The following is a 70,630-nucleotide window of genomic DNA, read 5'->3' as shown; positions in this document are numbered from 1 at the left end:
AAGACAGGGCTTAAGAAATTAGAAGTCGTCTCTAAGTGCCTGAGGTTTGGTTTAAGCGATTGATTACTAAAAGCAATCGAAGATTATTTAAGTTGATTGATCCACATTTAGTCAAAGATAACTACCTAACCCTATGAAGTACTTAGATAAGCATTTAAGGGTTTTTTTTTATGAAAATAAGAAAGGAATGATTCAAGGGGACTAATTTGGAGCTTAGGGTGAGGTTTAGTTATCAAGAATATAATTTTAACCTCATGCTTTCAAATTTTAGATTTTTTAAAGGGTTTAGAAATTCCAAATCATTGTTTTTGCAATGATAGAAGTTTAGAGCATGTTTTGAGAGCGAATGCTCTAAGATGAGCACTGGATGAGAGATAAATGCTTAAGGATGAGTATTGAAAGACAATGAAATGTATGGAACCTTAATTGTGATATTATAAACAATAAGTAAGGTTGTGAACAACACATGAGATAATCTCAGGAGGAGATTTTTTATGTGTGCCAAAGGGAGGGAATGTAGAGTTTAAGTTAAAAAAATCTTTATGTTCGAGAGAGAGAATATGAAACCCTCGTGTTAAGGGGGAGAATATAGAAAACTCTCATTCATGTTTTGGTAGGAAGAAGTTGAGGTTATTGGATAAGTCTAACTTAAATATATTGTCAAATATCAAAAAGAGAGAGATTGTTGGTGCAATTGTCCATGGGTCAAAGTTGACCAATTTAGCTTAAGCTTGAGTTTTAATGTTTGACAATATATGAATATTACAGGTGCAATTGTCCATCAAGGAGAATATTGGTGCAAGTCTCCTCTGATTAAAGGTTGACCAGTTTGAAGTGAGAAAGTAGTCAAGTTTGACCGGATACTTGATTGAGAAAGTCCTAATTGGAGGTTAGGAAAGGGCAAGACCAACGGGATGGTTGACAGAAGAAGAAAAACCAAATAAGTCAATGTTGACCGAACACTTGTGTGAAAAGTCTTGGTAAGTGAATTCAGGCAGTGAGAAAGTCCTGGTGAGTAAAGTTGGATATTAAGAAAGTACTGGTGGGTGAAGTTAGACAATTGGGAAATCCTAGTGAGTGAAGCTAAACAGTGAGGAAGTACTAGTGAGTGGAGCTAGGTAGTTAGAAAATCTTGATGAGTGAAGTCATACAGTGGAAAAGTCTAGGTGGGTCGGCGGTTGATTGGACACCTGGTGATTGAAAAGTCCAAGTGGGTCAAAGGTTGACCGGCGCTTAGTACGAGATGATAAGTCCAAGTGGATCAAAGGTTGACTGGACACTTGGCATGAGATGGAAAGTTCAAGTGGATCTAAGGATTGACCGGGCACTTGGTGGAGAAATCCCAACAGGTCAAGAGTGATCGAATGCTAGGTAATGAGGAGTCCCAACAGATCACGATTAATCATATGTTGGGCAGGAAATCCTAGGACTTGAGTTTAGGAGCTAGGATTACCAAATTGATTGGGATTTGGCAGAGCTTAAACTATTAAGCTCCAGCTTAATTGCTTAATTCTCAAAATTATGATTACAACAACGACTTGAATCGCTTAAACTAAGCAATTCAGGATGACTTAAGCGATCATCCTGATCACTTACGACCTTTTCTATAAGGAAACAGAAAGGATGGTAAGCAATTAAGCATGGTAGCTTAATTGCTTACGACCTTTCTTGCGATCGAGTAGAAGGGAGCGGAATCGATCAGGCTAATCCATTACACCCTCTTAAATGATTGAGGTAATCGCTTAGATTCAAAAATATAGTCATTCTGAGTAGGTTCCAGAGGTAGTAATCACTTAAGGAGAATCTTAAGATATTCAAGAAAGTAGAAGAGCCCTAGAAAAGGGTTGACGCGGACACTGTTTCTTAACTCTCTTGCTCATAGTTTCTCAATGACACACGACCAGTTCTTGGAGACTTAGAGTGAAGTGCTTCTGCATTTCCAAGTTGATCAAGAGGTGTTTCCAAGCAAGAAGAGAACAAGCTAGGATTTCATTGTTGTAATCTTGTAATATTTTATTTGTATTAGCTTCTTATCTTCTTCTTCTTGTATTTCTTCGCGTGTGAGTTTGTACGAGGCTTCTCCGCCTCCGAATTATTTTCGAGAATGAGGGTTTTGATAGTGTATGTGTGTGCACCATGCGAATCCTTGGATTAGCCACTTCAAGGAAATAGATGCCAAGTAAACATAAGAAGTCATCATTACTTCCAAGTTTCCGCTGCACAATCAAGAAGATCATGAAATCGAAGCGAGCTATTCACCCCCTCTAGCTCAACTGTTCCTAACAACCGAAAGCTTGTTGTTGCCTTAGGGTTGTTGGAACGATGATTTAATGAATTTTTATTAATTTTTGATTAAAAATTTGATGCTAGAAATAATAGGGAGTTGTTGCTACCCTAGGGATATTGTAGGGGTGTTTGAGTGGTTGAGGAAGTTAGTTGTGGTGATGAATATGGGTTGGAGTAGGGGAGGAGGAGGGATACATCAGATGGAGGGCTGGGCGAGACGAGTGGGTCACTATTGGAGTTGTGCAGACATGATTCATTGGAGGGGGAGGTTTGGTCCAGTGGTGTGACCGTGAGTTGATGGTTGAGTCGACTCGACCAACCATCAACTGGGAAGAGATTCGGGTGAAGATTTACTATCAATCATGTTTAGAAGTTGCAGTTAGAGATGGAAGGAGTTGGATCAGTTTGAAGACAATAGCTTGAGGTGTCAGTAAGTGGGTCTTGAATCAAGGTTTAAGTCCTAGATTGAGGTGTTGAAGATTTGAACTTATATGGGTATATCTAGAGGTGGAAAGAAGAGAGTTTGGATTTTATTTTGAATAATTGAGCAAGGTGGGTAGCATCTCCAAATTTTTTACTATGTCTAAGTACCTTTAATTCATTTAATGTGAGCTGCTAGTATTTTGGTTTAAAACATAGAGAAAAGAAAGAAAAATTATAATTTTTCTTGCAGTAATGATTTCGATGCATGAAAGTAAAACTATTTTTTTTTAAGTAATGTGAATTGTTTGTAGCTACTTGACGAGTAAGGTGTCTAGTTTAGAGGATACCAGAATTCTTACCAAACCAGAATCTTTACCTTAGTACTTGTGAAATTTGGCTTAGAGGATAGCAATGAACGCTACTAAACCTAATACTAGGGTAAAGGAATCTGCATTAGAGAATACCGATAAACGCCCCCAAACCTAGTACTAAGGTAAACATTTGGCCAAACGAACACAAGGTAAAGGGGTCACATTCAATAATTTGAACTACTTAAAGATTCTAATATTTAAAATTGATGTTGAAAGTTAATGTTTGATGTTATCTTATTAAAGTTTGAAGGTTCATGAGACTAAGTGTCAGCATGGTTTAAATTTTAAATGTTTAAGTTATTTTTCTTAAAAATATATTTTGAAAAACATGTGAATGTATGTTTATTTTTTGCTATAAAATGTTTAAACTTGCTAAGTCATTAGACTCACTAGATCTATATGGTGCAAGTAATGAGGAGACAAAGGTTCTTGATGGATAAGCTTGCTCGTACAGATAGTGCACACCAGATGACCTTGTTATTTCTTTTTCAATTTATGTTATTTTCCATGTTAAAATGTGAAGTTTTCTTTTCAGAGTCGATGATGTAATTATTGGTCAGATGTCTTAGATTCCTTAATTTGGTTGGTTTTACATTCTAGTTTTTAGATATTTATTCACACTATTGATTTTTATGTTTAGGAAAGATTGTGTTATACTGATTTCTAGTTGATAAGTTTTGAGATGCATGACATTGGAGTTGAGTTATTTAACTTTTTTTTATTATTATTTTGGGAGGGAGGGTTTGTACGGCGTGTTTTGAAAGTTATAAGAAGATAAAGTTTTAGGTCGTTTCAATTAGTATCAGAGCATGGTCTTGATTAGGGGTTGCCTATTGTCTAGTATGAGAAGATCAAGAAGTCAAGCCTCAAAGTTTGGAAGTTTAAAAGTTTAGATTAATTTTAAATATTTAACTATTTACACTGAGGAATTTAAGAATTTAATTGATACACTTTTTCTCTTAAAATACATGTGGTTTATGTGCTTTTTTTTAGTTGCATACAAAGATGTTTCCTAGATTGTACGCAAAGAGAATAGGGGGTATGGGGAGGAAAGGCATGAGAAGGCGCCACCTCCTCCGCCTCCACCCTCACCTCCGTCTGACATCGGGGATCAATTGCTTTAGGGGATGGCTTAGTTATTAGAACAACACGTTGAGACTGCTCGTAGAGTGAGGCCCAAGGCAGTGTATGAGCGTTTTAGGAAAATGGATCTGAAGAATTTTATGGTAACGACTGACCAACTAGTTGCTGAGGGATGGATTTGATATATAGAGGTGATATTCAAATTCATGCTCTTTGATGATGCTGACAGAGTGAGGTGTGCTACTTATTTATTGAAGGAGGATGCATTATTATGGTGGGAAGGAGCGGAATTATCTGCAATATGAATACTCTGTCGTGCGATGGGTTTAATGAGGTGTTCTATGCCAAGTATTTCATTGTAGATGTACGCTTGCGAATGAAGTGGGAGTTTATGAATTTGAGGCAAGGGGACTTATCGATAGATAAGCATGTGAGGAAGTTTGATCGGGGGTGTCACTTCATACCCCCTAATCACTAATGATGCGGCAAAGAAGTTGAGGCACTTTATGGATGGACTACGACCAACTATTCACCGTGACATCATAATGGCGGACCCTACAATTTCTAGGGTCTTCCGAGCCGAGCAGGCTTTGAAAAATATTGCTTTTAAGATGCACAGGAAGAGACCACCACTAGTGCAGCTACAGCAAGGGTGGAGATTGTTCAAAGGGCCATAGAGACCTTAAGAGAAGCAATCTCACAAGCATGCTGCCCCTAAGAATAATGAAAAGCCCATATGCAAGGAGTACAAACGTAGGCATTACAGTACGTGTATGTGGGGATCGAACAAGTACTTCAAATGCGAAGCTGCTAGACACATATCTAAGGATTGTTCACAGTTGAAGTAGCCCACTTTAGGGCGATTGTATGTAATGCATGCTGAGAAGGAAAATCTAGACACAACACTCATTATGGGTATACTTACTGGTAGACCTAAAAATTTTGCATTATTAGTGCTTCAATCTTTAAATTTTTTAGCATACTTTGAAAGCATGAGAAAAATTGCATGTGACTAATGACTTATGTGCAGGAAAAATCTTCATAGCGGGGGTATCCAAACAGTTAAACTTAATGTAGGTTATACTGCGACAGTCCCATCAGAGAAAGAACTCTGCTCTACTAGCATGGTCAGAGAGCTTGAGCTTAACTTGCATGATCACCCTATTTATGCCAATTTTATCTTATTGCCAATGCTAGAGTTTGACGTTATACTCAGAATTGATTAATTGTCAAAGAATGGGTATTGATTAACTACTAGTAGAGATCAGTGTTATCAGATCGAAAGGAAGAGAGCAGTTTTGATTCGAGGAATTAAGATGTTTGGCCTTGTCCAGAGTGATATCTTGTATAAGGGCAAGGAACCTCATTTTTAAAGGCTATCAGGCTTTCTTAGTCAGTTTGATTCCGGCCTCTACTACAAACATTCCATCATTGGAAGAGGTAGAGGTGGCCAGGGAGTTTTTTTGATGCTTTTCTTAATGATGTTGCTGGTATTCCACCTGATAGGAAGGTGGAGTTTTCTATTGATCTTATGTCGGGTATAGTGTCAATGTTTAAGGTACTATATCGATAAAGAAGTTGAAGGAACGGATTTAGAAGCTGAAAGAGAAGAGTTCCATTCGCCCTAGTTTCTCCCTGCGTGGTGCACTCATCCTATTTGTTAAGAAGAAGGACGATAGTATGAATCTCTGTATTGATTATCAGGAGTTGAACAAGGTCACAATGAAAAATAAGTACCCACTCCCAAGGATCGAAGACCTATTTAATCAATTATAGAGAGCCATAGTATTTTCAAAGAAAGATCTTCGATCAGGATATCATCAGCTGAAGGTGAAAGAAGAAAATGTGTATAATACATGTTCGTGCAGCGGGGCCGGTAAGAGGGGAGGGGTGAATTACCTATAAAATAAAAATACTCTCCTTAAACTTTCAACTTAAAAAATAGCAACAATAATAAAAGAAATAACAGAAATAAACAATAAGAGAAAGGACCCGGACTTTTGACTTGGTTACAACCAAGAATGTTGTTAATCCAAGGTGGTTGAAAAGGTGCACTAGAAAAGTCTCCTTCTCTGAAGGCGGAGAAGCCTTTTACACACTAAAAGCTCAAACAGTTGCTAGGAAGTTGATACAGAGTTGATTGAACAATTTCCTAACTACAAGGGTCTTTATATAGCTCCTGGAAACTCTATCTCTAGTCTTGAGGGTGCCTCCAAAGGGGTTGAGGGTGCCTCCAAAGGGTTTGACCGGATAAAACTCTATCCGAATACAAATGACCACTTTGGCCAGGTTGAAGGTGCCTCTAATGGCCTTGAAGGTGCCCTAGACAAGGTTGAGGGTGCCTTCAAGGCAATAAAGGCACCTCCAAGCCTGCAATCAATGCAGGCGCCTTCAGCAATTCATTGAAGGCGCCTCCAGCTAGCTTTTCCAACTCCTTTTGACTTGTTCCCTTCTTCCGAGGCTTCGAATGCATGGGTGATTGTGGTCAGCCGAAATAGGGCTCACCCGAACTTAATTTCTGGCCTTCTCCTTGAGTAGGCTTCCAACCCGGCTTCTCGTCCCTCGAACGTAGTGCACGTTCTTCTCATCCACCGATGTACTCTTCCACAGCTCTCTCGTCCTTCGGACGCACCAAGCCCGTCGGCTCTCTTCCCGTGTCATCCTTCTCGCTAGCTGCGTCTTCCACTCGACTTCCTGCGCTCCTAACCTCCTACACACTTAGACACAGGGATCAAATAACAGATAGGATCTAACCTAACTTGGTAATCACATCAAAATAACCACGGGGTCCAATAATCTCCCCTTTTTTATGTGTATCAACCAAGTTCAAGTTAGGGAAAAATAGACAAACAGTAATTTATAGAAACTACTAAACTAATAGTTTAAGCATAAAGATTTGCAATAATATAATTTACAACACTAAGAAAAAGAAATTTTTTAATTTTTAACTCTCCCTAAACTTGTTCCTATCTCTCCCCCTTGATCACAGAAAAAAATGGGGTCATAATTTTCAAGTAGAAGTTTTCTAAGGAAAAGTTCAAGTTTTAAAAGAAATCATTTTTAAAATAACTTAGGCAATTTTTAAACAATTTTGAGAATTTTTTTTGAAAATTTTCTAAGTGAAACTTAGGTGAGATAATTTTCTGAAAAAAAAATAAACAAAAAATTTCTAATTTTAGAAGAAATTATAACTTAGGCAAAAAAAATATTATTTGAGAATTTTTTTAAGTAAAAATTTTATGCATGAAACATTTTTCTAGGTATATAAAAATATTTTTGATAAATTTTTAAAAAATATTTGAAAAACTTTTTAAAGCATTATTTAATTCTAATTTTAATGCTTTACCAAAAAGTTAATTAAACATTTTATTTCATTATTTTGGCTTCCAGGTCGTGGCGAGGCACTAGGCCTTCTTGGTTATTGGAGCAACAACCACTTCCTTAGACAAAGCCTCATAAAGAACTTTTAACGTTTAATTTTCTCACTGAAAGCTTGAACTCAAAAAAAGTTTAGTCTAGAAAAGATTTTAGAACCCGTAAAGGTTCCTTCCTACTGGATTAATCAAGAACTTAGGGGGTACATAACTTTTGGGAACTTTCCTAAGTTGTCCCTAATGTTTTCTAATGTACCAGTTTAATTTTCCATATAACTTGAGTTTTGATTTTGGAAATTTATTTAAGCATGCATAATCATTTTTCAATTTTTCAATCTTTCAATTTCATTTTTCAATTTCTCATTCTTTAATTTTAAATTATCGTACATTTCTAGTGGACATGCTTTTGCTAAGTTTAACTTCAACTTATTATTCTCTTTTTCTAATTTAACTAAGTCTTTAGTGAGAACTTTTATGAATTAAAAGAACTGCTTGGGAGTCAGATTACGTACCTCACTTACCTCTATTTCTGATGCTCCCCCTTCATCGTAAATTTCTTCTTCTGATGATCCTCCCCCTTTATCTATGCTCATTTCTGAGCTGGTCTCATCTTTTACTATTTGATGGTTGGCCATCAGTGCTAATCCTGAGAAAGCTTCCACTTCAGACTCGGAGGATGAAGATTCATCCCATGTAGCCTTCAGACTCTTGCACTTTGAGGGCGTCAGTCTTTTGAACTTTTCCTTTTCGTTGTTCTTTTTCTTCATCTTCAGGCAGTCATCCTTGATGTGTCCTTTCTCGTTGCAGTTGTAGCATCGAACCGTCCTTTTGTTGCGTTGATGCTTCCTCGACTGCGATCTAAATTTATTAGTTTTAATAAATTTATTTAACTTCCTTACCAATAGTGCTGCTTCGGTTTCATCGATCGACGCTTCGGAGTCGGGATCGTCCATCTCGGCTTGTAGGGTAATGTTGAGGTTTGTCTTCTCTACTTGTTTAGGCTCTGTAATTTGAGACTCGTGAAGTTTGAATGTAGAAAACAGATTTTCTAAAGTACTTACCTCAAAGTCCTTAGAGATGTAATATGCATCTACTAAGGATGCCCATTATGGAGACCTTGGGAAGACGTTGAGCGTGTACCAGATCGAGTCTCAGTTTGTTACCGATTCTCCGAGGTTGTTCAGTTGCGTTATCAGCTCCTTAATTCTCGCTTGAAGTTGCGCTACCTTGTCGCTGTTGTTCATCCGGAGATTTGTTAGCTGAGTCCGGAGGATGTCCCACCTTACTAACTTCTCTTCTGAAGTACCTTTGTGGAGCTCCAAGAATTATTCCCAGAGGTCTTTGGCGGAGTCGTAGCTTCCGATCCGACTTACCTCCTGGGGCAACAGGACGCTAAGCAGATGAAATTCCGCCTGTTTGTTGGCCACGAAATCGGTTTGCTCCTTTTTCATCCATTGATACTCTTCTTTGTCTTTTGGAGCTGTAAAACCAAATTTCATAGTTAGAAGAATGTCAAAATCCGTTTTAAAAAATACCTCTATTCTTCGCTTCTATGTAGCGAAGTCTCCGTCGAATTTCGGGGGTTGAATGCTTGTTTCGGCCATCGTCTTGATCTTTGTGCTTCAGTCAACGGTTAGTCCTTTTGAGACTGTCTTGCTCTGATACCACTTGTTCGTGTAGCGGGGCTGGTAAGAGGGGAGGGGTGAATTGCCTGTAAAATAAAAATACCCTCCTCAAACTTTCAACTCGAAAAAAAGCAACAATAATACAAGAAATAACATAAATAAACAATAAGAGAAAGGACCCAGACTTTTGACTTGGTTACAACCAAGAAGGTTATTAATCCAAGGCGATTGAAAAAGCGCACTAGAAAAGTCTCCTTCTCTGAAGGCGGAGAAGCCTTTTACACACTAGAAGCTCAAACAGTTGATAGGAAGTTGATACAGAGTTGATTGAATAATTTCCTAGCTCCATGGGCCTTTATATAGCTCCTGAAAACTCTATCTCGAGTCTTGAGGGTGCCTCCAAAGGGGTTGAGGGTGCCTCCAAGGGGTTTGACCGGATAAAACTCTATGCGATTACAAACGACCACTTTGGCCAGGTTGAAGGCGCCTCTAATGGCCTTGAAGGCGCCCTGGACAAGGTTGAGGGAGCCTTTAAGGCAATGAAGGTGCCTCCAAGCCTGTCAACGCAGGCACCTTCAGCAATTCGTTGAAGGCGCCTCCAACTAGCTTTTCCAGCTCCTTTTGAGTTGTTCTCTTCTTCCGAGGCTCCGAATGCATGGGTGATTGCGGCTAACCGAAATAGGGCTCACTCGAGCCCAATTTTCGGTCTTCTCCTCGAGCAAGCTTCCAACCCGGCTTCTCGTCCCTCGAACGCTGCACACGTTCTTCTCGTTCACCGATGTACTCTTCCGCAGCTCTCTCGTCCTTCGGATGCACCGAGCATGTCGGCTCCCTTCCCGTGTCGTCCTTCTCGCTAGCTACATCTTCCGCTCGATTTCCTGCACTCCTAAGATCCTGCACACTTAGACACAGGGATCAAATAACAAACATGACCTAACCTAACTTGGTTGATCAGATCAAAACAACCACGAGGTCCAATAATACAACCTTCAGAACTTGATATATGCATTATTAGTTCCTAGTGATGTCATTCGAGTTGATAATTGCTCTAGCGATCTTCTTGGATCTCATGAATCATATATTTTAACCACATCTTGATCAGTCTATTATTGTCTTCATTAATGATATGTTGTTCTATTCTAGAGACAGAGAGGAGCATAGATAACATTTGAGGACAACACTGCACATTCTGCAAGACCGGAAACTATTTGCAAAGTTCAGTAAGTGCGAGTTTTAACTAGAGAGGGTATCATTTCTGGACCACATCATTTTGATGAAAAAGAATGTTAGGTACGAGTGGGAAGCAAACTATCAGAGGAGGTTCAACAAATTGAAGCAAATACTTACAACAACACTAGTGTTAGCTATGCTTTCAGGGCAAAGGGGACTTTGTGTTGTTTACTCATGCTTCTAAGCTTGGTTTGGGCGTAGTTTTATGCAACATGAGAGAGTTATTGACTATACATCTAGAAAGTTGAAGTTGCATGAGAATAATTGACTGACTCATGACCTAGAGTTAGTGATAGTTGTTTTTACCTTGAAATCTAGAGGCACTACTTATACGGTGAGAAGTTCAAGATATTAACCGATCACAAGAGTCGCAAGTACTGCTTCACACAAAAGAGCTAAACATGAGGCAAAGACATTGGTTAAAGCTTGTAAAGGACTATAATTGTGAGATTAGCTACCAACCAGGAAAAGCTAATGTCATTGCAAACACCCTAAGTCGAAAGACAATAGTTGTATCACAATTGGTAGTACAAAAACCTCTACACACACAAATTTAAAGATTTGGATTGGAGATTTATGCGAGGGGCAGCACTCCACGATTGTCTACTTGTCTACTTTAACAATGCAACCTACTCTGAGAGACCGTATTCGAGATGAGCAGGCCTCCGATGCACAACTACAAAAGTAGAGGTAGCGAGATGAGGCCAAGGGGCATGCACTTTATACAATTGAGGATGATATCGTTAAGTTTAGAGGTCATCTTTGGGCGCTAGGATCGTACATCTTATAAGTCGATGTGATGACTGAGGCTCATTCCACTCCGTATTCCATTCATCCAGGGAATACAAAGATGTACCAAGATTTACAACAATTGTATTGGTGGTCGGGTATGAAATGAGATATTGTACATTTTGTGTATGAATGACTAACATGTCAGCAGGTTAAGGCTAAACACTAGAGGTCAATGGGGCTTAAGCCACTCCCTATTCCTGAGTGAAAGTGGGAGAATGTCATGATGGATTTCATAGTTGGGCTACCACAGACAGAAAGAGGATCCAATGCTATATGGGTGATAGTTGACCGTCTCACCAAGTCTACACATTTTTTGCCAGTGAAGATGACTTTCTCCATGATGCAATATGCAAAGTTATATATTTAGGGAGGTAGTCAAATTGCATGACATTCTAATCTCTATAGTGTCAGACAGAGACCTACGATTCACTTCATCTTTATGGAAGAGTCTCCATTCTACCATGGGGATGAAGTTATTGTTTAGTACAATATTTCACACATAGATAGACGGTCAGTCCAAAAGGGCGATATAGATTTTAGAGGATCTAGCTACTTTGAGCATACATGATAGACTATCCAGGAAGTTGGGAGAATAAGCAACTGCTTGTGGAGTTTACCTATAACAACAGTTTCCAGTTGACTATGTGTATGGCTCCATACGAAGCCTTATATGGGAGGAAATGCATATCTCCCATCCATTGGGACAAAGCAGTGGAAAGAACATAAGTGGGCCCGAGTATCATACAACAGACAACAACAATAGTAGTCAAAATATGAGATCGGATGAAGACTACACAAAATAGGCAAAAAAAAGTTATGTAGATAAAATGAGAAGAGACCTCGAGTTTGCAATTGGTGACTATGTCTTCGTGAAGATAGCACCCATGAAGGGTGTTATGCGATTTGGGAGGAAGGGCAAGCTCAGTTTGAGGTTTATTGGGCTATTCAAGATCCTAGATAGAGTGGGAATATTGACATATAAAGTGGTGATACCATCGAATCTTGTAGGGTTGCATAATATGTTCCACGTGTCAATGCTGAGGTATACATGTCGAACCCTTCTCATGTACTGAGTTACAAGTCATTGCAGCTTACACCAAACTTGTCCTACGAGGAGAAGCCTACGTAAATCTTAGGCAAACAAGAGAAGAAGCTATGGAACAAGATGAACATGATAGTCAAAGTCAAATGGTTGAATCACTCTGACGAGGATGCCACTTAGGAAATCGAGTGTGACATCAGGAGTCATTACCCAGAGTTGTTCGGTAAATTTTAAATTTCGAGAATGAATTTCATTTAGGGGGAGGAATTGTAGCATTAAAATAAATAAATGATAAAATAAATAAAATGCATCCAGGTGGTGTAATTTATGTAATTAATGTTTTAACTAATGCATTAACGGGTCAAACCCAATTTGTATAATTTGCATTAAACAGATAATTTCTTAGCATGTTATTTAAGAAGGGAGAGAAATGGAAATCTGGGGTTTCTTTTCTTCAACCTTTGTGTCACCACGTTCATCCTTAGGAAACCCCAGAGAAAATGTCCCAAAAGTTTGAGAAATTGAAGGAGAAAGTGGTCAGATCGTCTCCTGCCATTCCCTACACCTCGCTCGATTTTTCACACGCTAAAACGTTAAGGCAAGATTTCTAATATTTATTTCAGCACTATATGGGTCGTAATATGGATGTTTTGATGTTTGATGCATGATTTATTGATAACGAGTACGTTTTTCAATCATTGCAACATTTTGTTGAAGTTCTACACTACAGATAAAATGAGGAGAGACCTCGAGTTTGCAATTGGTGACCATGTCTTCATGAAGATAGCACCAATGAAGGATGTTATGCGATTTGGGAGGAAGAGCAAGCTTAGTCTGAGGTTCATTGGGTCATTGAAGATCCTAGATAGAGTGGGAATATTGACATATAGAGTGGTGATACTGCCGAATCTTGCAGAGGTACACAATGTGTTCTACGTGTCGATACTGAGAAAGTACGTGTCGAACCCTTCGCATGTACTGAGTTATGAGTCATTGCAGCTTATACCAAACTTATCCTATGAGGAGAAGCCTATGCAGATCTTGGGTAGACAAGAGAGGAAGTTATGGAACAAGACAATCAAGATGGTCAAAATCAAATGGCTAAATCACTTCAACGAGGAGGCCACTTGGGAAACTGAGTCAGACATGAGGGGACCCAGAACTATTCGATAAGTTTTAAATTTCAAGGACAAAATTCATTTAAGGGGGGAGGAATTGTAGTATTAAAAAAATAAAAAAATAATGATAATAAAACTAAATAAAATGTGAGTTGTGTAATTTATATAATTAATGTTAAACTAATGCATTAACGGGTCTGGCCCAATTTGCATCAAACAGATAATTCCTTAGTGGAGTGAAGGAATTCTAGGGTTTTTTTCTTCAACCTTTGTGACGCCACCTTCATCTTAGGAAATCCCCGAGTAAATATCCCAATTGTGTGAGAAATTGAAGGAGAAAGTGGTCGGATCATCTCCCGTCGTCCCCTACACCTTGCTCGATTTTTCGCAGGTTAAAACGCTAAGACAAAATTTCTAACATTTATTTCTACACTATATGGGTCATAATATGGATGTTTTGATACTTGATATATGATTTATTGATAATGAGTATATTTTTCAATCGTTATAACGTTTTGGTGAAGTTCCACACACTTTTTATTTGAAAATTTAAATGTTGGAATTTCATAAACTTGATGTTGCCTTAAGGTCATTGGAATGATGATTTGATGAAGTTTTTATCAATTTTTTATTAAAATTCTAATACTGGTGATTCTATCTGAAAGCTGAAGAGATCATGGCGCACTGGTGACGATGACTAGATGGTTGACCGAAGCAAGGTGTCTTCCTTCTTGATGAGGCATCCTTGCGATCCTGCACACACGTCAACGACCCAACAAAGGGTTAGTGACCAAAAATTAGGGAAAGGGGTCCTTGGAAGGGCCCTTCGACACTAGTGTTAGTCCAGTGTTGGATGAAGAAAATGAGGAACAATATAAAAAGGTGCTCGCACGAGAATGAGGTTCATATGCTGTAAAATGCATACTCTATCGACGAAGAGGATCCCCATTATATAACACCTCTTATAACCTCCGTGATCATGAGGTGGCCTTGTCTGTATGAGTTTGTTATTTTTTCGTAATGAGTATCCGAGGAATCTTTTATCTACCCATAGATAATGAGTACCTTTTTATCGTTTATGGCTTAGGCCTTTAATGAAACCATTACAAAAATATGGTGTCATAAATGGTCGCCCAATGGGAAATAAAATAACCTCTAAAGGAGGCCCCAAAGGAATATTTCTCGATAATTCTGTTAGGTTGTTAAAATATTGTTTGTTGCTTGTCTACTGAATATATCTCGGTCGGCTAAAAAGGCTGACCACCCTTATGCCTGTCCTTGCATTGAGCTACTTTGTTATGTATTGAATGTTGTCATAAATCTAATTAGAAATTCATATGATACGTTAAGTATGCTAGAAATCCACATAGAAACCCATCTGATAAACTGTGTGTACTGAAGATCCATTCAGAAGTAAGTATGCAACTAAGGTTCTTAATTCTGGTCAGCCTCATGGTCGGTTGTGCACGAAGGGCTTTATGAAGTTAACTGCCTTAAACCCGACCGACCTTTAATCTAGCCCGGTATATATGGAAAGATTTATAAGCCTACAAGCCTTGAGCTCAGCCGACCTGTCATTTGGTTGAATGTAGACATATAGATTTATGAGGGCAAGTGCTTTAGGCATGGCCGGTATTTCATCTGGTCGGGCGCACATATAGATCATGAGGTCAAGTGCTTTAGGCTTGGTCAATATTTCATCCAGTCGGACGTGCACATGGAGAGTTATGATGCTAAATGCTTTAGGCCCGGCTAGTCTTTCATCTAGCCGAACGCATATAGAGATTTATGAGGACAAGTGCTTTAGAGACCTACCGATATTTCACCCGACCGAGCACACATGGAGAGTTATGATGCTAAGTGCTTTAGGCCCAGGTGGTCTTTCATCCAACCGGACGCACATAGAGATTTATGAGGATAAGTGCTTTAGGCCCGGTCGGTATTTTATCCGGTCAAGCGCACATGGAGAGTTATGATGCTAAGTGTTTTAGGCCCAGCCGACCTTTATTCTAACTGATCGGCCCTCTCCCACAAGACTTGTTATTCAATCGAGCTAGGTTAAAGAGCCTTGATGTCGGACAAACTACGAAGCTAACCGGGAAGTATACTCCTATCTTGACTTTTACTACCATGTCACCTTGATTTTGACTATCATGTCACTTGAAATTTGACTGTCAGGTCATATCCTGGGTCCACTTATTACAACTTATATCATAACCTCCCCTTCAAGTCTAGTCGAAGGAGACGTAAGCGACTAACTAGGCCTAAGTCTTACTTTCACCCACTCGTCCTTTTTATCTACAGGTCATCTCACTATTCATGCTATTCTTTGCGACCCAAGCACTTAGCGGTTTTTTCAAAAGATATGCGTTGGTAGCTAACCATTTAGAAGGAAAAAGTACCAAGGGCGTGATGAAAGACACTCTAGTAGCGAAATGATTTGATTGTCATGTTCATTATAAATGTCTATTTATGGGTGAACGTCACGTGACATCACTTTATGTTTCTTAAAGAAGCCGCTGACGCAAACTACTTCGTGCGACTCTATGGCACGCCTTTCCTTGTAAATCAACGACTCTTTAAGCACATGCCATTTTGATCAAACGACTGTAATTAAACTATTCTTTATAAAAACCCTAAGCAATCGACATTCCTAGTACTTCGCACTTCATCTCCGTCGATTTCTTTTCTGATGAACCTTCTTCCCAATCTTTTCTTCTCTCACACCTTAAGTGATCCAGTAAGTCATTCATTTTCACTTCTCTTACATTTTCTTATAGCTCAAGAATCTTTCGTCCCCTAGTATACCTTCACCAGTTCTAGTATTAACAATTCTAATAAAGATTCCCTATAGTCTAGGTATGTCATTCCCAATAGTTATCGTATCACCCTTCCTTCTCCGGACAATCCTCCCCATTACCCTCCACTTAACCATATCACTTTCTTTTCTGACTAGCTAGCAGTCAGTCTCCGCTTTCCTGTCCATCCCTTTTTGTTGGCAGTAAGTCAATACTTCCGTATCCTGTTACAATAGTTTGTCCCGAATGCCTTTCGATATATGTGTGGGATGTTCATGTTATTCCGTTCATTTAGCATCCCTCCTACTCTCTGTTGTAAGTACTCTGTGGTAGTTTTTGATGTGATCAATCGAGTCAAGTTAGGTCATATTATCTTTTGATACCTTGTGTTTAAGTGTGCAGGAACATAGGAGCATAAGAAGTCGAGCGAAAGATGCAGCAAGTGAGAAGGACGACACGGGAGAGAGTCGACGAGCTTAGTGCGTCTGAGGGACGAGATGCTACGGAAGAGTACGCTAGCGGACGAGAAGGAAGCGTGCGACTTTTTCGAGAGATGAGAAGCCAGAGTGGAAGATTACTCAAGAAAATCAGAAGATGGGTTCGGGTCAGCCCAATTCTGGATGTTCGAAATCACTCAAGCTATCGAAGAAGGAGTCGGACCAATCAGCTAAAGCTGACTGATCCGGGTGCCCGAACCGTCTAGGCGCCCGGTCTTGGTCTAACCTACCGGACCCCCGGGGCAACCCGAGGGCGCCTCAACTTGGTGACGTTGTGGATAAAAGTCAACAAGGGTTCGAGCGCCTGAAGTTATTCCAAGCGCCCAAACTAAAGAGGTTTTATCCAGATCGAACTATTGTGATTCGTTACGACGTGAATAAAATTATCCACATCTAGGCCCCCGAAAACCTTCTAGGCGCTCGGAGCAGGGCTATAAATATAGCCCTGATCTCAGTAGTTCAATACAACACACTCTGTACTTCAATTCACTTTCTGCTTTTCATGTCTGAGCATTACTTTCATGTATGAGGCTTCTCCGCCTCCGACGCTTTGTTTGAGAAGGAGATCTTCATAGTGAGCTCATTTTCCTTAGAGTAGCAATCCTCTAATTGTCAACCAAGTAAATTAATTGTCTCGTACTTGCTTTATTTCATTATATTTTGTTTAAAGTGTGTAATTATTTTAAAGCCTGATCCAGTTGAGAAAGGTACTTGTTGTTTATTTATACAGGACAATTCACCCTTCTCTTACCGGCCGCAATGGACCAACACCCGAAATCCCTATCTCTTTTCCTATCCCAAGAAATCAAAACCTGGAGCTTTTCTTTTCCAGTCTCAACCAAAGGTGGTCTTCTTTGAGGACATGTCGGCCTCAAACAAAGGCTGGAAATCTCATTTCATCTTCATGGAAATGCCTGATCCTGCTACTTGGTCCGTCGAGTGATAATTTTCCTTTCCTCCTTGATCCTGTCGGGAATCTGAGAAGACGGAACTACCTGAATGATGTGTCTGGAATGTTGACCGCACCTCCATGACCCGGATGATGAGCTGTCTTCTGTGTTGACCAAGTCGTCAGAAGTCCTCTGGTCAACAGTACTTGCAGCCAGCGACCGGATTACCCTGATCTCTAGTACCCCGATGCTCGAGGCAGGTCCCATGAATATATAAGCAGCCGAATAATAGTAGAACAATGAAATAAATACATGATGAGTACAATGGCGTACCCTGACCCCGAGGGGCACCCTCGGATGGATCGGTGAGTTGGTCGCGATCTTTTAGCGTCGGGCGATGAGTATGGGTGTGACCCAATAATTGTATACCCAGGCCCGAGAAAATGACTTATTGAAGCAACAAGCTTCTGAGGTAGTCGCCACTCGTGATTCTAGACAGATAAAGGAGTTAGATGTTTAGCTCCAAGAGGCTTAAAAGCTAGCCAAAATTAAACTTGAAAAAGCGACCAAGCTGAAAATTGCTCTGGACAACTTCGAGACCCAACTCCAATCAGAAACAATTCTTCGGGCGAAAATGAAAATAGAGTTGGACAAGCAAACTACAAAGATTTGACAATTGTCCGCTCAACTGCAGGAGTTACGAGTTACGCACAGTGCCAAGCTAGCCGCTAAAGAGTCTGAGCTGATAGCTCAACGTGCCGAATGAGATTCTCTGTGTTCAGATTTGGCGAGTGCTCAACTTGAAGGGGCAACTACCCGGGCGACCTAGCGACCTATTAGGCAAGGGAGGACGAAAGGTTCAAGATAAAGAAGAAATCCCTTTTACTAACATGTGAGTTTAACGCACCTATCTCCTACTCTCTTTCCAAAACACTCTTACACAGAGGGGATGGTGCAGTGGAGCAATTAAAAGAAGGTGGTTATCTAACTTCTTATCCCCCTTCCACTTTCTTGGATCGCAAAAGGATAACCCAGAGTGATCCGCTCGGCTTATTTCCAAACCTATTGTAATTTGCGCCCTTATTTTTCTTTTGCTGTTTTAGTTAATGAATAAGATATAAATATTTGCCATTAATATAGATTGACTTTCATTTTAGTTGTCTTTACTATACAATTTAGTAGTTCAGTAATTAATGTTTTCCTTCCGTAACCTATGTATATTAAGGATAAAGTAAATCCGGCCAAGCAAAAATCTGAACAGGACGAAACAAAAGTTTAATCAGGGGAAAACCAATCTTCGCAGACCCCCTTTGGAGTGGAATTTGTTCGACCCTTAAGGCTAAACGGATTATAAGGTATAAAACGTCTCTAGCTAAGTACGACAACCCATGTAGCCAACCGGGCTTAAGTTCGCTTGAGTTTACTTCCACTCAGGCTTAGACTTTAAGGCAAGACAAACCACAATAAATATTACATATTTTGGTGGAGATGTTTAGGCTCAATCAGAATAAAACCTGATCGGTATTAGTTTTGCTCAGAGTCTTGAATTAATCCAACGCAATTCTAGCCAAGTTACTATACTTATTGTCATCTTGAGCGAGTTGTAAAAACTTGTGCGAGCTTAGGGCTAGCTGTGCTTTAAAAAGAGTTGTACAAAAAACCAAGTTTTCCTCAACTAAAGCATCGACGCCTTGAAAGGACTACCTGTCAAATCAGTTACTACTGTTGGTTTCTAATTGGTGTCACGTATATATTTGTCATTATGAGTATACACCTTTTCCTATCCCCACCATTTTATCTTCTTCATCTAACGGTTGAAAATACAACCCGCCTTTTTACTATCATAATTCGACGGCTCTGCTGAATAGGTGATTTTAATAACCTCTTATAAAAAATTTTTGTAAAACCTTAAAGGTACACACAATGCTTCTCCGTTTTCACCCTCGTCATTCTTCTCATCTTCTTCCCTGTCATGGTTGAAGATAATGCGTGGTACACACAATGCTCCTCCGATTTTACCCTCATGGAGGCCTATGACCTCACCCTTAACTATAGACTTCCCTCTTACATAGTTATTCCCACAGATGACGTCAAATTTGATCCTGTCTTAAAGCTGAAAAGATGGTGCGTTGGTGGCGATGACTGGATGGTTGACTAGAGCAAGACTTTTTTCTTCTTGATGAGGCCTTCTTGTGATCCTGCACACACGCCGACGATCCAACAAAGAGTTAGTGACCAAAAACCTGGGAAGGGGAACCCAGGCAAGGCCCTCTGATGCTCAAGTTAGTTCGGTGTCGGATGAAGAAAATGAGGAACAACAAAAAAAGGTGCTCATATGAGAATGAGGTTTAGATGATGTAAAATGTGTACTCTGTCAATGGAGAAGACCCCCCCCCTCCCCTTTATATACTACTTCTCATAACCTTCGTGATCATAAGGTGACCTCGTGTATATGAGTTTGTTAGTTTTTTCTATAATGAGTATCCGATGAATCTTTTATTTACCCATTAATATATCTCTTTTTTCATTTATGGCTTAGACCTTTGATGAAGTTGTTACAAGAATATGTTATCATAAACGGTCGCCCAATGGGAAACAAAATAACCTCTGAAAGAGGTCTCAAAGGAATATCCCCCGATAATTCTGATAGGTTATTAAAATGTTATCTATTGCTTGTTTGCTGAATATATCTCAGCTGGCTAACAAGGCTGGCCACCCTCATGCCTGTCCTTGCATTGAACTTCTTTGTTATGTATTGAATGTTGTTATACATCTGGTCAGAGATTCATATGATACGTTAAGCATGCTAAAATTCACATAAACAACCATCTGATAAACTGTGTGTATTGAAGATCCATTCAGAAGTAAGTATACAACTAAGGTTCTTAATTCCGGCCGACCTCATGGTTGGTCATGTATGAAGAGCTTTATGAAGTTAATTGCCTTGAACCCGACCGACCTTTAATCTAGCCCGGTATATATGGAAAGATTTATAAGGCTATAGGCCTTGAGCCCAACCGACCTGTAATTTGGCTGCACGTACACAGATAGATTTATGAGGATAAGTGCTTTAGGCTTGGCTGGTACTTCATCCAGCCAGGCGCACATATAGATGCATGAGGTCAAGTGCTTTAGACCCAACTGGTATTTCATCCGGTCGGGCGCACATAGAGAGCTATAATACTAAGTGCTTTAGGCCTGGCTGGTCTTTTATCCTATCAGGCGCACATAGAGATTTATGAGGACAAGTGCTTTAGGCTAGATCGGTATTTCATCTGGTCGGGTGCACATGGAGAGTTATGATGATAAGTGCTTTAGGCCCGGCTAGTCTTTCATCCAGTCGGTCGTACATAGAGATTTATGAGGGTAAGTGATTTAGGTTCGACCGATATTTCATCCAACCGAGCGCAAATGGAGAGTTATAATGCTAAGTGTTTTAGGTCCAACCGGCTTTTATTCTAACCGATCGGCTCTCTCCCGCACGATTTGTTATTCGATCAAGCTAGGCCCGAGAGCCTTGATGTCGGACAAACCACGAAGCTAACTAGGAAGTATACTCCTATCCTGACTTTTACTGTCATGTCGCCTTGACTTTGACTGTCATGTCACTTGGACTTTGATTGTCAAGTCAATCCTGGATCCACTTATTACAACCCATATCAACTGGGAAGAACTAAAAGCCTGTTGCTGCCTTAGGGTTGTTGGAGCAATGATTTGATGAAGTTTTTATCGATTTTTGATTGAAATTCTGATGCTGGGAAGAACCGAGAGCTTGCTGCTAACTTAGGATCATAACAAAATTTTATCAATTTTTAATTAAAAATTTGATGCTGGAAATAATTGAGAGTTGTTGTTTCCCTAGGGATGTTTGAGTGGTTGAAGAAGTGTGGTTGTGGCAAGGAATAAGGGATGGAGTAGGAGAGGAGGAGGGTTGCATTGGATGGAGGGTTGGGCGAGACGAGTGGGTCATTGTTGGGGTTGTGTGGGCGTTGTTTATTGGAGGGGGAGGTTCGGTCCAATGGTGTGACCATGAGTTAATGGTCGAGTCGATGGTTGAGTCAAGGGTTGGGAAGAGATTCAAATGAAGATTTGCTATCGATCATGTTTAGAAGTTACAGTTGGAGATGAGAGGAGTTGGATCAATTTGAAGACAACAACTTGAGGTGTCAATATGTGGGTCTCGAGTTGAGTTTTAAGTCCTAAATTGAGGGGTTGAAGATTCAAACTTATATGGGAACGTCTAGAGGTTGATGGGAGAGAGTTTGAGTTTTATTTTGAATAATTGAGGAAGGGGAGTAACATCTTTGAATTTTTTTTTCTATGTCTAAGCATCTTTAATTTATTTAATGTGAGTCGCTAGTGTTTCATTTTAAAACATAGAGAAAAGGAAACAAAATTATAATTTTCTTACAATAATGATTTTTATATATGAAAAGCAAAACTGTTTTTTTAAAGTAAATGTGAATTGTTTGTGGTTACTTGACAGGTAAGGAGTCCAGCTTAAAGGATATTGGAATCCTTACTAAATTAGAGGAAAAAGGATTGTAGAATCTAGCTTAGAAGATACAAGTGAACATTACCAAATCTAATACTATGGTAAAGAAATTTAATTTAGAGGATACCGGTAAACACTACCAAACCTAGTACTAAAGTAAACGTTTAGCCAAACGAACAAAGATTGAGATAAAGGAGTCACATTCAATGATATGAACTCACTTAAATATTCTAATGTTTAAAGTTGACGTTGAAAGTTAATGTTTGATGTTATTTTATTAAAATTTGAAGGTCTATGGGACCAAGTGTAAGTAAAGTTTAAATTTTAAATGTTTAAAGTATTTTTCTTAAAAATATATATATTTAAAAACATATGAATATATGTTTATTTTTTGCTATAAAATATTTAAACTTACTGAGTCATTAGACTTACTAGATCCATATGGTACATGTAATGAGGAGACGGAGAGTCTTAATGGATGAGCTCGCGCATATCAGACAGTGCACATCCGATGACTTTGTTTTTTCTTTTTTAGTTTATGTTATTTTTCGCGTTAAAATGTGAAGTTTTTTCGGAGTTGATAATATAATTATTGGTCAAATGTCTTAGATTCTTTAATTTAATTGGTTGCATTTGAGTCTTTAAATATTTATTTACACAGTTGATTCTTATGTTAGATAAGATTGTGTTATATTAATTTCTAGTTGAATGAATTTTGAAATACACGAAGTTGAGTTATTTAATTTTTCTCATTTTTTTTATTATTTTGGGAATGAGGATTTATACAACGTGTGTTTTGAAAGCTATACGGAGATAAAATTTTAGATAATATTAGATCGCCCGTCATGATATTGGACCGGCCCTTGATTTTTGACGGGCTCTCCTGGCTTCGTACCTGTGGGTAGACCCGACGGGCGACGGCTCTACCCACTATGGCAACGTTTATTTTTTTCAGAGAATTTATTTAGAAATTAAGATAATAAATATAAAATAATAAATAGTAAACAGACATTTTTTTATTTCTTTATTGAGTTCGCCTCACTTAGCCGCGCAAAACGACGATTGTTGCATTTAATATTGTATTTATGTCAATACAGATCTATATATACACAAAATATAAATAACTAACTTCTGTATTAATTTGTTTCATCGTTTTACGTCATTTTTTATTTAAATATCATCTAAATATTAAAATATAATATAAATAATACTTTACATATTAAAATTTTAATTATATGTATAAAGCAGATAGAAGATATATACCTACATTTAAATACCTTTTTATTACATTTTATAACAATCTGTTGTTAATATTTAAGGGCAAAATTCAAAAGAGCCATTCAAAATATATAAATCATAAAAAAACACTTTCAAACACAAACAAAAAAAGTCAAAACGACACCCATTAGATATTGTATTTCTAAAATATCTTTTATCTATTATTATTGTAGTAACTATGGAGTGGTTATTACAATATTAATTTTTACTTTTAGAGTTATTGTAATAGTTATGATTATAATGTGCACAAAGTATTATGTAGCTACTATTTAGAAATTAAGATTAGGATTAAGATTTTACGTGTAGAAGATAATTGGTAATTATTATATCACATAAAAATTACTGGTAACTGTTAAAATATGAAAAACTAAATTATTTCATTATTTAGAATTTAATATTTTAAAATTTAGAATATAGCTCGTAGAAGTTATTCAATAATTTTTATAAGTAGGTAGAATCTACTCAATAGTTATTATAACTAAAAATAAATAAATATTTTAATAAAATTTAAATTTAATACTATTATATTTAATATTTTATCAATTTAGCAAAAAATATTTAAACTTTATTAAAATTATTCTAAATGAATTAAAATCATAAAACTACTTATTATACCGTATAGAAATTAATAAATAGTTATTATAATATTATATTAAGTGGTATACATTATAATATATATTTAATAATTTATATATATTGGGACAGTTAGTTGTAGCGGTTAAAATTCGGTTAAAATAGCATTCTGATATTCTTGGAATAAATATATAATGTGATCATCCCATATAATGCGGTCATCTAGATATGTAAATGAATCAAGTCGTTCATGAGCTATTCGAAACTCGATTCGATAAAATTTCGTTTGAACTCGTTTAATGAGGCTCGTTAAGATAAACAAACCAAGCTCAAGCTTCGCAATATTCGACTCGTTAACTCGTGAACACGTTCGTTAAGCTCATTAAATAATTTTTAAATAATAATAATAATAATTGTGATATTAAATTTATAGATTTTACACTCTATTTATAAAAAATATACACAAATATATTAAATTTATTTATTAGAATAAAATTATAAATTTTAATAATATTATTATAATTTTTCTTAAATATATAATTTAGTTGTTGATGTATATTTAAATTTATGATTTATATTTATTAAGCTCGTTTAGGTTCGATAAAAACTCGAATAAGCTCATGAGTCATGAATATATTCATTAAATAAAATTTGAGCTCGACTCAATTATAAATAAGCCAAGTTCAAACATCGGTAAATTAGAGAAAAATCCCCAATGGTAATCATAACTTTGCATGCAATCCTCATGCCTAAAAAACTTTGTTTCCACTCCCTGCATGCAAAGTATTATTTGTTTCAACTCCCTCATGTAAATATTGATACCTAAATTGCCCCTCAGATTTTTTTAGGTACAAAAAGTCCAAAATTGAGTACAAAAAGTCTGAAAACGAGTATAATTCTTCTTAAAGTCAGTACTTTATATTAAAAATCGAGTATATTTTCTATCAAAATTGTCCCTCTTATTTTTTAGATATAAAAAGTCTAAAAATAAGTATAATTCCTATTAAATTCAGTACTTTACACTGTAATCCAGTACTCTATACTAAGATCGAGTATATTTTCTATTGAAATTAACCCATATTTTTTAGGTATAAAAAGTCAAAAATTGAGTACAAAATGTCCGAAAATGAGTATAATTTTTTTTAAAGTCAGTACTTTATATTAAAAATCGAGTATATTTTCTATTAAATTCAGCACATTAAACTAAAATCGAGTATATTTTGAGGTGAAAAAAGAATCATACTTGTTTTAATAGAAAATATACTAGATTCTAATTTTATATACTGAATTTAAGAGGATTTATACTGATTTTTGAACTTTTTGTACCTAAAAATATCATGGGCAATTAGGTAAATATGTTTGACTGAGGAGTGAAAAAAAAGTTTTTCAGGGATGGAAACTACATATAAAGTTATGTTTACCAATAGGGAGTACATATAAATTTATCCTTCAAACATTCAAAAATTCGATACGGCTCGACTTGATTGTACTTCTACTATCATCTTTTTATTTTTTTTCTTCCTAAATTTTATCCAATATTTAATTACATGAATTAAATGAAGTGAGAAGTGAGAAGTGAGAAGTGAGCACTGCAACTCGAACACGGCACTAAAGCTGCGTTCCGCGGGGCCACGTCACGCTCAACAAACAATCCGGTCCATTATCCTCCTCTCAATACCGGTTAGGTGCGGCCGCCTATGTCTGTCTCATCCGAGAAGAACGTAGCAACGTGGGACACGTTTCATCGCTGCACGCCTGTTCTTCCTAGTGTCGCACGTGATGTGCATTAGGCGGCCAATATTATAATAATAATAATAATAATACTACGAGAACAATTTCACACGGGCCTAGAAATTTCCTATTTTTCAAATTTTACACTTTGTTTTTTTTTAAAAAAGGTCAAAGCCGGTTTACAAGGGTTTAACCTCCTTTCCCTTGCAAGTTGCAACTACTATTTCCAGTTTATCAAGAGAATTTTTATTGGAGCTTTTTAACCAAAATTCAAATTAAAAAAAAAAACTTTAAATGACAGTTGCCTTGCCTCTCGTCCGCTTGCTTGCAAATAAACGTTAATAGAGGGTGTATTTTGACAGGAAACTCCGGGGGATGGATGAAAATATTTCAAATTAAAGAGGTGAAAACCATAAAAGTGGTTAAACTCCAAGCCCAAGGCGATTATATCAGTGAGTGCGTTTGGCAAGTGGGCGATATGACGAGATTTATTGGCCTCACGAAGGTGTTCGCCAGTCGCCTTCTTCCAAATCCCTGAGCCGTTGGGGATTCTTCTGCTTCGATCGCTTCCTCCGGTGAGTATTTTCCGCTACGTAGTCGTTTAGTTCCTCGAATCTCCTTTATTGCCATTGGATAGAACCCATCGAGATCTTGGAATCAACTCTAGTAGATTTCGGAAGATGGCAATTGCTCTTACATATTTAATTCTTAGGGTTTGGTGAATCTATGATGTTTGTTGCTCCTGTTGTTTTTTTTTTTTTTTTTTTTGAAGCTGATAAGTTTTTCCTGACCTCTCGGAACGAAATCAGAGATGTTCTGGGATTGTTGTTGTTTTTTTCTAGCTCTTTTCTCGTCCAGAAATTTATTTCTAGGTATGTGTTGAGATTTCCTTGACACGAGCCTTCGGAAACAGGATCGGCGTTGTACTATTGGACGAGCTTACCTCTTGTTTCGATGGATGCGCTTCTTAGAACTCACAGCAGGCTTGAGTTGCTAGACCTCAGTCATGGGGTCGGCGGAAGGCATGGCCTCTCGTCTTTACACAAGCTTCAGAACAGCTTGATATGCAGCTTCAGTAGGAAAGGTCACAGGAGATGGGGTTTTGCTAAAGCTAGCAGCAGTGCACTCCTTGAACTTGTTCCAGAAACCAAAAAAGAGACTCTCGAATTCGATCTCCCTTTTTATGACCCGTCTAAAGATCTCACCTTGGACCTCGCTGTAGTTGGAGGAGGTCCTGCGGGGCTAGCTGTCGCCCAGCAGGTGTCTCAGGCAGGCCTTTCTGTCTGTTCTATCGACCCATCACCTAAGCTGATATGGCCGAATAACTATGGTGTTTGGGTGGACGAGTTTGAAGCTATGGATCTACTTGATTGTCTTGATGCCACTTGGTCTAGTGCTGTGGTCTATGTTGATGAAGTGGAGAAGAAGTCTCTCGGTCGGCCTTACGGTCGGGTGAACCGCAAGCAACTCAAGTCGAAGATGATGCAGAGATGCATATCTAATGGTGTGCAGTTTCATCAAGCTAAGGTCATTAAGGTCATCCACGAAGAGAACAAATCATTGTTGATTTGCAATGATGGAGTCACAATTCAAGCAGCTGTGGTGCTTGATGCTACTGGTTTCTCCAGATGCCTAGTCCAGTATGATAAGCCTTACAATCCAGGTTACCAGGTGGCTTACGGAATCCTGGCTGAAGTCGAAGAACACCCTTTTGATGTGGATAAGATGGTTTTCATGGATTGGAGAGATTCACACCTCAAAGAGGGCTCACAGTTGAAAGATAAGAATGACAAGATTCCGACGTTTCTGTATGCCATGCCTTTCTCACCAAACAAAATTTTCCTGGAAGAAACTTCACTAGTCGCCCGTCCTGGTCTGCAGATGCATGACATACAGGAGAGGATGGCCTCAAGATTGAGGCACCTGGGCATAAAAGTGAAAGTCATTGAAGAGGACGAGAGGTGTGTGATTCCAATGGGCGGTCCACTACCTGTGCTCCCACAAAGGGTCATTGGAATAGGGGGAACTGCAGGTATGGTTCATCCATCCACTGGGTACATGGTTGCTAGGACACTTGCTGCTGCTCCTATAGTTGCGGAATCAATTGTTCAGTTCCTTGGTTCTGACCGCCGCCTCACTGGCGATCAACTATCGTCGCAAGTTTGGAAGAACCTCTGGCCAATTGAAAGAAGAAGACAGAGGGAGTTTTTCTGCTTTGGCATGGATATCCTACTTAAACTCGACTTGGAAGGTACAAGGAGATTTTTTGATGCATTTTTTGATTTGGAACCTCACTACTGGCATGGATTTCTGTCATCAAGATTGTTTCTTCCAGAGCTTGTGTTCTTTGGGCTTGCTTTGTTCTCCCATGCTTCAAATACTTCTAGGTTAGAAATCATGGCAAAAGGTACTCTCCCTCTTGTGAATATGATTAATAACTTGGCACGGGATAGAAAATAGCTAGCAGTCAATTCAATGTAATTGCAATGTTGTATCTGTAATATGAATGATTATCTTTGCCATTTCATGTTAAATTGTTCCTCCAACTGCTTCTGTGGATTTTTCAGTTTCCAATAAGAGATGATTCTGTAGTTCGACTCTAGAAACACCTAAGGAGCAAAGACAAGAGACTTGTGAGAATGATCCATGTAAAAAGTGTTAGCAGATGAATGTCTAAGGTGGTAAACCAGATTGCTATGACTAGTGAATTTTATCAGAGTATGTTAGTTGTTAAGTCGAAGATGTTACCTTCGACTGTCTTCTAACCTGCAAAACCAGTGTCGGGTGTGGGCTTGGCTTATGGTACTTGAATGCTTGAGTCAGTCTGAGTAGGAAGAAAACTTAGGTACGAGTTGAAGGATTCAAAGTCTGTTGATCCAACCAAGGGGCCTGTTAGGAAGGTCCTGGAGTGCAGCAATTCAAGCAATAGCCTTACCTCTGTGTCAAACCTTTGTGCATGGATCCAGCCCAATGATGAAAGTACTTCTCTGATGCCAAAGATAAAGGTATCGAAATGAAAACTTAGGCTCTTTGCTTGCTCCAGTGAAAAGGATTGATACTTTTCTTATTCCTATTCTCTAATAAATTTTCTCCAAATAACCCGCAATTTTCGTCTCCTACACCCTCGCTTCCATTAATCCCTCCCTGGCCCTGGTAGCTGTCCTTGCAAGTAAATAGGCCTTCAGCATTGAGACGCTTGTGAAGGAACAATCAGTTTCTGCATAAACAACACTTTAAACTAGACAGATGAATCGAATTAAGCATAGGAGGAAAGCAATTGTGTTTCTTGATCAGTACAATTCGCGCTGCTAGCCGGTTAACAAGGACCACTACATGAAAACCTCACAAAATATGATGCAGAATACAAAGAATACACAATATTGCTCATACACCACCAGTTCATTTGGCAGGAGATCACAGGCACAATAGGCATTAGCTGTTGTCTACCTTTTGCCTCTTAGTTTGTTCGGACTCTGAAAAGTTGCTCCCTGGCCCGGGCACCCCAATCGCTTGATTCATAATTGACGGGTCAGACAGATCCTAAGAAACAAGTAGCAAAATACTAAGCTTGCATATTTAAGCAGGGCATGGACATCAAGAGTTCTGAAATCCAGTAAATACTTGATTCGTATGACAATGAGTTTAAGCAAGTAGCCATTAGAAAACCTGATTGCATCTAAGAATAACCCTAGGCAACATAAGTTCTCTAATCGCACTGATCCCAAGTTTGCAATTGATGATCATACCGTCTAGTTAAGTGAAAGATAAAGGGAAAATATTAGATAAATAGTTCATACCTTTCCATCGGACACATTAGTGTTGGTAGGCCTTTTGATTGCACGCCTACCAAGATTAATCTGTACAGAAATGCTTGCTTGCGACAGGTCTAATCCTGAACTAGCAACCGCTTGTGATAGCGTAGTCAACAAACTGCATCAGGTAATATAAAGATCACTTATTTCATGTTTAGCAACATAATAGGGAAAAAAAAACTTAAGGTTTGAATGAGGACTCACCCTTGGGAGTAGATGCTAGAAAAGTTAATTGTGCCCTCATCTATGGTCAATTCTTGATCATTTTCGCAGCCCACAGTGCAATCGGCCATGCAGGAAGAACCTTGCCACTCAGATTGAGAATGAGATACTAAGTTTTCAGAGTCTGTAATTAATCTCTCTTGAGGCTGCATAAAATCAGATCCCCTACCAACAGAAGCATAATAGTTTGACTGCATTGGAACAAGATTCACATCAGCTTCTGCTACATTCTGCACGTTCGAGAGAGATATTTGTTCCCCCAGATTCGTATTATCAACAAACTTTCCAGCAAACAAGAGGCCAGACTGAGGACCATTTTTAGCAAGGTTAGAAGGGTCTGTTATACTCTCTCTAGACCCTCCTTGATTGTTGCTCTGGTAGCCAAGAAAAGTCATTAGTCAAAATGTACCAACAAAAGCAAAGCATAAGATAAAGAAGAGCAGAACGCACATTGCAAATGACTATATGCTAGTATGCTAAAAAAGGAAGACTGCCCAGATTTAACTTATCATTCAAACTAAACCTGGTTGCATTTCGCTCAAATATGAAACTAAAATGATCAATATGATAGCAAACAAATTCTAGTTCCCAGTTAACCAAAAATCAACTTTCACGCATCAGTTTCCAATTTAGTTTCTAAATACAATATTCTTAGAGACATTTCCATACATAAAAATTAAATGTGCATTTGAACAAACTACATAAATAGTATGTTCTTTTACACTAGCACTTACAATGTTGACTAGTGTGCCTATAACTCCTAGACTTCCACTATCTTTTTTCTTTTCTTTTTCCTAATTTCAAAGAACAAAATGACCAGCATAAAATTAAATTAATCAATCTGGCAAGTAAACATTACAGATTACTTGTTTTGGTTTTCATTAAGATCATATCTCTTACATTTGATAAGCAGAGGACTGACAAGAAGAAGGAAATTGATTGGTAGCTTGTATTTTCAGATCAGGCAACCACCACAGTGTTACCTTAATTGGGTCCACAAAACATTGACAAGCCCAAAACCATCATACCACAACCTCATCAAGCAAAACAAATATGTCATGCAATTTCAGAGTCTGATGATAACATACCCTACTATCTCTTCCTACTTCTCCACTTGTCACAATAGCCAACAAAATTGATTTTTTAGTGAAACACCATTCTAGTTTCTTCAAAACATATGGGTTTTGACCCATTTTCTTTTTGGCTTTCATGTACAAGATCATGGATTAAATACACATGCAGACACAAAGATTTACCTTTCATCCATGTCCTAAAAATTCACAATCCAAACATATAGAATAACTGTTATCTATTAATTGCATCTGGTCGATTCTAAAATATTAAGGCTATGATGTAGTTCATCCAGTTAAACATTACGTTTACCACCATATTAATTTGCATTTACATGGAGGAAGCCTATAAATGTGAATTCTTTATCAAGCCACAATTACAAAGAAATGACAGAAGATTACCCATGGTATCAATTTCTCGTTTTCCTGATTCCAGCTTGGGAAGGTTTCATACTTTTGTACCTTTTCTTGTAAAAATTTGACATATTCAATAACCTGCAAGGAGAAACAACTTCTCAAATTATTAATCGTACAGGAATAAAAGTTATTGAAAACATCAGAATCATGCAGTTACCTCTAAAAGAAACGAAGCTTTATCCCTCTTCTGATCACACTGAGGTATGAGGTCTCTAAGTATCTGAAATCTGCACGGTGGAGTAGAATCAGTTTTTAGATCATAAAATATGGATAGTTCTATTAGCAAAAATATAACAAGCATTATTTGTTTCCTCAATTTCTATTACTCCACAATCCAAAGAAGTTTGTTTTAGCATTTTTTTCATAAATACTTTGAATAGTTTATAGCCCTCATAAACACCAATAATCAATTAAAACAACAATAAACTACAAGGATGTAATATTAATTTATCAATAGTTACATGTGTTTGTTTATTCAAGTTAAGAAAGGCTAAGTGAAAGATTCAACTTTTGAATGATTCATGGGTGACTTAGTACAGGATGAGTTTCATAATTACCTCACTTTGCAAATATCACTTCATACAAATGCACAGGAAAGTAAAAAAAAATTACAGGTCGTGACACCAGCAAATTTCATGGCCACGAGTGATTTACATGATTGAGGAAGCATATTAATCCAAGTCAGTTTACTCAAAAAAAAAAAAAAGTGCCACTGACTATTAAGCAAGATGTACAAATGGTTAACTTTTCCAGGATCCATGCCAAATCTATATGCATTTAAAAGTTGCGTTCAACACTTGGCCTACCCATTTCTTGCCACATAATTTGTTTCTTTAGATTGAATAGCTAATCAAAAGTTCCCATTTTTGTTCTACTTGCCACAACATATATTCACAGTTATATTAATTTCAAAATGGTAAATGACTAAATGGATTCTGACAAGCTTCAGTAGAAAACCATGCAGATTAGTTGCAAGATTTCCAAATTAAATGGAAAAGCTAATTTCCCATTTGAAGTGCTAGGTTCCAATTGATTTAGGAATTCTTTATGGGAATTGATTGTGTGATTGAGACATAAATGGTCTCATCATTTAAGGAAAGCGTACTACTTCATCACCAGAATGCATCAATGGGTCATAAACCAAAAGTTAAAAATCTAAAGTCACCTAATTTAGACCGGTTGTTGCAACTCATAAAGCACCAATAAATCTGAACTACTTGAATAACTATGTAATGAAGTTACTATATACAATACCTATTTCATCTCTCTTCTTAAATTGCTTTCCCTTAGGTAAACTCTTACTCTCCTTAAGTCCTTTTTTTCTCTCTTCAGTTCAGAAGGAATTTCTCTATAAATTCTAAAACTTTTGTCCTAAGAAATCTCCTAATAGAAAGAACAGCAGTTTGCTAGCATCAGAGATGGATCAACATAAATCCAGTTGGACATTTGGGATAATCATATTATTTTATACTTTGAAACACTTTTCTTCTCATTCCATAATAGCAAAACTTCGTATACAGCACCATCTTCTCTATTTTGCATTTGGAAATTTCGATGTGTTTTCATGGGCATTTCCTAGTAGTATCCTTTGCAAAATTTTATCATAGTAGTCACATTCTACAAAGATAAGTGATTCCACCAATATGGTTAGTTTTTGAGATCTCTCCTCATAGTTGTCAAAATCACCAAAAGATAATCAAAGAATTTAAGTAGTAACTACATCGGATGGGTAGGATCAATGATATTGAAACCAATGAGAATCAAGAAATAAAAATATTTCGTACACAAGTTTACAATAGTTATCTCAAACTCCTAGAAAATGTCAAATGTCATTCTATCACGTTAATAATTGAGGTGAGGTTCTAGGAAGCACCATGGTGCAAAATCTCGAGTCATGCCGAAGTTTTAGTTTATGACTAGAATGATATTGTTTGTATCGTGTCAATATTTTGATGCATACCAAAATTTCATACCATTCAACACAAACAATGTCTTCTTCCTTTACTTCATCTTCTTTCTCCTTCAACCTCCAAACTGTCCCTGATATCATGCATCGGAGCATCAACATGATACAAGAATAGTATCTTTCTGGCTGAAACTACAGCACAACTTGAGATTGTGAACTTTGGTGCCGAATGGTATTGAGTTTCAGTGATTTACCGATATGATGCTTTTTTATCGTAGTCCGGCACGAGATTCCAAACCATGGGAAGCACAATGTGGAAGATTTGTTGTCACTTCAATAGCAAAGATCAACTTAGGCCACTATAACTAGTCAATCTAAGTGCATGGTGATGGCGCCATAGTGGTGAATGACATCTGTCTAGGATATAGCATAGACTAATGAGAGTTGCAGGTTCTTTCTAGCTATCCTATAAACACTTAGCAGTTCAATTTTAAACCAACAACAATAAAATCCTTCCAATAGCAAAGTTTTGGGTGTTGGCTGGTGATTCAATTGTCCATCAATCCTACAATGGTTAAATGTCTATTATATGCTATTACAATCAATTTAATAATGCAATATTTATAAATAATGTCATACATATTAATACAACATTAATAAATAAAAAAATATTATAACCAATAATCAAATCATATTTTTGTTTAAATTATTTAATAGTGCTAGATTTTATTAATACAATTTTTAATAAAAGTAGTATTATGTATTCAATTTATGGGGTCTAGTTAGGTCAAATTAACTATATTCGACATGGCTTTTAGTTGAAGGGCAATTTTAGGATGACTATTGACCAAGAGATTATTGTGTTCTCTCTCATGCCATAATAATCTTTTTTAATCCACAATCCTCAATCAATAGCAAGCAAGAGAAAGATAGGTGAAGCGTCAACTCTATCGAGCAATGACAAAGTTGAATGAGTCATGCTTGATCTCATAGTGAATCTTAAGCCCCGAAAAGGCTAAGCAATCAAGAGGGCAAGGAAGATTGTAGTTACCTACTGTACGAGTTCTCTATGAATATCCTTTTTTCTGAATTACTTTCTCGTTCTTTGTGAGATGCATACTTCTCAAAAAGAATGACCAACATCAATCTAACTCAAGCAACCTTCTGTGGTTAATGACCAATTTTGTACTACAGTTTGTTTCATGATATTATAACATGTCAAAACAAGGTTTAAAATCTAGTGACATGTTAAAGTTTTGATCGCAAATCGAAATGATACAAATTTTCATATAGTATTATTTCGTGCCTGTACGATTTCGATATTTATTTAATTGAATTATTGATGACAATATGATTAACTTTATTTAGTATAAATTATAACTTTTAATTATTTATTTTATTATAATTAATTATTTTCTCAATAATTAATTAGATTGTTGATAATGTTTATTTTATGTTTATATTTATTGATTAAAACATTGGAATGAACAACGAGAAAATGGGAACCAGAGAAGCTGTGGAGGAGAAGCCAAACAAACACGATCTCGCTAAATTCTAGTTTTTTTGTCACTTGCTTATGATCTCTCTGTCTCTCCCAACGTCACCAAAGTTGAAACTCAAGTCTACTTGATGTTAAATAATAAATTTTATCCTATTTAAAATTTTGCATCTTAATTTTTAAAAATTTTAAAGACTAATTAAGCTGAAATGAATTAATATTTTAAGTTTTGGGGGCCAAATGAAACTCAATTTAGGGTTGGGTGGAGTCCATTAAGCAAACAACGATTAGGGTTTGATGAGCTCAAAAGAGGCTCAATTTGCACCTTATTTTTTGTCGGTGTAGTACTAAACTAACATCATGTATAGGGTAGTCCAATAGTCTAGTTAATGAGTTCAATGATTGCTATAAGTTATAGGAGGTTAGAAGTTATTTTTACTCTACTCCCCCTTTCTCTCTCCACATGCTCTCCTCACTCTGCTCCCTGAATTCTTCTCTTCCTCTACCTCACGATGCAGTCAATCGTGCACATCATTTGTCGGCAATCATTGGTCTCCTTCAACCCACTTCTTTAGCAACCTTCTCTCTCATCTAGTCTCTCTCTCTCGTCCCTTTGTTTCTCCCACGTGTGTTGCCACCATTTCTCAAGAATTCTTGCATGGAGTGGTGGATTTACAAAGTGAGGAGATCAATTGTGACTTGCGAGACTCCAGTGTCGATATCAATGCCTTCTCACATATCAATCACCATGAAAATCAATAAAGTCTGATTGTGGTAATTAGCATGACTCAACACTTTAAACACCAAGCCAAAGTTTATTTATGAAGATATTTTAGATCTTTGACTCTTTGTATTCATCATCCATTTTAAGATGATAAATGAAATCTTCGAGTTTGTACCAATTGATAGGTGCACTAGTATCTCAATTTATTTAGTTTCTCTCAAATATTTGATTAGCGGATGTATTCAAATAATCGCAATGTCTCTAAGAACATGCTTAGAAAGGTGCAAAATAATAATGATTGTGTTATAAAACATTTTATTAAAGATCATGCTCTAACCAAATTCTCAACTAGTATTTCTTATCTCAAGTATTTTCATTGATAAGAAAGTTATGGCAAAAGAATCTAATTTAAATGAATCAAAAAAGAATAATGGCCTAAAAGTTTTATCTTTTGTAATATCTATAAAACAAGATTATTAATAATTCAATATTATCTTAATTGGATACAAGTAAATTTTTTAATTAATTATTCTATTTCCGATCCAAATAAAAAAATTAAAAGATAGTTTGCATTGTAAGCTGCTTTGTCAATTTCATCTATCTCATTCCTTTTATTATATATGAAAAAAATAAGTATCTTTAAATCAATATAATATCACTAAATAATAGACCTGCTATGTCTTACCATGCAAGCAGGATGATTGAAATGGATGAGAACCTTAGGTGTTTTTTTTAATCGTAAAATACTTCTATGACTTAAAGGAAAGCTTTATAAAATGATTATTAAACTTGCTATGTTTTATGGGGCTGAATATCTGGATCGAGCACATGAGCAGAAGATGCAAATTATAGAGATAAGGATGTTAAAATGGATATACGAACATACAATGATGGACATAATAAGAAATAAAAATATTAGAAAGAAAGTCGTTGGGAAAACTCCGAAAGACACGTTTAAAATGGTACGAGCATGTAGACCAATAAATGCAGATGATGTGAAACTATGATAGATATGATCATCAAACGAGAAAGATAAAAAAAAACTTAGTTAGCAATAATAAATTAAGATAAAATTTATTTAATGCTCTGTTTATCTTAAGGAGTGAACAATGGATGGATCAAATAAACCTAGGGGCATGGGAAGAGAGTGGAATGGGAAAGAAATCTCTTCCTCTTGTTTACCTTGATTGAGGAAGGTGGGTCCATGCAGTGTAATTTTTGTAACTGAAAAGGGTACATGCGTCATTTATTTTTGGGAGGTATATGGTGTAATTTTGTGAGTTAAAAGAGTACATGCGTCATTTTTTATATATGATGTAATTTTGTGAATGAAAAGGAGTACATGTATCATTTGTTTTCCATCCATTGCTTTCCATCCGATTTTAAGGTGATCGATTTTGGCTCTAAAACTATCCGCTGATAGATTGTGTTTCTCTCCCCTCTTAAAATTTTAATGAAGTAAATGATAGAAATTTTTTGCGAAAACTTTTCCTTAGTTTTACTTTCTGCTCTCCCAAGTAAGTATATCATAAATATTAGTGATGATAAAGTAGGGGATAGCGCCCAATGGAGTAGAAGGATTCATATAACCGATCCCACCTAATGGAATAATGCTTGGTTGTTGTTGTAGTTGTTTCAAATTTAATAATTATTTTTCTCAATATTAAATTTCAGCAAATAACTCGTAAATTTTAAATTAACAAGGTGAGCAATTTAATTTAATTTCACAACATCCAAGCCTTTTCCCACTAGGTGGGGTCGGCTGTGCAATTTAATTTAATAATCAGTAAAATTTTCAAGTAAATATTTCATGTTTGATTGGTGATTTCAAAATCTTTCAACTTAAGAAGAAACTAATTTTTGTGCATGGGTTATCAACTAGCTAATTATATGCTTAACACATTTCTTCAAGGATATAGGAGTTCAAACAGTTCTTAATGCAGACTTGAGGACTTGCAAATTGGGTTTATACCCTTCAGTTCACTAGTGCAATTTAACACCCAAAGAATTATTTGCCTAAGCATAAAGGAGATTAGAAGAAATCAATGCCACAAGGTTGCTTGAAGTGTCTTCGCAGATTAAAAGAGGCACTGTTCCTAAAAGAGGTATTGCTCCTATAAATATGGAGTCGAAAATGCTGACTTCCATAATTGGCAATTTACTTAGCAATTGACAGGTCTCAAGTACAACACACATTATGTTCAAGATCATCGTCATATCATATTGACCATTCATCCACTTGCATAGTTGCATAAAAGATGGTTAAAATGACTTCTAAAAACTGGAATCAGAACAGTTCATCCAACTATAGCATCAAATAAACAAGATAATGAGAATGCAAAATAAATTGGTTGTTGCAGGCTAAAAGAGATTGTAGAGCATAATGAGTCCCATATAGGCCAGACAGATGAAACAAGGGAAAGATGCAAACAGAAAATAGTCAAAATAAAATCAACTGGAGGTGAATTTTAAGTCCTTTTAAGCTGAAAAGGAGAAAAAAAACACCATTTTAAATTTAACAGATGCCAAAAGTTCATGAAGTCTTAGTTAAATAGCTAAAGAAAAATCTAAAAGAGCTGTATAGATGAACTGAAGAACAAAATGTCTAATTTTGTACTCATAGAACAAGGACAAGTGACAGCTGGTGATGAATAATTATTTATCATCTTGTTCACCCATTGCACAAAGCAATGTCAACCTGGTATGATGTTCCAATTAACTTTCTCCACGAGTCCCCATTTAAACGTGTTAAATGTTGGGGTTTTGAATTAACTTCCTCTGGTCATATCTATTCCTTCTGTTAAATGTCTTTCAACGTGTATGTTTGCCAAATTGAATGATGTGCGAGTTATTGCTAAGAAACGTGACAGGAAACCAAGGGACAAACTGAAGTTCTTGATTTAGACCAAAAACAAAAATTGAATTTCCTGAAATTAAGCAATCGCATTCAACTTAACTTCTACCAAGCTCTATTTTCAGATTTATTGTGTGTGATAGAATTACAAAAGAATAATAAGCATTTAACCAGAAGATGTTAAGAGTGTGAATGCAATCCGAACTCGTGACCAACCTATCATTGATTTTGCACCTACGACGCTGCTCGGTTGCTGAATGCTTTGATTTTGGCGTAGTTGGCGTGCCTGGTTTCTGCTCACCACTCTTCCCGTCCACCTTCCCCGTCATTTCAGCTGGAGATATCAAATACCGCAGAAAGATAATTAAAAATAACAATAATAAATTTGAACTTCGAGCAAGTAAAACCACTCAAAAAATAAATTGCGACAGATTAGTAGCTCAGCAGATGAAAGACGAGACCTTTCAAACCTATAGTTTCTCTTTTGCTTCTTAAAAAAAGGAGAAAAAAAATCTCAAACACACACATCTTTGAGACGATCCTTGAGCCCTCCTGAGCTCGTCCTCGTCGCCGCTCGATCTGGAAAGAGACTCCATCAGCAGAACGCTACCTTGTGAACGAAGGAAGGAAGGAAGGAACGAAGGTTCACTAGCTCTGAATGAACTCGCAGATTTAGAAGAGAGGCGAGATCGACGGAAACCCTAATCAAAAGGTGATTTATCCACGGTCTTCTCCGACATGGAAAGCAATCAACGAGAGACCATATGACACTTTTCCAAAAAGCTGCTCGTAAGATATAGTAACTCCCAATGCACATCGTTTATTTTTCATTAGAGTTCTCATATTTTCTAAAATTTATTACAACCATTAAAAACTGCAAATTTATCTCATTTTTTTAAATAAAGTATTTAAAAAACTTAATCTTCATCATAATCTCATCTTAATCTCCGTTAAACTTGACGTGCGACTAACATTATTGCTGTATCAGCAAAGTTCACACGTGGAACCTCCTCTAAATAGGATTTAAAAGTGTATTAAAATCATGAAATTTGCCATTTAAACAAAATTCATATATCTAAGTTTTGCCCCATAAATATTACTATTCCAATTATTATAGTAATTACCCTCACCATCCATTATATGAGGTAGGATCAAATACTAAATTCACTAGAAAACGAAAGGATGTTTTTTTTAATACTGTTTAAATCATGATGGCAAGGAAATAACCTTTTATATAAATGGAATGGAGAGAGAAGAAGCGAATAGATAGTGCAACCCAATAGTAGTCTTCACACAATAAAAATAATTCAAATGATTAGTTGTTCGAATGTGTTTATTTGTATGATTATGCCAAAAAAATATGTAAATGCATCATATGCTACCACATTCAATGCTAAAAATAATAATAATAAAATTATCAAAAAGTTTGCATAAAAATCTTCAAGTCTTGGAGACTTTAGAGCAATGCTAACACTCAATTTAAGGAGTATTGAGAATGTTTTTGTGCAACTTCTTTATGCTCAGGATCCTAATAAGGCTTTATAACGAGCTCTCTCACTTTGGTCCACCTCCAATCATTTGAAACACACAAAACCAACAACTAAATTTCATTGTCAATTGACTATCAAAGCCTTTAGTCAACTGCAATCCACATTCTAATAGCTAGTTCTTCGGTGCCACACAGTAGAGATGTAAGTTAGGTCAGTTAGTAACCCAGCAACTGTCAATTAAAAGAATAAAATAAAATAGAGTGACACGGCAATTGTTAAGAATGTCGCAGCATTTTATCACCCTCAACTCAGCTCAGTCAAAAAGAGACCGGGTTTGGCCACCTTTTTCCACATAAATCAGATGAATTGCTTAATTGTCAAGAGAGATGCCGATATAACATTTTTCAACCTTGTCGAAGCTATCCGAGCCACCCAAGAAAATTTGCCCCCTAACTTTGATTCATCAGCATCAGTATAAAGATTCTTGAATTTTCAGTCGCTGCCAAGTACCGTAAAACACCTGCTTTTGTGCTGTCAGATCACAAGTTTACTCTGACGAGTTGCTACTGGATTCATCAGCATCACTAAGCTGCTTGAATTTTAAGTATCAGTGCCAAGTATTGTAAACATTTGCTTCTGCTGCTCTCAGGATCACAAGTTTATTCTGAAGAATTACTGATTGCCAAGAGAAATGCTGATATAACATTTTCCCATCTCAACATAGCACACTGAGCCACCTGAGAAAGACTATAGAAACTCTTTCCCTAACATGATTCAGCAGCATCACTATGAAGCTTCTTGAATTTTAAGAGTGTCAGTGCCAAGACTGTAAAAGGCCTGCTTCTGCTCTTGGATCACAAATTTACCAACACAAGACTGTCCCCATCTTGCCACACTTTCCGTCCACCAATGGTTCACTCTCTACAGCATCAAAGTCAACTGTCAGTTCCTGTTTGATCAGACACTAGATTAGATGCCATTAGAAAAGTCCTTGAACGGAACAAGGTTAGAAGAAAGCTAAAATTGTTCATCGGATTCTTCTGTCTAGTATGCTATTATGTTTTCTATGGTAACAAAAATGCACAACCTATCATCATATAGAAAAATGCTGATGTCAATAAATTAAATACCCCAAAAAAAGATAGTTGATATTTGAAAAATGTTATCAAACATGTTTCAAAATTCTACCAAAATAAGGATGACCTATAGTTGCTTTATAAAAAATAGTTGTCAAAGGATATAAGTAATTACCAGTTATACCCCAGGTCAGTTCAACCTTACATACTCTTTCACCTGTAAGTGTAATCTTGATACAATATCAAGCAGTTGGCCAGCATATCTTCCAGTATAGCATATAAACCAGATAAAAGCATATACAATTATCATTATGTCAAAGTGACAGCAGATCCCTGGTATATTGCTCTTCTAGGAGATTCAAGAAATGCTTTATGGTGAAGTGCACCTTAACTCACAAGGAAGAACAAACTGAAAAGGCTAATGCCAATTAATATTTAATCCACGTAGCCATCTAGGCAAGAATAAGGAACTCTGATACAAGGCACACTAGCAAAGCAGTCTCGGCAAGCATCTCAGACCCACACAACTTCTATTCGAACACATTTCCCTGCACCAAAATTATCCTGTCTGTGTAACTCATTTCATAATCATCGTGTAGCATATTCAGTAGTCTTTATGTTGAAGCTGCAGCAGAGGTCCAGTATGTGGTCTCTTCAAGGAGATTCAAGAAAATGCCTTTATGGAAAGATGCATTGGTCTCATGAGGCAGAACAGACTGAAATAGCATACCAAATCATATTAAATTCACAAAATTAAGAACAAGTGGATTGTCATATGAGGCATGCTAGCACATCAATCTAGGGTACCTTCTCTCATTTAGGCAACTTCTCTTCATATACATTTCAATGCACCAAAATTGTCTGGTTAATGTAGCCCATTTTGAATAATAATGCTCTATAATTAAATTAGTGAAAGTTGGACTCTCTTTGGAAAGAAAAAAATAATTATTCAAAAAGCCCATATTATGCAAAGGTGACTTTCCTTGAGTACCACTACTATCAATCTGGTCCTGACCAAGTAACAATTTCAGATAAGTTTGTCAAACCTTGGTTGATAAAAGCAAACCTGAGTACTGCATAATTGGATCACCCATCCTACAATCCATGACCAAGCTTTTTTGTCGACATCATAGAGAAGACCTTTTCCTTGATTCCAGGAAGTAAAACATATTTGATTGTCCTGTCCAAAACAATCAAATCTATCAGCTGATAATCTCAGAAGGGCCCTGAAATACTTTGGTGGCATCCTACTGATTTCAACCCATGCTGTCTTTGCATGATCAAGCTCCCAAATGCGAATGCTTTGAAGAGTGCTGAAAAGTCCAATCCTTCCCACTAGAAACAAACGTTTTTTTGCACCAGCAACTAAATAACCATCCAGTAATGAACGTGGAAATTTTGCTGGAATGTGTTCCCATTGCCCCATATCCACTCGATACATCATAAGCCCAAGTGGTGAAAGAGTCTCTAGATAAAGCCTCGAATCACAAAATGCCATTTTTGATGAACATAAAGTAACGGCTGGCATTACCTGATGAACTGACCAACTATCAAGTCTTGAGTAATAGACTTCAGTCGGTAAAGTTTGATCTCCAAGGATATCACCACCTGTAGCAATCACTTTAAAAGTACAGTCCACCTTATCAACTACCAAGGTCAATTGCCTTTGCTGATTGTGATGCATGCTAGGCAATACCTTCCATGTCTGAGTTAAGGGATTGCAAACAAGGATTTTAAAGTCAAGCCCATCATATCCAGATAAACAAAGAAGACCTCCTGAAGAACCAACCAGCCAAAAAGCCCAATCTGGTAGAAATGCAAAAGGGATCTTGTACCATGTTTTCAGGGGAAGGCTGAAGACCGAGCATTGATATGCCTGTGAGCTTTTCCAAAATGTGAGAAGGCAGGGTCCATGCGAAGGAACGCGAGAGTGGGCTGCAAGAAAACTACGGTCCTGAAGAATTGAGTTCCACCTTCTGCAGACCGGCATCAACCTGAAGATCAAGAATGGAGGCACCCTTGCAAGTACCTCCATTAGCAAATCCTCCGGTAAAAGTGCCCATATGTGATCCTCCATGTGGATATCTGAATGGATGATTTTAGCAAAAACTGAAACTGACTCTTCATCGAAGCCTCGTGGTTTCGTCTTAACCACTTTCTGCCTCGATGGACTTATGCTCCGTGACATAGATGGGCTTATGCTCCGTGACATAGTTGAGAGAACAGAAGTCTGAAGGTATGCGCGAGTGATTTAACTGATAACGAACTCCAAGAAGCAGCATGCGCCCTGCGTAAAATGGAAGACCAACCACGAAGCAACTGCAAATGCGGTTCCAGATGGTAAATCCACTGCCTGACCTTTCCGAGAATAGAGGATGCTTGCTGCTCCGATGGCTATCGAGACGGCAGAGGTCAGATGACCAATTCTAACTCTGCACAGTACCAAAGTCATCAAAGAATTTAATAAGGTTAATGGCAGAAATACAAACTGAAACTATGATCGATGATGAAAAAGAACTTCACACTTAGAATACGACGCATAAATGCTTGCAAGTGGGCAAAACCATCGTTCACAATTGAAACCCTAAACCGAAGAGAACAGAAAAATTCGAAATACAGGGAGAGGAAAAGGGACCGAAAATCCGACCAGATTAAAGGGAAATTAACAGGGAAGAAAGAACATTGTCCAACTCATAAACCAAAATCAAGATGCTACCTTCAGCGATCCACAACCGGAAAAACTGCAGTTCCAGCGATACCCATATCAAAAAGACAAACACGAGGGAAGGCCTAGCAGATTTTGACCAGACCGAGGAGATCAATCAACAAAAATAAGAAGGGAAAAAAAATCTCAAAGGAAAGAAATCGACAGTTTTGAGTATTTGGAAAAGGCATACCGATCGAATTACCCCTTCGGACGATGGGTCGAGAGATCGAGCGAAGGACACAGTTTATTCCTTCTTCACTGTATTGTTTGATCGGGTATGATCCAAGCCGTGGATGAGTCCGCCGAATCCAGTGGGACCAATGCTGAGCTGTCATCTGCGTTTGGTATCTTACAACTAATTTAGCAAGAAATATACAAAATATAAATTGGCCTGCATATTAATATTACATTAGAGCATCCAACGGAAATATTTAGAGAGGAATATTTTCTTAAATATCTTCCAATGATGTAGAGAGAATACTTAAAGGATGATTAAAAATCATCGGTATAAATTACTGTCCGATGATTTCCTCTTGTAAGACCTACTAAAGAGTGGGCCACTATTTTTGATTTTTTTAATTTTTTATTTTAATTAAATCTAGTATGGTCCATTAAAATGATGTGAAAGTGAAGATATTTTATTGTGAAAATTGAGATATTTGAATAGTAAAATATTTAAAAAATGATATAGAAATGAGAGCCATAAATATTTGAAAGAAATATTCCTACTTGTTGTAGATGCACTTATTACATTCCACAAATATTTTGAATTATATTTTTCTTTAGAATTGGCTTCCAGAACCTTCATCATGTCAATTTCATTTCATCCAAAAATTAATTTTAATTGATTTTTAAAAAAAATACTTACTTTTTAATCTGTCAAAATGATTGGTGTCGTCTGTGGGAACGCACCTGAATCTGAGTCTAGTAAAAGATGGAGGAAGCTAGAAGATCTCACACCGTGACGTTCTCTCAAGAAGAGCTCGATGCGCTCATCCAGGCGCGAGCGGCAAAAATCGTGGAGCAGCAGCAACAAAAGGCATTAGCCGAACGAATGGCGCAGTAAGCGACTTTGGCGTCGGGAGGCCGAGTGGCGCACGAGGACCGGCCAGAACAACTCTCCATATGGGGACAAAACAAAGGCCCGACCGACACTCAGGCAGAAGCGTCGCCCGCCTCGACACATTCCATAGGGCTCGCTCCACGCTCAGAAATTGCACAAGCCCATCAAGACCAAGGATCTTCGTCAGATGAAGCTCCAACTCGGGATGCAAGGAAGGGGAAAGCTCCCCAAGTCGACTTGTAACCCGAGCGGATCAACCGCCAATTCTCTGAAGCAATTTTGCAGGATCCGCTACCCAGGCATTATGCTCCTCTGGCGATCAGGGAGTATAATGGATCAACGGATCCGGACGACCACTTGGGCAAGTTCGACAATGCGACAACTCTTCATCAGTACACGGATGGAGTCAAATGCAGGGGCTTCTTTACAACATTATCGGGCTCGGCACAACACTGGTTCCGGAGATTGTCGGACGGATCGATCAAAAGCTTCACGGACTTTCGAACGGCCTTCCTCCACCACTTCGTTAACAGCCGACGTTGTCAGAAGACAAGTGTCAGCCTGTTTTCTATGAAGCAAGGGCCGAGAGAGACCCTTCGAGCCTACATTCAGGCGCTTCAACCAGTCAAAGCGACATTCAACCACCACAGTGTTACCTTAATTGGGTCCACAAAACATTGACAAGCCCAAAACCATCATACCACAACCTCATCAAGCAAAACAAATATGTCATGCAATTTCAGAGTCTGATGATAACATACCCTACTATCTCTTCCTACTTCTCCACTTGTCACAATAGCCAACAAAATTGATTTTTTAGTGAAACACCATTCTAGTTTCTTCAAAACATATGGGTTTTGACCCATTTTCTTTTTGGCTTTCATGTACAAGATCATGGATTAAATACACATGCAGACACAAAGATTTACCTTTCATCCATGTCCTAAAAATTCACAATCCAAACATATAGAATAACTGTTATCTATTAATTGCATCTGGTCGATTCTAAAATATTAAGGCTATGATGTAGTTCATCCAGTTAAACATTACGTTTACCACCATATTAATTTGCATTTACATGGAGGAAGCCTATAAATGTGAATTCTTTATCAAGCCACAATTACAAAGAAATGACAGAAGATTACCCATGGTATCAATTTCTCGTTTTCCTGATTCCAGCTTGGGAAGGTTTCATACTTTTGTACCTTTTCTTGTAAAAATTTGACATATTCAATAACCTGCAAGGAGAAACAACTTCTCAAATTATTAATCGTACAGGAATAAAAGTTATTGAAAACATCAGAATCATGCAGTTACCTCTAAAAGAAACGAAGCTTTATCCCTCTTCTGATCACACTGAGGTATGAGGTCTCTAAGTATCTGAAATCTGCACGGTGGAGTAGAATCAGTTTTTAGATCATAAAATATGGATAGTTCTATTAGCAAAAATATAACAAGCATTATTTGTTTCCTCAATTTCTATTACTCCACAATCCAAAGAAGTTTGTTTTAGCATTTTTTTCATAAATACTTTGAATAGTTTATAGCCCTCATAAACACCAATAATCAATTAAAACAACAATAAACTACAAGGATGTAATATTAATTTATCAATAGTTACATGTGTTTGTTTATTCAAGTTAAGAAAGGCTAAGTGAAAGATTCAACTTTTGAATGATTCATGGGTGACTTAGTACAGGATGAGTTTCATAATTACCTCACTTTGCAAATATCACTTCATACAAATGCACAGGAAAGTAAAAAAAAATTACAGGTCGTGACACCAGCAAATTTCATGGCCACGAGTGATTTACATGATTGAGGAAGCATATTAATCCAAGTCAGTTTACTCAAAAAAAAAAAAAAGTGCCACTGACTATTAAGCAAGATGTACAAATGGTTAACTTTTCCAGGATCCATGCCAAATCTATATGCATTTAAAAGTTGCGTTCAACACTTGGCCTACCCATTTCTTGCCACATAATTTGTTTCTTTAGATTGAATAGCTAATCAAAAGTTCCCATTTTTGTTCTACTTGCCACAACATATATTCACAGTTATATTAATTTCAAAATGGTAAATGACTAAATGGATTCTGACAAGCTTCAGTAGAAAACCATGCAGATTAGTTGCAAGATTTCCAAATTAAATGGAAAAGCTAATTTCCCATTTGAAGTGCTAGGTTCCAATTGATTTAGGAATTCTTTATGGGAATTGATTGTGTGATTGAGACATAAATGGTCTCATCATTTAAGGAAAGCGTACTACTTCATCACCAGAATGCATCAATGGGTCATAAACCAAAAGTTAAAAATCTAAAGTCACCTAATTTAGACCGGTTGTTGCAACTCATAAAGCACCAATAAATCTGAACTACTTGAATAACTATGTAATGAAGTTACTATATACAATACCTATTTCATCTCTCTTCTTAAATTGCTTTCCCTTAGGTAAACTCTTACTCTCCTTAAGTCCTTTTTTTCTCTTTTCAGTTCAGAAGGAATTTCTCTATAAATTCTAAAACTTTTGTCCTAAGAAATCTCCTAATAGAAAGAACAGCAGTTTGCTAGCATCAGAGATGGATCAACATAAATCCAGTTGGACATTTGGGATAATCATATTATTTTATACTTTGAAACACTTTTCTTCTCATTCCATAATAGCAAAACTTCTTATACAGCACCATCTTCTCTATTTTGCATTTGGAAATTTCGATGTGTTTTCATGGGCATTTCCTAGTAGTATCCTTTGCAAAATTTTATCATAGTAGTCACATTCTACAAAGATAAGTGATTCCACCAATATGGTTAGTTTTTGAGATCTCTCCTCATAGTTGTCAAAATCACCAAAAGATAATCAAAGAATTTAAGTAGTAACTACATCGGATGGGTAGGATCAATGATATTGAAACCAATGAGAATCAAGAAATAAAAATATTTCGTACACAAGTTTACAATAGTTATCTCAAACTCCTAGAAAATGTCAAATGTCATTCTATCACGTTAATAATTGAGGTGAGGTTCTAGGAAGCACCATGGTGCAAAATCTCGAGTCATGCCGAAGTTTTAGTTTATGACTAGAATGATATTGTTTGTATCGTGTCAATATTTTGATGCATACCAAAATTTCATACCATTCAACACAAACAATGTCTTCTTCCTTTACTTCATCTTCTTTCTCCTTCAACCTCCAAACTGTCCCTGATATCATGCATCGGAGCATCAACATGATACAAGAATAGTATCTTTCTGGCTGAAACTACAGCACAACTTGAGATTGTGAACTTTGGTGCCGAATGGTATTGAGTTTCAGTGATTTACCGATATGATGCTTTTTTATCGTAGTCCGGCACGAGATTCCAAACCATGGGAAGCACAATGTGGAAGATTTGTTGTCACTTCAATAGCAAAGATCAACTTAGGCCACTATAACTAGTCAATCTAAGTGCATGGTGATGGCGCCATAGTGGTGAATGACATCTGTCTAGGATATAGCATAGACTAATGAGAGTTGCAGGTTCTTTCTAGCTATCCTATAAACACTTAGCAGTTCAATTTTAAACCAACAACAATAAAATCCTTCCAATAGCAAAGTTTTGGGTGTTGGCTGGTGATTCAATTGTCCATCAATCCTACAATGGTTAAATGTCTATTATATGCTATTACAATCAATTTAATAATGCAATATTTATAAATAATGTCATACATATTAATACAACATTAATAAATAAAAAAATATTATAACCAATAATCAAATCATATTTTTGTTTAAATTATTTAATAGTGCTAGATTTTATTAATACAATTTTTAATAAAAGTAGTATTATGTATTCAATTTATGGGGTCTAGTTAGGTCAAATTAACTATATTCGACATGGCTTTTAGTTGAAGGGCAATTTTAGGATGACTATTGACCAAGAGATTATTGTGTTCTCTCTCATGCCATAATAATCTTTTTTAATCCACAATCCTCAATCAATAGCAAGCAAGAGAAAGATAGGTGAAGCGTCAACTCTATCGAGCAATGACAAAGTTGAATGAGTCATGCTTGATCTCATAGTGAATCTTAAGCCCCGAAAAGGCTAAGCAATCAAGAGGGCAAGGAAGATTGTAGTTACCTACTGTACGAGTTCTCTATGAATATCCTTTTTTCTGAATTACTTTCTCGTTCTTTGTGAGATGCATACTTCTCAAAAAGAATGACCAACATCAATCTAACTCAAGCAACCTTCTGTGGTTAATGACCAATTTTGTACTACAGTTTGTTTCATGATATTATAACATGTCAAAACAAGGTTTAAAATCTAGTGACATGTTAAAGTTTTGATCGCAAATCGAAATGATACAAATTTTCATATAGTATTATTTCGTGCCTGTACGATTTCGATATTTATTTAATTGAATTATTGATGACAATATGATTAACTTTATTTAGTATAAATTATAACTTTTAATTATTTATTTTATTATAATTAATTATTTTCTCAATAATTAATTAGATTGTTGATAATGTTTATTTTATGTTTATATTTATTGATTAAAACATTGGAATGAACAACGAGAAAATGGGAACCAGAGAAGCTGTGGAGGAGAAGCCAAACAAACACGATCTCGCTAAATTCTAGTTTTTTTGTCACTTGCTTATGATCTCTCTGTCTCTCCCAACGTCACCAAAGTTGAAACTCAAGTCTACTTGATGTTAAATAATAAATTTTATCCTATTTAAAATTTTGCATCTTAATTTTTAAAAATTTTAAAGACTAATTAAGCTGAAATGAATTAATATTTTAAGTTTTGGGGGCCAAATGAAACTCAATTTAGGGTTGGGTGGAGTCCATTAAGCAAACAACGATTAGGGTTTGATGAGCTCAAAAGAGGCTCAATTTGCACCTTATTTTTTGTCGGTGTAGTACTAAACTAACATCATGTATAGGGTAGTCCAATAGTCTAGTTAATGAGTTCAATGATTGCTATAAGTTATAGGAGGTTAGAAGTTATTTTTACTCTACTCCCCCTTTCTCTCTCCACATGCTCTCCTCACTCTGCTCCCTGAATTCTTCTCTTCCTCTACCTCACGATGCAGTCAATCGTGCACATCATTTGTCGGCAATCATTGGTCTCCTTCAACCCACTTCTTTAGCAACCTTCTCTCTCATCTAGTCTCTCTCTCTCGTCCCTTTGTTTCTCCCACGTGTGTTGCCACCATTTCTCAAGAATTCTTGCATGGAGTGGTGGATTTACAAAGTGAGGAGATCAATTGTGACTTGCGAGACTCCAGTGTCGATATCAATGCCTTCTCACATATCAATCACCATGAAAATCAATAAAGTCTGATTGTGGTAATTAGCATGACTCAACACTTTAAACACCAAGCCAAAGTTTATTTATGAAGATATTTTAGATCTTTGACTCTTTGTATTCATCATCCATTTTAAGATGATAAATGAAATCTTCGAGTTTGTACCAATTGATAGGTGCACTAGTATCTCAATTTATTTAGTTTCTCTCAAATATTTGATTAGCGGATGTATTCAAATAATCGCAATGTCTCTAAGAACATGCTTAGAAAGGTGCAAAATAATAATGATTGTGTTATAAAACATTTTATTAAAGATCATGCTCTAACCAAATTCTCAACTAGTATTTCTTATCTCAAGTATTTTCATTGATAAGAAAGTTATGGCAAAAGAATCTAATTTAAATGAATCAAAAAAGAATAATGGCCTAAAAGTTTTATCTTTTGTAATATCTATAAAACAAGATTATTAATAATTCAATATTATCTTAATTGGATACAAGTAAATTTTTTAATTAATTATTCTATTTCCGATCCAAATAAAAAAATTAAAAGATAGTTTGCATTGTAAGCTGCTTTGTCAATTTCATCTATCTCATTCCTTTTATTATATATGAAAAAAATAAGTATCTTTAAATCAATATAATATCACTAAATAATAGACCTGCTATGTCTTACCATGCAAGCAGGATGATTGAAATGGATGAGAACCTTAGGTGTTTTTTTTAATCGTAAAATACTTCTATGACTTAAAGGAAAGCTTTATAAAATGATTATTAAACTTGCTATGTTTTATGGGGCTGAATATCTGGATCGAGCACATGAGCAGAAGATGCAAATTATAGAGATAAGGATGTTAAAATGGATATACGAACATACAATGATGGACATAATAAGAAATAAAAATATTAGAAAGAAAGTCGTTGGGAAAACTCCGAAAGACACGTTTAAAATGGTACGAGCATGTAGACCAATAAATGCAGATGATGTGAAACTATGATAGATATGATCATCAAACGAGAAAGATAAAAAAAAACTTAGTTAGCAATAATAAATTAAGATAAAATTTATTTAATGCTCTGTTTATCTTAAGGAGTGAACAATGGATGGATCAAATAAACCTAGGGGCATGGGAAGAGAGTGGAATGGGAAAGAAATCTCTTCCTCTTGTTTACCTTGATTGAGGAAGGTGGGTCCATGCAGTGTAATTTTTGTAACTGAAAAGGGTACATGCGTCATTTATTTTTGGGAGGTATATGGTGTAATTTTGTGAGTTAAAAGAGTACATGCGTCATTTTTTATATATGATGTAATTTTGTGAATGAAAAGGAGTACATGTATCATTTGTTTTCCATCCATTGCTTTCCATCCGATTTTAAGGTGATCGATTTTGGCTCTAAAACTATCCGCTGATAGATTGTGTTTCTCTCCCCTCTTAAAATTTTAATGAAGTAAATGATAGAAATTTTTTGCGAAAACTTTTCCTTAGTTTTACTTTCTGCTCTCCCAAGTAAGTATATCATAAATATTAGTGATGATAAAGTAGGGGATAGCGCCCAATGGAGTAGAAGGATTCATATAACCGATCCCACCTAATGGAATAATGCTTGGTTGTTGTTGTAGTTGTTTCAAATTTAATAATTATTTTTCTCAATATTAAATTTCAGCAAATAACTCGTAAATTTTAAATTAACAAGGTGAGCAATTTAATTTAATTTCACAACATCCAAGCCTTTTCCCACTAGGTGGGGTCGGCTGTGCAATTTAATTTAATAATCAGTAAAATTTTCAAGTAAATATTTCATGTTTGATTGGTGATTTCAAAATCTTTCAACTTAAGAAGAAACTAATTTTTGTGCATGGGTTATCAACTAGCTAATTATATGCTTAACACATTTCTTCAAGGATATAGGAGTTCAAACAGTTCTTAATGCAGACTTGAGGACTTGCAAATTGGGTTTATACCCTTCAGTTCACTAGTGCAATTTAACACCCAAAGAATTATTTGCCTAAGCATAAAGGAGATTAGAAGAAATCAATGCCACAAGGTTGCTTGAAGTGTCTTCGCAGATTAAAAGAGGCACTGTTCCTAAAAGAGGTATTGCTCCTATAAATATGGAGTCGAAAATGCTGACTTCCATAATTGGCAATTTACTTAGCAATTGACAGGTCTCAAGTACAACACACATTATGTTCAAGATCATCGTCATATCATATTGACCATTCATCCACTTGCATAGTTGCATAAAAGATGGTTAAAATGACTTCTAAAAACTGGAATCAGAACAGTTCATCCAACTATAGCATCAAATAAACAAGATAATGAGAATGCAAAATAAATTGGTTGTTGCAGGCTAAAAGAGATTGTAGAGCATAATGAGTCCCATATAGGCCAGACAGATGAAACAAGGGAAAGATGCAAACAGAAAATAGTCAAAATAAAATCAACTGGAGGTGAATTTTAAGTCCTTTTAAGCTGAAAAGGAGAAAAAAAAACACCATTTTAAATTTAACAGATGCCAAAAGTTCATGAAGTCTTAGTTAAATAGCTAAAGAAAAATCTAAAAGAGCTGTATAGATGAACTGAAGAACAAAATGTCTAATTTTGTACTCATAGAACAAGGACAAGTGACAGCTGGTGATGAATAATTATTTATCATCTTGTTCACCCATTGCACAAAGCAATGTCAACCTGGTATGATGTTCCAATTAACTTTCTCCACGAGTCCCCATTTAAACGTGTTAAATGTTGGGGTTTTGAATTAACTTCCTCTGGTCATATCTATTCCTTCTGTTAAATGTCTTTCAACGTGTATGTTTGCCAAATTGAATGATGTGCGAGTTATTGCTAAGAAACGTGACAGGAAACCAAGGGACAAACTGAAGTTCTTGATTTAGACCAAAAACAAAAATTGAATTTCCTGAAATTAAGCAATCACATTCAACTTAACTTCTACCAAGCTCTATTTTCAGATTTATTGTGTGTGATAGAATTACAAAAGAATAATAAGCATTTAACCAGAAGATGTTAAGAGTGTGAATGCAATCCGAACTCGTGACCAACCTATCATTGATTTTGCACCTACGACGCTGCTCGGTTGCTGAATGCTTTGATTTTGGCGTAGTTGGCGTGCCTGGTTTCTGCTCACCACTCTTCCCGTCCACCTTCCCCGTCATTTCAGCTGGAGATATCAAATACCGCAGAAAGATAATTAAAAATAACAATAATAAATTTGAACTTCGAGCAAGTAAAACCACTCAAAAAATAAATTGCGACAGATTAGTAGCTCAGCAGATGAAAGACGAGACCTTTCAAACCTATAGTTTCTCTTTTGCTTCTTAAAAAAAGGAGAAAAAAAATCTCAAACACACACATCTTTGAGACGATCCTTGAGCCCTCCTGAGCTCGTCCTCGTCGCCGCTCGATCTGGAAAGAGACTCCATCAGCAGAACGCTACCTTGTGAACGAAGGAAGGAAGGAAGGAACGAAGGTTCACTAGCTCTGAATGAACTCGCAGATTTAGAAGAGAGGCGAGATCGACGGAAACCCTAATCAAAAGGTGATTTATCCACGGTCTTCTCCGACATGGAAAGCAATCAACGAGAGACCATATGACACTTTTCCAAAAAGCTGCTCGTAAGATATAGTAACTCCCAATGCACATCGTTTATTTTTCATTAGAGTTCTCATATTTTCTAAAATTTATTACAACCATTAAAAACTGCAAATTTATCTCATTTTTTTAAATAAAGTATTTAAAAAACTTAATCTTCATCATAATCTCATCTTAATCTCCGTTAAACTTGACGTGCGACTAACATTATTGCTGTATCAGCAAAGTTCACACGTGGAACCTCCTCTAAATAGGATTTAAAAGTGTATTAAAATCATGAAATTTGCCATTTAAACAAAATTCATATATCTAAGTTTTGCCCCATAAATATTACTATTCCAATTATTATAGTAATTACCCTCACCATCCATTATATGAGGTAGGATCAAATACTAAATTCACTAGAAAACGAAAGGATGTTTTTTTTAATACTGTTTAAATCATGATGGCAAGGAAATAACCTTTTATATAAATGGAATGGAGAGAGAAGAAGCGAATAGATAGTGCAACCCAATAGTAGTCTTCACACAATAAAAATAATTCAAATGATTAGTTGTTCGAATGTGTTTATTTGTATGATTATGCCAAAAAAATATGTAAATGCATCATATGCTACCACATTCAATGCTAAAAATAATAATAATAAAATTATCAAAAAGTTTGCATAAAAATCTTCAAGTCTTGGAGACTTTAGAGCAATGCTAACACTCAATTTAAGGAGTATTGAGAATGTTTTTGTGCAACTTCTTTATGCTCAGGATCCTAATAAGGCTTTATAACGAGCTCTCTCACTTTGGTCCACCTCCAATCATTTGAAACACACAAAACCAACAACTAAATTTCATTGTCAATTGACTATCAAAGCCTTTAGTCAACTGCAATCCACATTCTAATAGCTAGTTCTTCGGTGCCACACAGTAGAGATGTAAGTTAGGTCAGTTAGTAACCCAGCAACTGTCAATTAAAAGAATAAAATAAAATAGAGTGACACGGCAATTGTTAAGAATGTCGCAGCATTTTATCACCCTCAACTCAGCTCAGTCAAAAAGAGACCGGGTTTGGCCACCTTTTTCCACATAAATCAGATGAATTGCTTAATTGTCAAGAGAGATGCCGATATAACATTTTTCAACCTTGTCGAAGCTATCCGAGCCACCCAAGAAAATTTGCCCCCTAACTTTGATTCATCAGCATCAGTATAAAGATTCTTGAATTTTCAGTCGCTGCCAAGTACCGTAAAACACCTGCTTTTGTGCTGTCAGATCACAAGTTTACTCTGACGAGTTGCTACTGGATTCATCAGCATCACTAAGCTGCTTGAATTTTAAGTATCAGTGCCAAGTATTGTAAACATTTGCTTCTGCTGCTCTCAGGATCACAAGTTTATTCTGAAGAATTACTGATTGCCAAGAGAAATGCTGATATAACATTTTCCCATCTCAACATAGCACACTGAGCCACCTGAGAAAGACTATAGAAACTCTTTCCCTAACATGATTCAGCAGCATCACTATGAAGCTTCTTGAATTTTAAGAGTGTCAGTGCCAAGACTGTAAAAGGCCTGCTTCTGCTCTTGGATCACAAATTTACCAACACAAGACTGTCCCCATCTTGCCACACTTTCCGTCCACCAATGGTTCACTCTCTACAGCATCAAAGTCAACTGTCAGTTCCTGTTTGATCAGACACTAGATTAGATGCCATTAGAAAAGTCCTTGAACGGAACAAGGTTAGAAGAAAGCTAAAATTGTTCATCGGATTCTTCTGTCTAGTATGCTATTATGTTTTCTATGGTAACAAAAATGCACAACCTATCATCATATAGAAAAATGCTGATGTCAATAAATTAAATACCCCAAAAAAAGATAGTTGATATTTGAAAAATGTTATCAAACATGTTTCAAAATTCTACCAAAATAAGGATGACCTATAGTTGCTTTATAAAAAATAGTTGTCAAAGGATATAAGTAATTACCAGTTATACCCCAGGTCAGTTCAACCTTACATACTCTTTCACCTGTAAGTGTAATCTTGATACAATATCAAGCAGTTGGCCAGCATATCTTCCAGTATAGCATATAAACCAGATAAAAGCATATACAATTATCATTATGTCAAAGTGACAGCAGATCCCTGGTATATTGCTCTTCTAGGAGATTCAAGAAATGCTTTATGGTGAAGTGCACCTTAACTCACAAGGAAGAACAAACTGAAAAGGCTAATGCCAATTAATATTTAATCCACGTAGCCATCTAGGCAAGAATAAGGAACTCTGATACAAGGCACACTAGCAAAGCAGTCTCGGCAAGCATCTCAGACCCACACAACTTCTATTCGAACACATTTCCCTGCACCAAAATTATCCTGTCTGTGTAACTCATTTCATAATCATCGTGTAGCATATTCAGTAGTCTTTATGTTGAAGCTGCAGCAGAGGTCCAGTATGTGGTCTCTTCAAGGAGATTCAAGAAAATGCCTTTATGGAAAGATGCATTGGTCTCATGAGGCAGAACAGACTGAAATAGCATACCAAATCATATTAAATTCACAAAATTAAGAACAAGTGGATTGTCATATGAGGCATGCTAGCACATCAATCTAGGGTACCTTCTCTCATTTAGGCAACTTCTCTTCATATACATTTCAATGCACCAAAATTGTCTGGTTAATGTAGCCCATTTTGAATAATAATGCTCTATAATTAAATTAGTGAAAGTTGGACTCTCTTTGGAAAGAAAAAAATAATTATTCAAAAAGCCCATATTATGCAAAGGTGACTTTCCTTGAGTACCACTACTATCAATCTGGTCCTGACCAAGTAACAATTTCAGATAAGTTTGTCAAACCTTGGTTGATAAAAGCAAACCTGAGTACTGCATAATTGGATCACCCATCCTACAATCCATGACCAAGCTTTTTTGTCGACATCATAGAGAAGACCTTTTCCTTGATTCCAGGAAGTAAAACATATTTGATTGTCCTGTCCAAAACAATCAAATCTATCAGCTGATAATCTCAGAAGGGCCCTGAAATACTTTGGTGGCATCCTACTGATTTCAACCCATGCTGTCTTTGCATGATCAAGCTCCCAAATGCGAATGCTTTGAAGAGTGCTGAAAAGTCCAATCCTTCCCACTAGAAACAAACGTTTTTTTGCACCAGCAACTAAATAACCATCCAGTAATGAACGTGGAAATTTTGCTGGAATGTGTTCCCATTGCCCCATATCCACTCGATACATCATAAGCCCAAGTGGTGAAAGAGTCTCTAGATAAAGCCTCGAATCACAAAATGCCATTTTTGATGAACATAAAGTAACGGCTGGCATTACCTGATGAACTGACCAACTATCAAGTCTTGAGTAATAGACTTCAGTCGGTAAAGTTTGATCTCCAAGGATATCACCACCTGTAGCAATCACTTTAAAAGTACAGTCCACCTTATCAACTACCAAGGTCAATTGCCTTTGCTGATTGTGATGCATGCTAGGCAATACCTTCCATGTCTGAGTTAAGGGATTGCAAACAAGGATTTTAAAGTCAAGCCCATCGTATCCAGATAAACAAAGAAGACCTCCTGAAGAACCAACCAGCCAAAAAGCCCAATCTGGTAGAAATGCAAAAGGGATCTTGTACCATGTTTTCAGGGGAAGGCTGAAGACCGAGCATTGATATGCCTGTGAGCTTTTCCAAAATGTGAGAAGGCAGGGTCCATGCGAAGGAACGCGAGAGTGGGCTGCAAGAAAACTACGGTCCTGAAGAATTGAGTTCCACCTTCTGCAGACCGGCATCAACCTGAAGATCAAGAATGGAGGCACCCTTGCAAGTACCTCCATTAGCAAATCCTCCGGTAAAAGTGCCCATATGTGATCCTCCATGTGGATATCTGAATGGATGATTTTAGCAAAAACTGAAACTGACTCTTCATCGAAGCCTCGTGGTTTCGTCTTAACCACTTTCTGCCTCGATGGACTTATGCTCCGTGACATAGATGGGCTTATGCTCCGTGACATAGTTGAGAGAACAGAAGTCTGAAGGTATGCGCGAGTGATTTAACTGATAACGAACTCCAAGAAGCAGCATGCGCCCTGCGTAAAATGGAAGACCAACCACGAAGCAACTGCAAATGCGGTTCCAGATGGTAAATCCACTGCCTGACCTTTCCGAGAATAGAGGATGCTTGCTGCTCCGATGGCTATCGAGACGGCAGAGGTCAGATGACCAATTCTAACTCTGCACAGTACCAAAGTCATCAAAGAATTTAATAAGGTTAATGGCAGAAATACAAACTGAAACTATGATCGATGATGAAAAAGAACTTCACACTTAGAATACGACGCATAAATGCTTGCAAGTGGGCAAAACCATCGTTCACAATTGAAACCCTAAACCGAAGAGAACAGAAAAATTCGAAATACAGGGAGAGGAAAAGGGACCGAAAATCCGACCAGATTAAAGGGAAATTAACAGGGAAGAAAGAACATTGTCCAACTCATAAACCAAAATCAAGATGCTACCTTCAGCGATCCACAACCGGAAAAACTGCAGTTCCAGCGATACCCATATCAAAAAGACAAACACGAGGGAAGGCCTAGCAGATTTTGACCAGACCGAGGAGATCAATCAACAAAAATAAGAAGGGAAAAAAAATCTCAAAGGAAAGAAATCGACAGTTTTGAGTATTTGGAAAAGGCATACCGATCGAATTACCCCTTCGGACGATGGGTCGAGAGATCGAGCGAAGGACACAGTTTATTCCTTCTTCACTGTATTGTTTGATCGGGTATGATCCAAGCCGTGGATGAGTCCGCCGAATCCAGTGGGACCAATGCTGAGCTGTCATCTGCGTTTGGTATCTTACAACTAATTTAGCAAGAAATATACAAAATATAAATTGGCCTGCATATTAATATTACATTAGAGCATCCAACGGAAATATTTAGAGAGGAATATTTTCTTAAATATCTTCCAATGATGTAGAGAGAATACTTAAAGGATGATTAAAAATCATCGGTATAAATTACTGTCCGATGATTTCCTCTTGTAAGACCTACTAAAGTAGTGGGTTGCCACTATTTTTGATTTTTTTTTAATTTTTTTATTTAATTAAATCTGGTATGGTCCATTAAAATGATGTGAAAGTGGAAGATATTTTATTGTGAAAATTGAGATATTTGAATAGTAAAATATTTAAAAAATGATATAGAAATGAGAGCCATAAATATTTGAAAGAAATATTCCTACTTGTTGTAGATGCACTTATTACATTCCACAAATATTTTGAATTATATTTTTCTTTAGAATTGGCTTCCAGAACCTTCATCATGTCAATTTCATTTCATCCAAAAATTAATTTTAATTGATTTTTAAAAAAAATACTTACTTTTTAATCTGTCAAAATGATTGGTGTCGTCTGTGGGAACGCACCTGAATCTGAGTCTAGTAAAAGATGGAGGAAGCTAGAAGATCTCACACCGTGACGTTCTCTCAAGAAGAGCTCGATGCGCTCATCCAGGCGCGAGCGGCAAAAATCGTGGAGCAGCAGCAACAAAAGGCATTAGCCGAACGAATGGCGCAGTAAGCGACTTTGGCGTCGGGAGGCCGAGTGGCGCACGAGGACCGGCCAGAACAACTCTCCATATGGGGACAAAACAAAGGCCCGACCGACACTCAGGCAGAAGCGTCGCCCGCCCCGATACCATTCCATAGGGCTCTGTTCCAAGCGCCCTCAGAAATTGCACAAGCCCATCAAGACCAAGGATCTTCGTCAGATGAAGCTCCAGCTCGGGATGCAAGGAAGGGGAAAGCTCCCCGAGCCGACTTGTCACCCGAGCGGATCAACCGCCAATTATTTGAAGCAATTTTGCAGGATCCGCTACCCAGACATTATGCTCCTCTGGCAATCGGGGAGTATAAGGACCCGGACGACCACTTGGGCAAGTTCGACAATGCGATAACTCTTCATCAGTACACGGATGGAGTCAAATGTAGGGTCTTCCTTACAACGTTATTGGGCTCGGCACAACGCTAGTTCCGGAGACTGCAGGACGGATCGATCAAAAGCTTCAAAGACTTTCGAACGACCTTCCTCCACCACTTCGCTAGCAGCTGACGTTATCAGAAGACAAGTGTCAGCCTGTTTTCTATAAAGCAAGGGCAGAGGGAGACCTTTCGAGCCTACATTCAGCGCTTCAATCAAGCTGCAATAGACATCCCCACGGTCTCCTCCGAAACCATGATGCATGCCTTCACCCAAGGGCTTACCAACGGTGACTTCTTCCGCTCGCTCATCTGGAACCACCTCGCGATTATGATCATATGTTGAAGAAGCCGAGCGAGTATATCAATGTGGAGGAGGCCTGAAGAAAGGAGGTTTCGACCGAGCCTGCTGTGTCGACCGAGCGAAGGCCGCCGATTAATCATCAACCACCCAGAGGACCCCGAACCGAAGGGATAAGGCCCCATCAAGAAGCCAGGTCACACGTCGTTCAGCATGTGGCTTCCGAGCGACCAAAGTCAAGAGGAAAGGTATGGACTCCCATATTTTATTCTTTCCACTAGTCTGCCAGCCACAACACACAAGACTGTCGGGGGTTCGCCCCGGGCGTCCAGCCAGCCCCGAGGAACTATCGTAGTCGATCGCCCGAGCAGCGGCATCCAGATACCGAGCGACGATTGGTTAGACCGTTGCCTGATCGGAAGCACCATCATTCGCCCAGGAGTGGCGATCGACCCCGGGCCTCGCACGAGCGAGCTAGGCCCTCCGCTCGGGAAGAAGAAAATAGGAACAACGCCACTCGAGGGGAGATCAACATCATAGCGGGAGGGCCGACCGGCGGGGACTCCAATCGAGCCTGCAAGTCACACGCCCGGTGTCTAGAGATCTATGCCATCGGTTGCAGCAAGGAGAAGGCGAGCGGGCCCGAGATCAGTTTCGGTCCCAGGGATCTCGAGGGAGTCGAAGTGCCGCACGACAATGCCCTCATCATCCGAGTGGTAATAACGAATTATACTATTTATCGCATCTTCATTGACACAGGGAGTTCGGTCAACATCATCTTCAAGAAGGCGTTCGACCAACTCCAGATTGACTGCGCCGGGCTACTGCCAATGACAAACCCCCCCCCTTGTACGAGTTAACAGGCAACGAGGTCCTGCCGCTCGGCCATATCAAATTGGAAGTGTCGCTCGGAGAGGAGCCCTTTCGGAGGACAAGAGTAACTAACTTCATCATAGTGGAGGCCCTCTCAGCATACAATGTCATTTTGGACCGACAGACCCTCAATGAGTTTTGCGCGGTCGTTTCAACTTTTTGCCAGAAGATCAAATTCCCGGTTGAGGATCGAGTAGGAGAAGTGAAGGGGGACCAGCTGACGGCTCGGCGATGCTATGTCGAGATGGTCAGGACAGAAGCTAGGTCTGCCCGAAAGACCCCGTGAATTGAGGTAAACACCATAACTGAGAAGCCCCTTGCTTTTGTTTATGAAGAAAAGGAGGAAGGGTAGATGCATCCTTGCCGACCAGAGGCGACGACTTTCATAGCATCTGATCTAGGAGTCGATCAAAAAGTCGAGCTGATCAGATGCCTCCAGCAGAACCATGATGTCTTTGCGTGGTCAACACACGAGCTGCCTGGCATCTCCCCCAGCGTCGCGCGGCATGAGCTTCATGTCCGCTCAGATGCCCCGCCAGTAAAGCAAAGAAAGAGAGATTTCAACGCCGAGCAGAATCAAATTATCTGGGCGGAGGTCGAGAAGCTGCTGGAGGCCGACCACATACGAGAGGTCCAATTCTCGAGTTGGTTAGCGAACGTAGTACTCGTCTCCAAGCCGAACAACAAGTGGAGGGTTTGCATCGACTTTCGGGACTTGAACAAAGCATGCTCGAAGGACTTCTATCCCCTGCCCATAATCGATCAGATGGTAGACTTAACCGCTGGGTGCGAGCTGATATGCATACTGGATGCATACCAGGGATACCATCAGGTGCCGCTCGCCCGGGAGGATCAGGAGAAGGTGAGCTTCATCACGGCGGACGATACTTATTGCTACAACGTAATGTCGTTCAGACTGAAAAATACGGGAGCTACCTACCAGCGGCTCATGAACAGAGTATTCAGGAGGCAGATCGGCTGCAATATGGAGGTATGCATCGATGATATCCTAATTAAATCTCTCCGAGCTGCTGATCTTTGCGCATATATCAGGGAGACCTGTCAAACCCTACGAACGTATGGAATCAAACTGAATCCCCAGAAGTGTCTGTTTGGCGCAAAGAGTGGGCGTTTCTTGGGATATATAGTCACAGAGCGAGGGATTGAGATCAACCCCAGCAAAGTAAAGGCACTCCAAGATATGCTGCTTCCAAGAAATCTGAAAGAAGCCTAACGTCTTATTGGACGAATAACAGCTTTATCGAGGTTCATCTCAAAATCTGCCGACCGGAGCTTGTCCTTTTTCAAAATCCTGCGCCGAGCCACAAAGTTTCAATGGAACGAAGAATGTGATCGGGCGTTCGAAGAACTCAAGTCTTATCTCAATTCTTTGCCTGTGCTCGCCAAGCCGGTTGCTGGTGAATCCCTAAGGATCTACCTATCCACAATCGAGCATGCGGTCGGCTCGGCTCTTGTAAGGTCGAACAACGAGGAGCAACCTGTATACTTCTTGAGTCATATATTGAAAGACATTGAATCTTGCTACACCGGCCTCGAAAGTTCGCCTTCGCGTTAATACTGGCCACTCGGAGGCTTCACCCATACTTCCTCGCGTACACTATCATTGTGAGGACCAACAGTCCCTTGTGACGAGTCCTCCTCAACCCGGAAGTGTCCGGACAGTTGATCAAGTGGACAACAGAGCTTAGCGAGTTCGACATCCAGTATCAACCACGAAGTGCTATTAAGACGCAGTCTTAGGTAGATTTCGTTACCGAAGTGTAGAACCCCGAGCCTGAGGCCACGTAGTGGATATATGTGTACGAGTCGTCCACTCGGCGAGGAGGTGGAATTGGTGTGCTGCTAGTTTCTCCCCGAAACGAACGAATGCATATGTCCATTCGGTTGGACTATCGGGCCACCAATAAAGAGGATGAATATGAGGCCCTCATAGCCGGCTTACAGGCCGCTTGGCATATGGGAGTAGTCAAGGTTTTGATCTACTCAGATTCTCAGCTAACCGCTCAGCAACTTGCCAGAAACTTTGAGATAAGCAACTCAAGGCTCAGACTCTACGCCGAGGCGTTTGAGAGGCTAAAGGGTAATTTCAAGGAAATGATCATACAAAAGATTTCCCGATCAGAAAATCAAGCTGCTGATGATTTAACCAAGCTCGCCAGTTTCATATCACCAGTCGTCATTCAGCAACCGGTCGAACAGGTAGCCTTAGTAGCTCATGTAGACAGGATAGAAGGGCTCAATTTTCCCCATGACTGGCGAACGGTCATAACGGAATTCTTGAAGTCCGGGGTCACACCCTCCGATCGGGAGGAAGCGCATCTGCTTCGAAGAAGGGCTGGTCGTTTCGTCCTGATCGGAGAACAGCTTTATAAGAAAGCATTCTCCAGGCCTTTACTTAAGTACGTCGTTCCGGAAGACGTCGACTATATACTACAACAAGTGCATCAAGGGTTTTGCGAAAGACATTCGGGCGGCCGCGCATTAGCAAGAAAGGTCCTTTTAGCCGGGTATTCTTAGCCGACACTCCAGGAAAATGCCGCTCGGATAGTCAACATGTGCCTGTCCTACAAAAAATACCATAGCTTCTCGCATCGCCCGACGAAAGAGATGAAGCCCTCCACCATGTCATGCCCGTTCGACCAATGGGGCATGGACATGGTGGGGTCGTTTCGTATAACACCTGGGCAACGAAAATTCTTATTGGTGGCGGTTGACTATTTCTCCAAGTGGGACGAGGTCGAGCCGTTAGCGAAGATAACGGAGCAGATGGTCATGAAGTTCATCTGGCAGTATATTATCTGTCGGTTCGGCATTCCCTGTCTGCTCATTTCGGACAACGGGAGGCAGTTCTCAGGTCAACAACTGAAGAAATGGTGCGAGGGGTATGACATACAACAAGCCTTCACCTCTGTGGCATACCCGCAAAGTAACGAGCAAGCCGAGATAGCGAATCGAGAAATCTTACTGATTCTTCGAGCTCGGCTCGATCATGAAGGGGGAAGCTGGGTGGACGAGCTGCCGGGTGTATTGTGGGCGATCCACATAATGCCTAAGGAAGGGATGGGGGTCACCCTGTTCCACTTGGTATACGGAGGAGAAGCCGTCGTTCCAGTCGAAGTCGGAATAGAGTCCGACCGGATCCGACGCTACAGTGAGGACAGCGTCGAACGGAGGCAATTGGAGCTAGACCTGGTGGACGAGACGCGAGCCAAGGCAGTTGTCCGGCTGATGGCGTATCGACAAAGAATGAAACAGAACTACAACAGGCAAGTGGTACCAGATCATTTCAGGTCGGCGACTTCGTTTGGAAGAAAGTCAAGCCGGTCGGCGACGTCACCAAGCTGGAGGCCCCATGGGCTGGGCCATTCAAGGTTGTGAAAAAACTCCGCTCGGGGGCATATTATTTGGAATACGAGAACGGGCGGCGATTGGAGCACCCGTGGAGCACCAAACACTTGCAGTCATACCGAGCTGGATGAGAGGTGAGATAATGTAACTAATATCCTGTACCTTTGCATTCCCATTTGCCTTTTCATTACAGGCTGAAAATCAAAAGTGCAGTGTTTGCTGAATTTATTGCCGAACGGTCAGTCCTCAAGATCTCACCAGACCGTCGAGCGACGACGTTAAACCCTAGAGTCGACACGGCGACTATTAAAAACCCGCTCGGAAGACCGTCGAGCGACGATGTTAAACCCTAGAGTCGATGCGGCGACTATAAAAACCCCGTTCGGAAGACAGTTGAGCGGCGACGTTAAACCCCAGAGTCAACGCGGCGACTATAAAAACCCCACTCGGAAGACCGTTAAGCGGCGACGTTAAACCACAGAGTCGACGCGGCGACTATAAAAACTCCGGTCGGAAGACCATCGAGCGGCGACGTTAAATCCCAGAGTCGACGCAACGACTATAAAAACCCCGTTCTGAAGACCGTCGAGCGGCGACGTTAAACCCCAGAGTCGACGCGACGACTATAAAAACCTCGCTCTGAAGACCGTCGAGCAGCGACGTTAAACCCTAGAGTCGACACGATGACTATAAAAAATCCGGTCGAAAGATCATCGAACGACGACGTTAAACCCCAGAGTCGACGTGGCGACTATAAAAACCCCGCTCGGAAAAACGTCGAGCAGCGATGTTAAACCCCAGAGTCGATGCAACGACTATAAAAACCCCGCTCGGAAGACTGTCGAGCGGCGACGTTAAATCTAGAGTCGACGCGACGACTATAAAAATCCCGCTCTGAAGATCGTCGATCGGCGACGTTAAACCCAAGAGTCGAGCGGCGACTATAAACCCCAGGGTCAGAGCGGCGACCATAAATACTCCGCCTAGAAGACCGTCGAGCGGCGACGTTAAATCCTAGAGTCGACGCGACGGCTATAAATATCCCGCCTAGAAGATCGTCAAGCAGGGACGTTAAACCCCGGCCTTGAAAAATCGCCTAACACAGACACTAAGGCTGAAGTCAGACAACGATTCTAAACCCCAGAGGTATAATCCTAAGAGAATCTTTCAGTAATATCCTGGGCGTCATTGCCGATCGGGACTAGCGACCACATACACAGCAAATCGACAGCATATGAAAGAGACAAGATTTCATTCATAGACATTACCGAACGGCAGGAAAGCCATTAAGGCTTACAAAAAACAAGGCTTTTACAAAATAGCGGCTTCTTGCTCACTCGATATATTCAAAGGCCTCGTTAGGGATACCCTCCAGGAGCTGGACTCGGTTGACATCGCGGTCAGAAAAACCTTCAGAGAGGTGGTCGTTCGTCCTCAGTTGGGCGAGCGTGGTGGTAATGGCCAGCTCGAACAAATGGACGATACGGTCTGTCGCCTTCTCTAGAAAGGGCTCCGAGCGGAGGTATTGATGCTTCATGGCAGCAAAGCGAACCGGCTCGGCCTCCTGGTAGGTCTTCAAGGCAGCACGCGATGCCAGCAACTCATCTTCAAGACGCTTCACGTGACCTTGTAGTTCAGTCTCCTTGGCCGAGTGGCTCTCTCGCTCAGCAACCAAGGAGTTCTCCATTGCCTTCAGCTTCTCGGGCAGTCGCCTAGATTCCTTGCTCTTTTCTTCTAAGTCGGCGACGGCCCGTTGCTTCCTCGTGGAGGCCAACTCCAGCTTCCTATCGTAGGTCTTCAATTGAGCCTCGATTTGACTCAACCTGCTAGCCTATTCGGGCGACTTCTGCTACTCCTCCGTCAGAAGTTGTTGGGCCTTCTCCAGCTCTGCCTTCAGCCGAGCGGGTGACGGCCCTCGGGAGGAAGAGCCTTCTCCCGAAAGTTTGAGCTTCTTCAGCTCATCCTCCACTTGTGTCAGCCGTTGGCACATGACAATGCTTTCCACCCAGTACTGCAAAATGAATATTAGTACCAATCGGAGGTAAGTTATAACCAAAAGTACTAACCCCGGTGGACATCTCCAGGTGATTGTCGGCCAGTGCGCCCGGGGGGTTTCATGGTCGCTCGAGCCCTCGCCTCCTCCCATACACGGCCGAGCCGACCACGGATGTAGACTTGATGTTGGGGAGATTCGGCTTGATCGCCCGACGAACGAAGATCCTCGGTCAACAGACGAAGGGTAGCAGTGACGGATCGTCTCCCGCCCCGCGTTGATTGGGCAGAGGCAGATGGACTGGAGGACTGGGTAGGACGAGTGGGATGAATGGCTGAGCGAGTTATCCTCCTCCCAGTTGGAGGAAGGGAGGTAAGTGGTTGCACGGGAAGTGGCTTCTGCAGCTCAACAACAGATGGGGTCCGATCGGAGGAGGTAGCCTCCACTATTGTGGGGGCTGCAGATGTGACACCTCCCGTGGAAGTTTGCACAACGGACGTGGCAGACCGGGAGGGGACGTCGACCCAACGCCTATTGCGGGAGAGCGGAACTTCATCTCCCGAGGATCCTGATCCCTCAGCGGGAATGACTGGAGGCACCTCTGGGGCCACTTCTGGGTCAGTAGTCCCTCCCCACGCTTGGCGTATGTTCGGTGGTCCCCTCACCCGCAGTCGCAGTTTCTCCAGCTGTGCCCTCCTGCAAGCCGACAGGGGTCAAGCCGAGCCGTTCCAGCTCCTTGGCTGCAGCTGCCTCGATCTCGGCCTGCTTGGCCTTCATTATATCGGCAGCTCGGGCTCGCATTATAATGTTAGCTGCAAAAGAAAAACAGAATTAGTTCGATTCAAAGGAGGAAGGTTTAAGAAATTTTTTACCTAGGCTGCTCGGAAGCTTCACTCGGCTCGGACTCAACCCGAAGATATACATTACTCCCTGTGGAAGCAATTTGTGGATATTGAACTTCAGACCGGCCAACATGTCAGCGGCGTGGAGATAATCTGGCTGGGTCTTGTACCTCTTCAGTTCAGGCTGAGGTGGCAGAGCGGTCTGCCATCGAGTGTGAAAGTATGGCCGCTCGGGGAGTCTGATGTAGAAGAAATACTCCTTCCAGTGCTTGTTGGAGGAAGACATCCTATCGGAAAACACTAGGCCGATCCGAGATTGGAAGAGATACGTGCCCAGCTCGGATTGTTTGGGATAGTAAAAGTAGTGGAAGATCCGAGGGGTCAGTGGGATGTTGTGCACTCGGAACAACACCACTACGTCGCACAGCAAGCGGAAAGAATTAGGGACGAGCTGGGCGAGTGGGATTCGGAAAAAATTGCAAACTTCAGTTATAAATGGGTGGATAAGGAACCGGAGACCGACCATGAACTGGTCTCGAAAGAAACAAACAGCGTCGTTCGATGGGTTGTGTGACCGATCGGTTGGTCCGACTAGGACAAGCTCGTGGTCGGACAGGAGGTCAAAGGCATTTATGAGATGTGTCGCGTCGCAAGCATCAAACCTGGTCTCCATGGTGGTGTACCAAGGACCAAGGGTCGCGTCAACCGGTTGGGAGGAACTGACCATAGTCGGAAAATAAAGAGCCGGAAGAATTTGCTAAGAGAGTTGACGGAAGAATGAGGCAGGATCGACAAGGGGTTCACTAAACAGAATAAAGGAATGTCGAAAGACGATGAAGGCCAAAAGAAAAAAAAACGAAAGTTAGAGCTTACAGGAAAATGAAGCGCCGGAGGAGAAAGCTGGGAGCCGCAGGAGCACTAGAAGCAAGCAAAGTCGCAGGAGCAAACGAGGGAGAAGCGGAAATAGAGCGCCGAGGAAGCGACGACGCCACAACTTTATAAAGATGGGCACGACTGAGTTGAGTCATCCGATCTAGGGCACAAGGATCGAGGTGCACATCTGACCGTTGAATTCAAACCGCTAAACGTCACGTCAGCAGCTGTCACCTCGGACGTGTGGCGGTTGCACCAGCGACACGTGGCGTCCCCCCACGGGTCAGCATTTAATGGGCGCGTGCTCGACCTTAATGGAAGCGATCTACACGTATCACGAGGAGATTTGGACGACGTCAGCAGTAGCCGACTGGCCTGTGCCCCCTCGACAACAGTGAGGAAAAGTATCCAAAAATGACCAAGTACAAAGGTACGAAGCACCGATCGGGAGAAAACGGTCGGTCCTAGGGAACCGACGGGATCCAGCTCATCTACTGGCCGATCAGCCAATTTCTCACCAGGCTACTTGTCTAATCAGTCGGACTTTCAGTCTCCTTCGACTAGACTTGAAGGGAAGGCATGTGATTCGATGGTAAAAGGGGGGTCGTCCGGCAGGAGGTCAAGATGGTCAACACCCTGTAGGCGCTCGACTGGGCGAATCACCTCCCCGATCGGCGGAAAGCCGACCCGACATCTCGACAGCTCGACTCGACCCGGGTCTGAGCTCTTGACGCCCGACGAGTGACTAGCACGGCTTAACAGCAGGGTGTTGGAATGTATACTGAAAGCCTAAACTTTGTAAACATTCATTATGAATAAAGAATCACATTTGGTCAAATTGTCTATATTTAGTTGTAGTTGTTCAATTAATTTATACTGTAGATAACATAGTATGTGGTGTTACATGCAGAAAATGATGTTATCAGTACCTTATAAATTATAAACAGTAGCTCACGACCAAAATGGAAATGAACAAACCATTAGAAGGTCGTAGTGTAATTAGATATCAGTTTATTTTGACTGTATAATTACACTAGTACACTTAGAGTGTATTGAGTAGGACCATTTGAAGTCATTTCTTTTATACTGACTTTATAAAGAAACAAAGACCTCGGTTATTATGGAAGTGTGCGCTCTTAATCCTAATATAATAACAAGCACATATATTTGATATTTATTTCTTTAATTTATCAGTGGGTGAGATTTATTTCGATGAATCAATAAGCCCGATAAGTTGGGAAATGATATCACTTATAGTGTGTGTTGTTGATTATAGAAGGAAACTGTGTCCTAGAGATACTAGGTTGATAATGTCCCCAAGAGGAGCTCATAAGGATTGTCATGTTAAACCCTGCAGGTGGACTTAGTCCGACATGACGATAAGGTTGAGTGGTACTACTCTTGGACTTAGATATTAATTAAATGAGTTCTCAGTAACTCACTTAATTAGTGGACATTCGATATCTTAAACACAGGGAGACTAACACACTCATAATAAGAAGGAGCCCAAAAATATAATTTGGGATTGGTGCGGTAGTTCAATAATAGTTCTCTAGTGGAATGAATTATTATTGATAAAATTAAGTTGTGTGTTCGGGGCGAACACGGGATGCTAAATTTTATCGGGAGACCAAAGCCAATTTCTCCTCTCGGTCCCTATCGTAGCCTCTTATTTATAGAGTACTATACCCACCTATACCCACCAATAGGGGACCGGCCAAGCTAGCTTGGGAACCAAGCTAGGGCCGGCCTAGGTATAAGATTGGGTGGCCGGCCCTAGCTTGAACCCAAGCTAGTGGGGGCCGGCCAAATTAAATTAAAAAGGGATTTTAATTTTAATTTTTATTATGTGGGAGATATAATTTATTAAAGAGAATTAAAATTAAAATATCTCTCTTGTAAAAGATCTACAAAAGATTAAAGAAAGAGATTAGATCTCTTTCCTTATTTGTAGATTGGTGAGATATTTTATTTTCTCTTTAAAAATTATTCACATGTTGTAAAATTAAAATTATAGAAATTTCTTTTTATCAACCATGAAGAGATTTTGAAGAGAAATTTTATTTTTTAAAATTTCCGGAAACAAATTAGGAAGTTTTAATTGTTGATTGAAACTTGTCCAATTTGTTCTTCATTGATGTGGCCGACCATAAGATTTCAATTGGGGAAATTTTATTTTATTTTTCTCAATTAAATCATGTCAAGGAAATTGAGGAAATTTTATTATAATTAAATTTCCTAATTTGCCTAGGCCAAGGAATATAAAAGAAGAGGTGAGGGTGCCTTCATGGGTGACAACCTCTATTATTTTCTCTCCCTCTTTTCCTTGGTGTTGTGGCCGGTCATCATCTCTTCTCCTCTTCCTCTTTGTGGTGGCCGAAACTCTCTATTGCTTGGAGCTCTTGTGGAGGCCGGATACTACTTGGAGAAGAAGAAGAAGAAGGAGAGAAAGCTTGCATCTCTTGGAGCTTGGTTGGTGTTTTGTTCTTCATCCTTGGTAAAGCTTCTTTGTGGCCGAACCTAGCCAGGAGGAGAAGAAGGTGGTTGGTGGTTTCTCATCTCGGAAGATCGTTGCCCACACAACGTCCGAGGTTAGAAGAGGAATACGGTAGAAGATCAAGAGGTTATTTTTCTACAAGGTATAACTAGTAATTTTTCTTTCCGCATCATACTAGTTATTTATGGAAATAATACCAAATACAAGAGGCTTACGTTCTAGTATTTCGAATATGTTTTTCGAAGTTGTGTTCTTTTGTTTTATTTTTTCCTTGTGATTTGATTGTTTTTTTTTGTTAACCTAAAGTTATTTTAGGAAATTAAATATTAGCTTTCTATAAAAGGTTTTGTCTAGTCGGTGGTGGTTGCTCCCATATCCAAGAAGGTCATGTGCCTCGCCACGTCAGTACTGGGAACCAATTATGGAAATTAATATTTAATGGAATTAATAACTTAAGGTGATTTGGGTCGAACGTGTTAAATTCCGCAGGAGACCCAAGTCAAAACCTAAAAGAACGAATAGATTAAGTTTTGGATCAAACGTGTTAAGT

The 70,630-nt window shown here is 38.8% G+C and overlaps 6 protein-coding genes across 15 annotated transcripts; 2 read left to right on the top strand and 4 right to left on the bottom strand.

Annotated features, from left to right (window-relative positions):
• Positions 1 to 12,011: 12,011 nt before the first annotated feature.
• LOC121972739 lies at positions 12,012 to 13,399 on the top strand. The gene is made up of 2 exons (XM_042524381.1): positions 12,012 to 12,108; positions 12,957 to 13,399. The coding sequence occupies exons 1-2, from the start codon at positions 12,012 to 12,014 to the stop codon at positions 13,397 to 13,399; spliced, it is 540 nt and encodes a 179-aa protein (XP_042380315.1).
• A 12,661-nt stretch (positions 13,400 to 26,060) lies between these two features.
• On the top strand, positions 26,061 to 28,140 carry LOC121970914 (lycopene beta cyclase, chloroplastic/chromoplastic-like). Of its 2 annotated transcripts, none has more exons than XM_042521916.1 (2): positions 26,061 to 26,181; positions 26,520 to 28,140. In XM_042521916.1, the coding sequence occupies exon 2, from the start codon at positions 26,561 to 26,563 to the stop codon at positions 28,064 to 28,066; it is 1,506 nt and encodes a 501-aa protein (XP_042377850.1). In that variant the 5' UTR covers positions 26,061 to 26,181; positions 26,520 to 26,560; the 3' UTR covers positions 28,067 to 28,140. The 2 variants fall into 2 exon arrangements, with proteins under 2 accessions (XP_042377850.1, XP_042377851.1); XM_042521917.1 differs by having other exon boundaries at positions 26,086 to 26,181; positions 26,416 to 28,140.
• Positions 28,141 to 28,838: 698 nt separating this feature from the next.
• On the bottom strand, positions 28,839 to 38,887 carry LOC121970917 (transcription factor BIM2-like). Of its 2 annotated transcripts, none has more exons than XM_042521922.1 (7): positions 38,636 to 38,887; positions 38,326 to 38,443; positions 31,285 to 31,354; positions 31,113 to 31,205; positions 29,623 to 30,014; positions 29,404 to 29,536; positions 28,839 to 29,146 (listed from the first exon to the last, which is right to left on the bottom strand). In XM_042521922.1, exons 1-7 carry the CDS (start codon positions 38,703 to 38,705, stop codon positions 29,039 to 29,041), a joined length of 984 nt encoding a protein of 327 aa, XP_042377856.1. In that variant the 5' UTR covers positions 38,706 to 38,887; the 3' UTR covers positions 28,839 to 29,038. The 2 variants fall into 2 exon arrangements, with proteins under 2 accessions (XP_042377856.1, XP_042377857.1); XM_042521923.1 differs by having other exon boundaries at positions 38,571 to 38,705.
• An 812-nt stretch (positions 38,888 to 39,699) lies between these two features.
• LOC121970915 (F-box/kelch-repeat protein At5g15710-like) lies at positions 39,700 to 43,669 on the bottom strand. Of its 4 annotated transcripts, XM_042521920.1 has the most exons (4): positions 43,573 to 43,669; positions 41,483 to 43,107; positions 40,851 to 41,391; positions 39,700 to 40,548 (listed from the first exon to the last, which is right to left on the bottom strand). In XM_042521920.1, the coding sequence occupies exon 2, from the start codon at positions 42,885 to 42,887 to the stop codon at positions 41,703 to 41,705; it is 1,185 nt and encodes a 394-aa protein (XP_042377854.1). In that variant the 5' UTR covers positions 42,888 to 43,107; positions 43,573 to 43,669; the 3' UTR covers positions 39,700 to 40,548; positions 40,851 to 41,391; positions 41,483 to 41,702. The 4 variants fall into 4 exon arrangements, with proteins under 4 accessions (XP_042377854.1, XP_042377852.1, XP_042377855.1 ...); XM_042521918.1 differs by having other exon boundaries at positions 40,851 to 43,107; XM_042521921.1 differs by having other exon boundaries at positions 39,700 to 40,520; positions 40,851 to 43,107.
• Positions 43,670 to 45,101: 1,432 nt separating this feature from the next.
• Positions 45,102 to 53,369, bottom strand: LOC121970918 (transcription factor BIM2-like). Of its 2 annotated transcripts, none has more exons than XM_042521926.1 (4): positions 53,050 to 53,369; positions 52,805 to 52,922; positions 45,763 to 45,832; positions 45,102 to 45,683 (listed from the first exon to the last, which is right to left on the bottom strand). In XM_042521926.1, exons 1-4 carry the CDS (start codon positions 53,114 to 53,116, stop codon positions 45,555 to 45,557), a joined length of 384 nt encoding a protein of 127 aa, XP_042377860.1. In that variant the 5' UTR covers positions 53,117 to 53,369; the 3' UTR covers positions 45,102 to 45,554. The 2 variants fall into 2 exon arrangements, with proteins under 2 accessions (XP_042377860.1, XP_042377858.1); XM_042521924.1 differs by having other exon boundaries at positions 45,540 to 45,683; positions 53,115 to 53,366.
• An 809-nt stretch (positions 53,370 to 54,178) lies between these two features.
• On the bottom strand, positions 54,179 to 58,148 carry LOC121970913 (F-box/kelch-repeat protein At5g15710-like). 4 transcript variants are annotated; one of them, XM_042521914.1, is made up of 4 exons: positions 58,052 to 58,148; positions 55,962 to 57,586; positions 55,330 to 55,870; positions 54,179 to 55,027 (listed from the first exon to the last, which is right to left on the bottom strand). In XM_042521914.1, exon 2 carries the CDS (start codon positions 57,364 to 57,366, stop codon positions 56,182 to 56,184), a length of 1,185 nt encoding a protein of 394 aa, XP_042377848.1. In that variant the 5' UTR covers positions 57,367 to 57,586; positions 58,052 to 58,148; the 3' UTR covers positions 54,179 to 55,027; positions 55,330 to 55,870; positions 55,962 to 56,181. The 4 variants fall into 4 exon arrangements, with proteins under 4 accessions (XP_042377848.1, XP_042377846.1, XP_042377849.1 ...); XM_042521912.1 differs by having other exon boundaries at positions 55,330 to 57,586; XM_042521915.1 differs by having other exon boundaries at positions 54,179 to 54,999; positions 55,330 to 57,586.
• Positions 58,149 to 70,630: the final 12,482 nt, after the last annotated feature.

The sequence above is a fragment of the Zingiber officinale genome, chromosome 4A, assembly GCF_018446385.1.
Source record: "Zingiber officinale cultivar Zhangliang chromosome 4A, Zo_v1.1, whole genome shotgun sequence".
In the NCBI taxonomy this organism is placed as follows: domain Eukaryota; kingdom Viridiplantae; phylum Streptophyta; class Magnoliopsida; order Zingiberales; family Zingiberaceae; genus Zingiber; species Zingiber officinale.
Note: the sequence above shows the minus strand (reverse complement) of the source record. Positions and strands in the feature narration are given on the sequence as shown.

Excerpts from the sequence above, each read along its gene's own strand:
- LOC121970913 (XM_042521912.1), bottom strand. The coding sequence starts at position 57,366 with ATGTCACGGAGCATAAGCCCATCTATGTCACGGAGCATAAGTCCATCG.
- LOC121970917 (XM_042521922.1), bottom strand. The coding sequence starts at position 38,705 with ATGGAGTCTCTTTCCAGATCGAGCGGCGACGAGGACGAGCTCAGGAGG. Across the intron at positions 31,355-38,325 it reads AGGTGCAAAATCAATGATAG|ATTTCAGATACTTAGAGACC; the intron begins GTTGGTCACGAG and ends TCCACCGTGCAG. Across the intron at positions 29,147-29,403 it reads CTAATGTGTCCGATGGAAAG|GATCTGTCTGACCCGTCAAT; the intron begins GTATGAACTATT and ends CTTGTTTCTTAG.
- LOC121970914 (XM_042521916.1), top strand. The coding sequence starts at position 26,561 with ATGGATGCGCTTCTTAGAACTCACAGCAGGCTTGAGTTGCTAGACCTC.
- LOC121972739 (XM_042524381.1), top strand. The coding sequence starts at position 12,012 with ATGAGAAGAGACCTCGAGTTTGCAATTGGTGACTATGTCTTCGTGAAG. Across the intron at positions 12,109-12,956 it reads TGGGAGGAAGGGCAAGCTCA|ATAAAATGAGGAGAGACCTC; the intron begins GTTTGAGGTTTA and ends TCTACACTACAG.
- LOC121970918 (XM_042521924.1), bottom strand. The coding sequence starts at position 53,184 with ATGGAGTCTCTTTCCAGATCGAGCGGCGACGAGGACGAGCTCAGGAGG. Across the intron at positions 45,833-52,804 it reads AGGTGCAAAATCAATGATAG|ATTTCAGATACTTAGAGACC; the intron begins GTTGGTCACGAG and ends TCCACCGTGCAG. Across the intron at positions 45,684-45,762 it reads AAGCTTCGTTTCTTTTAGAG|GTTATTGAATATGTCAAATT; the intron begins GTAACTGCATGA and ends TTCTCCTTGCAG.
- LOC121970915 (XM_042521918.1), bottom strand. The coding sequence starts at position 42,887 with ATGTCACGGAGCATAAGCCCATCTATGTCACGGAGCATAAGTCCATCG.